The 71,666-nt window shown below is 41.4% G+C and overlaps 3 protein-coding genes, 1 long non-coding RNA gene and 1 pseudogene across 4 annotated transcripts; 1 reads left to right on the top strand and 4 right to left on the bottom strand.

The window, feature by feature from the left end:
- Positions 1 to 3,484: 3,484 nt before the first annotated feature.
- Positions 3,485 to 4,192, bottom strand: DEFB136 (defensin beta 136). The gene is made up of 2 exons (XM_036425208.1): positions 4,138 to 4,192; positions 3,485 to 3,663 (listed from the first exon to the last, which is right to left on the bottom strand). The coding sequence occupies exons 1-2, from the start codon at positions 4,190 to 4,192 to the stop codon at positions 3,485 to 3,487; spliced, it is 234 nt and encodes a 77-aa protein (XP_036281101.1).
- A 13,394-nt stretch (positions 4,193 to 17,586) lies between these two features.
- Positions 17,587 to 19,945, top strand: DEFB135 (defensin beta 135). Its single transcript, XM_036423827.1, has 2 exons — positions 17,587 to 17,644; positions 19,776 to 19,945. Exons 1-2 carry the CDS (start codon positions 17,587 to 17,589, stop codon positions 19,943 to 19,945), a joined length of 228 nt encoding a protein of 75 aa, XP_036279720.1.
- Positions 19,946 to 34,849: 14,904 nt separating this feature from the next.
- On the bottom strand, positions 34,850 to 37,547 carry DEFB134 (defensin beta 134). The gene is made up of 2 exons (XM_036424409.2): positions 37,440 to 37,547; positions 34,850 to 35,312 (listed from the first exon to the last, which is right to left on the bottom strand). The coding sequence occupies exons 1-2, from the start codon at positions 37,495 to 37,497 to the stop codon at positions 35,170 to 35,172; spliced, it is 201 nt and encodes a 66-aa protein (XP_036280302.1). The 5' UTR covers positions 37,498 to 37,547; the 3' UTR covers positions 34,850 to 35,169.
- An 11,955-nt stretch (positions 37,548 to 49,502) lies between these two features.
- On the bottom strand, positions 49,503 to 49,674 carry LOC118711141 (annotated as a pseudogene).
- A 5,041-nt stretch (positions 49,675 to 54,715) lies between these two features.
- On the bottom strand, positions 54,716 to 62,850 carry LOC118711142. Its single transcript, XR_004985652.1, has 3 exons — positions 62,840 to 62,850; positions 59,713 to 59,719; positions 54,716 to 54,886 (listed from the first exon to the last, which is right to left on the bottom strand). It is a non-coding gene; the product is annotated as an uncharacterized LOC118711142 (long non-coding RNA).
- Between the last annotated feature and the right edge of the window lie 8,816 nt (positions 62,851 to 71,666).

The following is a 71,666-nucleotide window of genomic DNA, read 5'->3' as shown; positions in this document are numbered from 1 at the left end:
GCACTGGGCTGCCTCTCAGAGGGGCTTGTGCTGTTGCTGGTTCCTGGCCTCACTAATGGTGGTCTTGGGCAAGTCCACTCCCTCCCTCCCACTCCCTTCCACACCAGGCCTCAGTTTTCCAATCTAGAGATGATTTCTAAGGGCCTTTTCAGATGCAGGCATCCGTGTGTGTGTGTGTGTGTGTGTGTGTGTGTGTGTGTGTTTCAGATGAGGGAGCTTGCCTTGGGCAGCAGGTTCCCCAGGCTAACAAGTGCCTCACCTGGTCAGACCCAGCAGCAAAGGGGTGTGTGTGTGTCCTTGATACACCCTGGCCCAGTCTGCAACCATTCCACCAGGCCATGGTTAGGACACTAATTGCTGTCACCCTTGGCTTGAATTTTTATGTGCTCTCTGACTCCCACTTAGCTATGTGGCTAAGAGGACAGCTTGACCTCTCTGTGCCTTTTCTCTGCAAATGGTCATGCTCGGTGAGAGAACAAATGTCTGTAGTTATAACCCACCCAGTTTTGTGGTTATTTGTTGGGGCAGACCAGGAATCCAATACGTAGCCAAAACTTGAAACCTCCTTGTTTGATTTTGAAAAAAGAATTGTATAGTATAGGTGGTGATGCTGGTGGGGGGGCTGTGTTTTATTCTTTCCCTCAAATTTGCCTTTCCTTTGCGTCTGTAGATGCCTGTTCTGATTTCTATGGACACCATTGCACTGGCCTCAGAGTTGCTGGGGTTTAGGGTTTAGGTTGCTGCTCATCTCCAATGCCTTTCCCCAAGGGCAGAACAATTCTTCTCGTTATGCACTGGAACCTAGCTAACACGATGTCAGGATATGGAAGCCCGATGACAAAGTGCCAAGCATGTTACACACATAATCTAATATACTGCCTTATCTAATCCTAAAACGACTGAAGGATGAGGTATCAGTAAGAGTTCTCAGTATCATTCAGATTTCTTGGTTTCCAGTAACTGACATTAATTAGGCACATTTTTAAGCCGAAGGAGAATGTACTGGAAAGATATCTGGACCTCTCTGAACAGGCTTGGAATAGTGCCATCAACGAAAGAGCCTGAAGGTCCATACTGCTGGATCATGGTTCTGAAACAGTCTGCTGCATGAGCACAAAGCATGCTCCAATGGCACCGATGCAGTGATATCATTCATTTAAGTTTGGTTCCTGGGGACAAACATCCGATTTGCTAAGGCTAACCCATGGGCCTTCCCCATGACTGCTCTGGGATATGGGGAGCAAAGATTGAGTCCTCTGACTTCCTCAAAGGGGGTGGCCACTACCTCTGAGGTTACACTCTTGGAGCCACAAGGTGAACACATAATGGCTTTTATGTATGATAATTCAGCGTTCTTATTTACTTCACATAAGAGTGAGCTTTCAGCATGAATGACTTTGAACGCTCCCATGTTATCTAAGCTATGCTGAAGAAAATCAAAGGCCATGCAGTGTCTTTTTTTGCATCTCACTGTCCAAGTTAGAGCAACATCACACCCCAGGCTGGTACAATCGTGGCTTGAGGAACACAAGAAAAGGTAAAGATTTTTAGCGTATTTTTGGGGTTGTGGATCCTTCTGATATCTGGTGAAGAATATTTGCTATTTCCCATCCCCTTGTTTTCTCTGCTTATTTTCTGTTTATTATTATTATTTTATCTTATTGCATTGATGTTACTTTTGCACCACTTCTCCCTTTCGTTTTGTTACAGGCTTGATTTAAATGAGCTAATACAGGCACCTGACATCATAAAATCTTTCTAGGCATAACCTCAAATAGATGCCATAGGAGGCTAGCTCTGTGGACCAGTGATGATTTCTGGTTTCCTCTCTTTCTTTCTCTCTCTCTTTCCCTCTTTTCTCTCTTTCTCTCTTTCTCTCTTTCTCTCTCTCTCTTCCTTCCTTCCTTCCTTCCTTCCTTCCTTCCTTCCTTCCTTCCTTCCTTCCTTCCTTCTTTCCTTCCTGTTTTAAAAAGGAAGGGAGAGGAAAAAGAAAGATGGAAACATCAATGATGAGAGAGAATCATTGATTGACTGCCTCCTGCATGCCGCCTACTGGGGATCAAGCCTGAAATCCAGACATGTGCCCTTGACTGGAATTGAATCCTTTAGTCCACAGACCAATGCTCTATTCACTGAGTGAAACCAGCAAAAGCTCTTCTCTCTCTCTTTCTCTCTCCCCCCACTCTCTTCCTTCCTTCCTTCCTTCCTTCCTTCCTTCCTTCCTTCCTTCCTTCCTTCCTTCCTTCCTTCCTTCCTTCCTTCCTTCTCTCTCCCCCCCCTCTCTCTCTCTCCCTCCCTCTCTCTCTCTCTCCCTTCCTTCCTTCCTTCCTTCCTTCCTTCCTTCCTTCCTTCCTTCCTTCCTTCCTTCCTTCCTTCCTTCCTTTCTTCCTTTCTTTCTTTCTTTCTTTCTTTCTTTCTTTCTTTCTTTCTTTCTTTCTTTCTTTCTTTCTTCTTTCTTTTTGCTGAAATGTTGAGGATTGGTGGTAAGGAGGGGTCTGAACATGTAGGTCTTCTAGGAATATGGAGCCCAGCTTAGAATTCCATCACAGACATTCAGATGTGTTTCCTTCAGGCACATTGATGGAGAATAAAAACCCCAAACTCAGCTCCTGGTTTTTTTTTTTTTTTTTTTGTTTTTTTTTTCTGAGAAGATAATGACCTCTGCCTCTGGTTGAGGACACTGGAGGGGTGGTGAGGAAGTGAGGTAGGAACAATGCCAGCAATGCTGCAGACCCTTGGGAGGTTTGTTTTGTGTGGATCTGTATGGTCCATTGCTACCCCCACAGTCAGGCAACAACAGGGCTTGGGTCTTCAGAGCCCCTGAGCAGAGTCTCAAAAGCAATTTAGCCACCAGGAGGCATATAGATTTAATCCAGAGGAAGAGTTTTGAGGGCCTTGGTGTCTCATGGACCTACTGGATTCTTGACTCCTCATTGGACTACAGATGTACAATCACTACAAACTACAACCAATACTTCCAGCTAGATTCCTATACTTCATAGTTGAGAGGGGGGTCTAGCTCAACAGTGAAGACACTGGATCAAAGATTATCTGGGTTCAAACTCAATGCTAACTAACTTTTACTACTGTGTGAGCTTGGAAAATTTCTTCATCTGTAAAATGGGAGAAATAATTGATTTTTTGGTGAAAATGATAGTGATTTAGTTATGTAAGCCACTTAAAAATGTAACTGCCACATAATAAACTATTACTATTAGGCTCAGCTGGTGTTATATTCTTAGGCCTGTAGTCATATATTGTTTAGCAATTAAATTTGAACTTGAAATAGGAATTAGTAATGGAGATGGGCCAGCAGAAAGAAGAATAGGAGGTTCGCCATAGCGCCTGCCACTTTATAAAAAATATTTCTGAAAATTTGCCAGTATATTGATCAGAGTCTGACTCCCATTGGCTACCCAGGACTCCTTAAAGATGCTCACACATAGATTGTAGACTTTGGCCTTTTAGCCATTCACATATTCTTTTAATCAAACTCAAAGGCCTGGGGGGGTTTGACTTCTTTTTGCAATTCTTTGCAACAAGAAAATATGCTGAAACAATACATCATCCATTGCCATCCTTGTCTACAACCAAAGAAACATTTGCCACCAACTACCGTGCAGGAACGAACGGATACTCCGTCATTTCCAACCAGACCATTCCCTGAAGGACAAAAACAAACACAAACAAACAAACAAACAAAAAACATGAAAAAGAAAAATCAGGCTCCCAGAGGTTGAGTGAAACCCTAGGCCTGTCTTCTCTTGCTGGTGGTTGCTGCATTATTTTGTGATCAACTTTCTGGACCCTGTCCTCTCATCTCCTACTGCATTTCAGCGAGGGCCTCCTAGTCTGAGGCTAATTAGAGGAAGGTGAGGGCAAAGAGGAATCTGGAAGGATGAACGGTGATATGCGTGGGGCGCAATGGGCTCCCCTCTCTGAAGCTCTGGCAGACCCTTCAGGATGTAGCCACAGAGGGAAAGGACGGGGACCCAAAGACCACTAACCCAACTCCATCTCCAAGCTGAGGGTCCATCTGATATTGGTGTAGCCCCTGCTGGGTTTATATCCATTGAGGTTTTAAGTACCACGGTCCCTGAAAGAACCCCACTTTCATGGTCAGACCCACAGCCTTACCTGAAGGCAATGAAATCACTAGGAGGAAGAGCAGCCCAGAGAGATGGAGCCTCATTGCTGACCAGGACACAGCTGGCACCTCCTGGGGGCAGCTGCCTGGGAGGCCCCTTTATAGAGCTGGGCGAGCCTGGGTGGGGCTGGCTCATTCTACCTGGAAGAGCACTCCAGGCCGACAGGCTTCCTCAGGGTCACAGGACAGAGTCTGTGGGCCACTCCATGCTACTTCCTCTTGTACAAATTGTAGAACACGGGATTCAGTCACAGCAGAACAGGAATAGAGACCAGGTGCTATCTCCTGCCCAGGCCCGGGCACTTTCCCTTCGACTTCAAATGGATCCTGATGGAAAAATGGCAGGGAAAGCATCAACTTGGTCTCTCCTGTCCTTCTGAGTCCCACTGACAACACAGGAGCCCGGAGCAGAGATGTTGTAAAACACAGGCTTCATTTAGGGCCACAAAGGATGTGAGTAAGAACTTGCAGTGTTGTGAGAAACGGAGGTTCTCAAGGTGTCAACCACTGGCCTGACCAGGGTTTAGGGAGACACTCAGGCACAGCGGAGAAAGAATAGGCTTCTCCGTGTGGGAAGATTTGGCCACAGGGCTGGAGGCACATGCTATAGGTACTCTTTCCTTAGAAAAGCCCGCCAACGGCTGGCTGCCTTTTTTCTTTTTCTTTTCTTCTTTTGTTTTGTTATTTCTCACCCGAAGATATTTTCCCATTGATTTTCTAGGGAAAGTGGAAGGGAGGGAGGAGAGACAGAGAGAGAAAGAAACTTCAATGGGAGAGAGACATATTGATATAGATGGGTTGCCTCCTGAACTCCCGCTGGGGATCGAGCCTGCAGCCAAGATATGCATCTCTGGCCAGAATTGAACCCAGTACCCTTCACTCCTCGGATGGACCGGCATTCTATCCGCTGAGCCAAAATGGCTAGGGCCAGGCTGTATTTTTCAAATGGCTAGTTTGAAATTGTGGCTAGAATCTGGGAACTTGGAGAGTTCTGGGACAAGTTGTCTTTTTGGAGTGAGTGAGTTGGGACTCTTTCACATGAAAAGCCAGTTCAGTATGATGTTCAAGGTTGGCTGCCCTGTGTCAGGAGTGAAGCAAGACAGTGCTTCCCCGGAGCTATAGGGTTGCAGCTCTGGGGAAAGGTCAGTAGGTCTGTCCCCCCTAAAGTGGTGGTGAGGGACCGAGAGTTGAGAAGACATTACCATTGGTTTTATTCTTGCGCCTGGAGGCAGGCTTGTACCCAAGGGGCCCATGACCGTAGAATTTGGAGTCTGTGCAGGGGCAGTGGAGCATGGTTTTATTGGTTACACTCTGTTTTGTAGTCACAGGCCCTTGGGTAGATTAATTAGTATCCGTGAGCTTCTTCAGCCTCTTCTCAAAATGTGCACTGTCAGAGCGTTTTTTTAAAGGATGAAATGAGATAAAGCATACAAAATACATTGAACTCATCCTGGTATAGATTAATCCCTCCTCCTCCATCTCCTTCAATATTATTTTTAAATTCCATCACTATAGCTATGTTGCTTTCTCTTAAAAAAAATGTATTATTGATTACAGAGAAGAAGGGAGAGGGAGAGAGAGAGTTATGATAGAAACATAGGATGGGAAGAATCATTGACCGGCTGCCTCCTGCATGCCCCCCAATCAGGATCAACCCTGCTATCCATACCCAGGCATGCCACCCTGACTGGGAATTGGACCATGACCTCTTGGTTCATAGGTTGATGCTCAATCACTGAGTCACCACAGCCAGGCTGTTGCTTGCTTGCTTGCTTGCTTGCTTCCTTCCTTCCTTCTTATCTTTTCTTTTCTTTTCTTTTCTTTTCTTTTCTTTTCTTTTCTTTTCTTTTCTTTTCTTTTCTTTCTTTTTTTCTCTTTCTTTCTTTCTTTCTTTCTTTCTTTCTTTCCTTCCTTCCTTCCTTCCTTCCTTCCTTCCTTCCTTCCTTCCTTCCTTCTTTTTTCTTATTTTTTATAGACCCTCTCTAAGAGACTTCTTAGTGAATGTCAAACATCACTGGGAGAGTTTTGTTTAGAGTTCCCACAATGGGTATAGAGCTGAGAGCCCTGCCATGGGGAGAGGGGGTGTAGTAGCAGACTAGAAGTAGGTAGGCCGGTGCTCAATCAGGGCTGAGGATTCCCTTGTATGACTCCATGGAAAGCTTCCAGGACCCCCTGCACAGGGTATGTGATTCCAGACCCTAGAGCGTAAGCCCTAGCCTGAGCATTTGCTACCAAGGACATAGCACAGGCTCAGTGGTACCACCTCATTCTTTTAGAGATGGAGAAAACAAAGCTCAGGTTGGTGAATGGGCTGCACAAAGGAAAGAAGCTCTGGGCTATGCTGCCATCAAATATTCAGTTCTTTTGATTCTTGATCTGGAACGTATTTTAAATTGTTCAAGCATGCATTCAAGAACATGGGAGTTATGAACCCCACATTTCCCAAATATTTCTGTGCGGATGGCTCTTTCTTTTTTTTTTTTTTTTTTTTTAATATTTTTTTTTAATTTATTTATTTATTTTTTTTTTTACATATTTTAATGATTTTTTTTTTGCCCCCCTCCCTCCCTCCCCCATAGCCCCTCCCTCCCCATAGTTTTATGTCCATTGGTTGTACTTATATGCATGTATACAAGTCCTTCGGTTGATCTATTATCTCCCCCAGATCCTCCTCCCCTCCCCGCTGTAATTTGACAATCTGCTTGTTGCTTTACTGTCTCTATATCTATCTTTTGGTTCATCAGTTTATAATGCTCTTTATTATCCACAAATGAGTGAGGTCATGTGGTGTTTCTCTTTCATTGATTGGCTTATTTCACTCAGCATGAACGGATGGCTCTTTCTCTGTTTTCCGTGTCTATCACGGAAAATGACAGATTCCTGAGTGGAGGAGCTGGAGATTAAGAAATTAGAGAAAGAAAGAGACAAGAGGCAGAAATAGGTACATCAAGCTGGGTGCTAGGTGGGAGCCATCTCTCTGATGGAGAGGCAGCAAGGTGAAGGCCCAAGCCACACAGGAGGTTTATTTATAGGGTCAAAGGAGCTTATTTGCATTCTTTAAAAAAATATATATATTTTATTGATTTTTTACAGAGAGGAAGAGAGAGGAATAGAGAGCTAGAAACATCGATGAGAGAGAATCATTTATCAGCTGCCTCTTGCATACCCCCTACTGGGGATGTGCCCGCAACCAAGGTATCTGGGACCTTTCAGTCCGCAGGCCGATGCTCTATGCACTGAGCCAAACCAATTTCAGCTTATTTACATTCTTAACTGGGCTCTAGCATTACTGGATTTACATATCTAGACCCCCCCCTGCTGACACCTGGACAAAGGTACTCTGCCGATGCCTCTGGCTCAGCTAACGATTTAAAAGAATGTCCATGCGCCTTTTCAAGCGGCCCTCTACATTTCTGAGACCCTACTGCACACAATTCTTTTTTTTTTTTTTTTAATATACATTTTATTGATTTTGTACAGAGAGGAAGGGAGAGAGATAGAAAGCTAGAAACATCGATGAGAGAGAGAGTCATCGATCAGCTGCCTCTTGCACACCCTCTACTGGGGATATGCCCGCAACCAAGGTACATGCCCTTGACCGGAATCGAACTCGGGTCCCTTCAGTCCCCAAGCCGACGCTCTATCCATTGAGCCAAACCAGTCTTGGCCCTACTGCACACAATTCTAAAAATTGGCTCTAAAATGCATGTGGAGACTGCATGTGCTCAGGATGCGCCCTTTCCTTTCTGTCCACGTATGTCTTGATTAAATCACCATTCTAACCTTTGGGCAGGAACTTCTCCAGGTGTGTTGAGTGTTCCTGTTTCTTGCCTGAAGTCTTTGGCAAAACTGCCAGGGAAGCACAATGGCTTCTTTTTCTTCCTTTTGGTGGTGCTCTATTGGTGCTTTCTTCCTTTGTCTTTGTTTTCTAGCATTCTCGGTTCTCTCTCTCTCTCTCTCTCTCTCTCTCTCTCTCTCTCTCTCTCTCTCTCTCTCTTTCTCAATATATTTTATTGATTTTTTAAAAGAGAGTAAGAGAGAGGGATAGAGAGCTAGAAACATCGAAGAGAGAGAAATATCGACCAGCTGCCTCCTTGCACACCCCCCACCGGGGATGTACCCTCAACCAATGTACATGCCCTTGACCGGAATAAGAACCTGGGACCTTTCAGTCCGCAGACCGATGCTCTATCCACTGAGCCAAACCGGTTTCTGCTTGGCTCTCTTTATATTGTCAAGATGTGCCTCTGTGGTATACAGATTGTTTTTAACTAAACGTGACTTCAGCCATGGGCTCAAGAGAAACTTCTGCTCCTCCCTTAACTACCTAGAGGAAGAACTTGAATCAGGGGCCTTGACCACAATAAAAGATTGCCAGAGATAACTTATTTTGACCTATCTATAGGACAGGGCAAATGAAACATTCTTAACACCTCAGAGTGACTTCAAAAAAATATGTTTTCATTGATTTTAGAGAGAGGAAGGGAGAGGGAGAGAGAGAAAAACATCAGTTGACTGCCTCCTGTATGCCCCTTACTGGGAATTGAGCCAGCAACCTGGGCATGTGTTCTGACTGGGAATCAACCCGGGGACCTTTTGGAGCATGGGACGGCACTTGGTCAACTGAGCCACACCAGGGTGCAATGACCTTTTGAAAACCCAGGCCCATTACTTCATTCCTAGCTCAGATGTCTTATATACCTCCATCCCTCTTTCTTTTCTTTTTAAAAAAATATATTGATTTAAGAAATTTGAGAGAGAGAGAGAGAGAGAGAGAGAGAGAGAGAGAGAGAGAAACATTGATTTATTATTACACTTATTTATGCATTCATTGGTTGATTCTTGTGCCCTGACTGGGGATTAAACCTGCAACCTTGTGGTATCGGGATGACACTTTAACCAACTGGTGTCAATGTAAGAAACGTCCAAACCTGTAAGAATTTTTATGAGTTTATTTGAGCCAAACTGATGAGAACTGCTGGAAAAGAGTAAAAAGGAGTGGAAAATGGCTTTACCTTATTTGTATAATCCTGTAAATAAAAAAAAAAAAAATGATGAGGAGAGAGGGCTAGGAGAATAGGGTAGACTTTGGCAAGCTGGCACTTCCCTAATGCACTGTGGTTCTTTACAGAGAGGAAGGGAGAGAGATAGAGAGCCAGAAACATCGATGAGAGAGAAACATCGACCAGCCACCTCCTGCACACCCCCCACCGGGGATGTGCCCACTGTGGTTCTTTAATAAGACTTGCAGAATGTGGGCCCCTCTGCCAATTTCTTCTCTTTTCCAACACCCCGCTAGACCCCTCTTCCCAGATGGGATAACTACAAATCTGGTTGTACTCCCAGACACACAGCTTTATCTTTGGAAAACTTCCTGATAAGGTTAAGGTATGGGTGCTCAAGAAATAGCTTCCCCAGGTGTGTCTTCTGGGGGTGCTGCTTTGCCAACATTCCCCAAGAGATACCGTTCCTCTTTCAACAACAGAATCTTTATGCTGTTACAACCTTAACTTGATGTATAACCTGCTGTACACCTGCCTTCATGGATAATGCTCAGCATATTCATGGTATAATGAACACTTTATCCAAAACAGTGTTGGAAGAGGTTGTGCTTCCTGTAATACAATGAGAATCTCTGGGACCTGTCCCACATCTCACTAATCCCAGGAGACACCAATAGGCACACAGAACTCCCATTCCTTAACTTCCCTGGATAATCTCTGGAGTTTAGGGAACCTGGGAGTGGAGCGTCCTGAGGTTCTGACCAGGACCCCAAAGTTTCACAACAGAAGAGAGGATCACAAGGTTTAAAGAGGGCTCATGCATTTGTCTGGGCTAGTCTCCTCCCGTAGGATCTTTGTCCCCACATTCAGCTCATCTCTAGAGAATCCTTGGGGATGTCATCTGGGGAAGGCCTGGAACACACTCCCAAGACCCAGCTCCATTTGCATCCATCCTTCTCCCTGGAAGCACACATGTCAAAAGGAAGATCAGAGTCAACACAAGGCGATAGACACTCATGTCTGATGAAGGGATCCCAGAGTTAGGATCCCCGAGGAGATGGGGAAACCCCTTCTTCAACCTGGGGTGGATGGTTGGGGCTGCAGTATGGTCCCGTTCTGCCTTGTAGGTCTGATGGGAGAGCCCATGGAAGCTAGAAGGTGAGAGTATATTGCTGCCTGCTCCTTAGCAACTGGAGGATTGCAGACCAGAGGGATGAAGGACGAAACACAACTACACTCTGATTACTGGCAAAAGCTGACTTAAATCCGGGCTTTCCTAGGGCATGGTCCAGGACCCCCGCGCGCCCCCCCCCCCCCCACACACCATGTTTCTCTAACTGTATATTGGGGCAGGGCTTAGAGTGATGGTTAAGATTATAGTTCCAGTCTCTCTGAGACCCTACAAGCTCTGATAGTTTATTAAAACTCAAGCCCAAATTCAAACAGGAAGAATTCAGCTGATTGATTATACACAATACCCTCATCAAAACCAGGGTAGTAAATCACTCCCTGGACCTGAAGAAGTTCAGAGAGGACAGTGAGATCTGGTTGTCCCAAGTAATCAAGGGACACATCTGCTTGCAGGAACTGTGTAATCAGGTGAATCGATTAATTGTGTTTAGCAAGGTTTGATTATTTATGTGCCTGAGGACATTCTGTGAGGAGATTCTGGCTGGGAGCTAGCTACTGCACACGCACCAGGAAGGCAGGCTTCAGTGCTTGCTTTTAAGATTGGATGCCCTCATGCCATTGGGACTAGTGCCCAGAAGCCCCTAGGTCTAGTTTGCATTCTTTCTTAGTTTCTTCCAGATCACTACACATTATTTTTTTCCTTTGGGCATTTAAGTCTCTTTGCCGTCCTCAAATTTCTTAGCACAATTGTAGCAAATTGGGCAGTTCTTTCCCTGAGTTTCTGCAGAGAAAGGAGGTTTGGCAATACTGGCCATGAGTCTGATACATGACAAATATTCACCTTATTTACAACTGTGAAGAGATCCTCAGCCTACCCTTCCCCTCTTCAGATTCATATTTGTAAGAGGGGAGGCACAGACCCAATGTGGGAGGACCCAATGGGTGTGGAGGAGAGCTCTGGAGAGCAGAAGAGGGGCTCACTCAATTCAGTTCAATGTGGCCAACATTTGTGGCACTCTATGCCAGGCTTTGTGCTGGGTTTAAGAATGTAGAGACAAGAGAAGATTCCTGCCCTCTCAGTCAGATACTTCATTAATTTTAATATGATGAGGTAAGAACTACAATAATTTTATGTACAGAATGCTACAGAAGCTTGGGGCACCAAATTGAGTGTTGGGGCAAGCAAGGAAGTGTTCCTGGAGGAAACGATACCCTGGAGTAGAATCTTTAAGGCTAAGTAGGAGTTAGCCAGGAAGAACAGGAAAGGGGGGCTTCAGGGAAATGCAATAAATCCACAGGGTCCAGGCACAGAAGTGTAGAAGAGTCTGGTGTGTACAGGTAAGAACACAGATCTGTGTATCACTAGAACGTGGGATGAGGCTGGAGAGGGAGGCAGAGCCAAGTTACAAAGGCCAGGAGTGAAATTTTCGCAATTCTAAACTGAAAGTGTTAAAGAGACACTATGAAATGGAGTTCAAAAAAGTGACAAGATCTGGTTTGCCTCTTGGATAGATTCATTAAGCAGTCTGTGCAGATAAATTTATGGGGCAAGATTAGAGTTCAGGAAGTTAGAAAGCTTTTTCAACAGTTCAGTCAGCTCTTTAAGCAATGCCTTTGTTCACTTTCTCCTTACACAGAAACAATGCTCAAGTGAGTGTCCACTCTCTATCCATATAAAAGCTTAAGTGACCATTGCAACTGAATGAATGATCGAACAGGCTGCGTGGGGCGACCAACAGGCTGGCAGGGGGATTAGTGGGGGGTGGTCAAATGACTGAGCAGCAGGCTGCGTGGGGCGACCAGGTAGGCATGGGAGGCAGTTGGGAGCAACAAAGCCATTGGGGGGGTGGTGGTTGAGGACAATCAGGCCAACAAGCAGAGACAGTTAGGGGTGATCAGGCCAGCAGGGGACAGTTAGGGGTGACCAGGCCAGCAGAGGGGGCAGTGAGAAGCAATCAGGCTGGCAGGCAGGTGAGCAGTTAGGAGCCAGCAGTCCAGGATTGTGAGAGGGATGTCAAAATCCTGGGTTGGAGAGAGTGCAGACTGGGCTGATGGGACCCACTCCTCCCCACCCCCCACCCCTGTCCATGAATTTCATGCACTGGGACTCTAATCTATAATAATAAAAGAGCAATATGCTAATTAGACCAGACAATCAAATGACTTTTTGGATGTCATTGTGGATGTTCATCTGGAGGAAGCCATGACAGTGGGAGGCTGAGGCAGAGGCAATTAGGGATGATCAGGCAGGCAGGTGAGCAGTTAGGGGTAATCAGACAGGCAGAAAGAGTGGTTAGGGGCAGACAAGCAACCAGAAGGGGCATGAGGCAGGCAGGCAGAATGGTTAGGGGCTATCAGGCAGGCAGGCAGGTGAGTGGTCCTGAATTGTGAGAGGGTGCAGGCTGGGGTGAGGGACCTCCCTCCCATGCACAAATTTCATGCACTGGGCCTCTAGTAAAATTATTACTATTATTATTATTTTAAATATATATTTTATTGATTTTTTTACAGAGAGGAAGAGAGAGGGATAGAGAGTTAGAAACATCGATGAGAGAGAATCATCGATCAGCTGCCTCTTGCACCCCCCCTCCCCCACTGGAGACGTGCCCCCAGCCAAGGTACATGCCCTTGACCGGAATCGAACCCGGGACCTTTCAGTCCGCAGGCTGACGCTCTATCCACTGAGCCAAACCGGTTTTGGCGTCTAGTAAAATTATTAATAAGAATGTGATATTGTAGGAGTAATACCTATGAAGAGGTTGAGAGGAGAGGTAATGTCAATATCTGAAGAAGAGTGGTCCTACTCTGGGGTTCCAATTTGTGCATTTATCATAACCCAGGGTTTGTCGCTTGGTTTTCCACTCTCCCAAAGCATATCCATCTCCCAGGGTCACATAAACCCAGGCTCATCAGATTGATCTACACATTAAGTATCACAATTTATTAATTTATGATGAGAAACTTTCATCATGGGGTAGGAACATTCTTATGTCAGCTGGGTCATAGCAAGGGTATTTTGCATGAGCCCTCCCACCTTGCTGGAGGATAGACACAGTTGGAGTATTTTATACTCACCATTTTCTTAATGAGGATTTGGCCAGAGAAGAACATTTTTTTTTTTTTTATTGATATGGGTTTAAAGTCCACAGGTCTTAGATTGATATTTCTTGTTTTTTTTTTTTCCTAATACATGCTTCCCAAAGTGAAAATAATATTAATGTTGAGACTTATCTGGTGGATGGAATACACTTCCATACCTTATATGTTGTCATGCTTGAAGGCAGGATGGCTCCTCACTGTGTCCAATCATTTGTTGACAGAGGAGGCAGGTGGTGTGCTCCCAGGCTATCTGTGCCTGATGTTGAAGATTTTTCATATGTAGTGGTTTTCAGCTCCTTAATATGGTAGCCATTTCAACTTACTTTTAAGTCTCCTCATATGAGAGGAATAAAACTCTATCTTATTTAAGCCCCACTTTATTTAGGGATTTCTCATTATTTATATAATTCCACATCCTAATTTACCACCACAGGCAAATTGTATTCAATAGGGAGCTGGTGAAGCTGCATGAACCTTAGTAAAAGGAACATTGAAGACAAGAAAAATAACAAAGCTTATGGGCAAAAAGACAAAAGAGGATTAGTATATAAGGATAAGAAACAGAAAGATAAAACAAGATTCAGATGATCAGAATCAGATAATTCATACCCATTTGTGTACTCTTTTTAAAAATTCTTTTCCTCCCTGTTTTCATTCATTCATTCATTCATTCATTTATTTAAATTCTTTATTGTTGAAAGTATTACTAGTATATATGTCTCCTTTCCCCCCATTGACTTCTCCCCACTTGCTCCTCTCCTCCGCACATGCCCTCAACCTCCTACTGTCTGTGTCCTTTTTCTTTTTCTTTTTTTTTAAAAATATATATATTTTATTGATTTTTTACAAAGTGGAAGAGAGGGATAGAGAGTTAGAAACATCGATGAGAGAGAATCATCGATCAGCTGCCTCTTGCACACCCCCTACTGGGGATGTGCCCGCAACCAAGGTACATGCCCTTGACCGGAATCGAACCCGGGACCTTTCAGTCCGCAGGCCAACGCTCTATCCATTGAGCCAAACTGGTTTCGGCTGTGTCCTTTGATTATGCTTATATTCATGCATCCAAGTCCGTTGGTTGATCTCTTATGCCCCCTCCCAGTCTCTCCTGACTTCCTTCTGAGGTTTGACAGTCTGTTCAATGCTTCTCTATCTCTGAATCTATTTTTGTTCATCAGTTTATGTTGTTCATTATATTCCACAAATGAGTGAGATCATTTGATATTTATCTTTCCCTGATGGGCTTTTTCATTTAGCATAATGCTGTTCAGGTCCATCTATGCTGTTGCAAACGGTAAGATTTCTTTTTTATAGCAGAGCAGTATTCCATTGTGTAGATATACTACAGTGTTTTAATCCACTCATCTGCTGATGGGCACTTATTCCTAGAAGTGGGATCACTGGGTCAAATGGGAGTTCCATTTTTAATTTTTTGAGGAAACTCCATACAGTTTTCCACAGTGGCTGCACCAGTCTGTATTCCCACCAGCAGTAACCAAGGTTCCTTTTTCTCCACATCCTCTCCAGCACTTGTTGTTTATTGATGATACCCATTCTGACATGTGTGAGATGCTACCTCATTGTCATTTTGATTTGGATCTTTTGGATGATTAGTGACTTTGAGCATGTTTCCATATGCTTCTTGGCCTTCTGTAGATCCACTTTCAAAAGGTGTTTAATTAGGTCCTTTGTCCATTTTTTGATTGGATTGTTTATCTTCCTTTTGTTAAGTTGTATGAGTTCCTTATAAATTTTGGAGCTTAAACTCTTATTGGATGTAACATTGGCAAATATATTCTCCCATGCACTGGGCTCTCTTGTTATTTTGTTGATGGTTTCTTTTGCTGTGCAGAAGCTTTTTATTTCTTATTTTTGTGTAGTCCCATTTGTTTATTTTCTCTTTAGTTTCCATTGTCCTAAGAGATGTATCAATAAACATATTGCTATGAGATATGTCTGATGGTTTGCTGCCTATGGATTCTTCTAAGATTTTTATGGTTTCCTGTCTTACATTTAAATCTTTTATCCATTTTGAATTTATTTTTGTGTATGGTGTAAGTTGGTGGTCTAGTTTCATTTGTTTGCACATATCTGTCCAATTTTCCCAACACCATTTATTGAAGAGACTAACTCAACTCCATTGGATGCTCTTGCCTCCTTTGTCAAATATTAATTGAGCATAATGGATTGGATTAGTTTCTGGGACAGTCTCTGTCCATTTCCTTTGGTTTATATGTCTGTTCTTGTGCCAGTACCAGGCAGTTTTGAGAACAGTGGCTTTGTAGTATAGCTTGATATCTGGTATTGTGATTCCTCTAATTCTGTTCCTTCTCAATATTTCTGCAGCTATTTGGGTCTTTTTAAAAAAAAATATATTTTATTGATTTTTTTACAGAGAGAAAGGGAGAGAGATAGAGAGTTAGAAATGTCGATGAGAGAGAAACATTGACCAGCTGCCTCCTGCAAACCCCTTACTGAGGATGTGCCCACAACCAACGTACATGCCCCTGACTGGAATTGAACCTGGGACCCTTCAGTCCACAGACCGACGCTCTACCACTGAGCCAAACTGGTTTCGGCTATTTGGGTCTTTTTTAATTCCATATAAATTTTTGGAGAGTTTGTTCTAGGTCTGTGAAATACACCATTGGTATTTTAATGAGGATTGTCTTGAATCTTATTTGTTACTCTTGTATAACACTGCAATAGGCATGAAAGTGCGGATATCTTATTAGGATAGTAATTTCATCTGATCAAGTGTCTGAATCTGGCTGTCAATTTTCAGGAAATATGAGGACATGGTACAAGTTAAACTGTACCATGAGTGAGTATGCAATCAGCAAAATCCAGGTTGTGGGTAATTCTGCAAGTCAAGTGTCCCAAGTTCTTCAACAGATGAATTGTAAGAGAGCAGAAGGGAGAACAAATAGAGAAAAAGAGACCTGAAACCCCCCCCCCCCCCCCAAAACCCCAACATATCCAATAAAAATAGGCAAGATGAAATGTTAGTAAGGATGCACAATCGGAAGATAAAAGTATAAAGAAATTTAAGGACATATTTCCAATAAAAGTCAGAGTAGTGGTAACTTGGAGGGGTTATGATTGGGATGAGGATATATGGAGAGGTTTTGGGGTGGTTTCAAAGTTCTATTTCATGATCTGGGTGGTGTTTACTATGGGTTTAACCTTAGGATAATTTATGAAGCTCTACATTTATTTTGTGTGGGTCTTATTATATGTGTGTTATATATATTATTTTATTTTTTAAGATCACAAACATATACTTATTTTTTTCAAAGCGTTTCATTTCATTTTTATTTTTGACTGTTCTTTCAGATGTCTATATTTTTTATTTCTTTCTTTTTCTTTCTTTTTATTTTTTTATTTATTTTTATTTTTACTTTTGAGTTGTAGATTTCAGAAAGTTTAAAACACTTTGTAAACCATCAAACCGTTGACCTTTAGTTCCCCAAAGCAAGAGTTCTGCCATCAATTCCTTGTATATCTCACATTACTCAGCATATAACATATGTTCAGTTGGGACCTGTAAGGCTCAGTGTGCTCCCCAGACTTATGTTGATGATGTTAGAGGGATTTTCCCATGCTCTTTGGAAAACTCTGTAAATAGATAAAAGCTGCACTAGAACTGGGCTGGGCTATACTTTAACCCTGTATTCAGGAATTAAGCAAAACGTGTGTGTAAGTCATGTTGCTTCCATTTACAATCCGTGGCAACTTGGGAAAGTCATTTATCCCACTTGAGCCTCATGTTATTTACTTTTAAAATGGGAGAATAATATCTACCTGGTCAACCTCCCCTCTCCCCCCCTTATGTGAGATTGAGAGCACTTTGTAAATTATACAAGGTAACCTTATGGTTCTTTGCACACTATATGCATTTGTTAAATGGATGTAGAATGAAGGTACAAAGATACCTACACAACATCCTACTTGGACTTAGAATGGAGCTGTTGACAGAGTGTGAATTCAGTCAGCAACATGTAAGTGGCGCTCAGGAAGTGTGTTTTAATGAGGGGACGTCATGTTCAAAGTCAGACCTTTAGTTTATTGGCCTGCTCAGTGGAGCAAGCAGGCGTTCTTGTTCTTGAAAGGTTCACTAGCCATGCAGCCCCTCATCTCTTAGGAGCTACATATGGAGCAACTCTCCCTGGTCTCTGAGCTGTCCCTTTGCTGAGTGCCTCCACCATGAGGAGCTTACTTTTGGTCCTTGTGATCCTTCTCTTGCTCTCCTATGTTCCACCAGGTAAAATGGAATCCCCTCCATGTGGAATTATAAATGAGAAGGGAAAGAGGATGTGAGGTTCTCGAAGAATGAGAAGAAAAGCAGGACTTGGATGAAAAAAGCAGGTGCAGAGAGGGATGTGAGCAGAGAGGGATGCTCTGGGCTGTTTCAGGGAATGGAGAGAAGGTGCTAAGGACACAACACAGGATGTTGTGAATCAAAGTTAGAGGGGAAAGTTGGACTGGTGGTATTGGCAGAAGTGGAGCAGAGCAAAAGCATGAGACCGTTAGCGGTCAGGTAGGATTTTGGAGGGAGGGGAGAGGCTGTTTCTTTAGGACTCTTAGAATTTGCACTCCAAAGTCAGTTACCTGCATGATTTCTCACAGTCTTAGAAATGAAGGCAAATTTGATACTGAGTGGAATCAGCAGACAGAGCTGGTTGTTCAAATGAACTTACAGCATAATGGGATCCTATGGGACATCAGTTAGAAGGGTCAGCATTTTTGTTCTCTGGATAGAAGCCAGCAACTTGATAGTATGGAGAAGGGTCCCTTTAAGTCACTAAAGAAGAGGTCCTCTAGAGCTGTTTTGCTTATGTTTTGCTGGGATTTGCATCTTTTTACGTGTGGCCCTAAACCTGCATATTCAAAAGGTAGCACTAAGGGCCAAGTGTTAAGTATTCCAAAGAGAGGCACAGATGAGGATGGCATTGAGACTGCTGCTGTGATGCTCCTGCCTGGATGGCAGGACTTCTGGACACTTTGCATTGTGTCTCCACTGGACTCCTGTATTCCCTGGGACTAAAGGGCAAATTTGTTTGCGAATGGCCTGTGGTCGTAGCAAATTGAATATCCTCACCCCACAAAGCCCATGGGCCAGCCAGGTGGAGAGCCTAATAAGGCTTAGCACATAGAGGGGATACTTCAGTAGGGTGACTCCAAGCCACCAGGACCTTCTTAAACTGCCTCTTTTTCCCCCCTTCTCCCCCCTCCTCAGCTTGCAGAGGGACTCAGGCCTTAAGGTTAGAAAAAATACTAGCAACAGATTTAGATATGTGTTTTAGGTATTCAAACCACTTCACAATCATTATCCCTTGGGACATTTTCACGTACCCTGTGATTCAGCCAAGACGGATAGTAAGGCACTTGGCAAAAAGTCACAGAGAATGTTATTGGGAATGCAGGGCCAGAACCACAGGGCCAAATTGTCTTCTAAAGTGATGACATATGGTGGTTTAATTTTAGTAAATATTGCCAAACTGTCTTCCAAATTGGTGGGACCAATTTGTATTCCCACTCATAGTTTTTGAGAGTTCTTGTTGCTCACATCCTTTTCCACAATTAGTATTTTCTGCTTCTTTTTCCATCCTGGCTGGGGTTGGGGGTGGGGAAGTGGGGAGGGGGTGAATAGTGATGACATATGGTGGTTTAATTTGCATTTCACTGATGATCAATAGAATTGAGCATACATACTATTGCAAATGGTCAGTGATCATTCCTTCAAACGAACACGGTGACAGTCTCAAACTGCCTGGTACTATCTCAGACTCTGAATGCCTCCTAGATTAGGGCCTCTGGAAATACTTCTAGGTCACAATGATCTATTTTAAAAAAAATATTTTATTGATTTTTTGAGAGGAAAGAGAGAAAGAGAGAGAGAGAGAGAGAGAGAGAGAGAGAGAGAGAGAGAGAGAGAGAGAGAGAGAGAGAGAGAGAGAGAGAGAGAGGGAGACAGAGAGAGACTTCTTATTTCACTTATTTATTCATCCATTGGTTGCTTCTTGTATGTGTCCAGACTGGGGATCAAACCTGAAACTTTGGTGTATCAGGATGATGCTCTAACCACCTGAGCTACTGGTCCAGAACCACAATGGTCTTTCCATTGCAATTTGTGCCATGCTGAATCTGCTGGGTTCTGTGACCTGCACATGTCAGTGGGGAGCATGGGAACTAAAGACTTATGACAGGGTCTCTGGAAAAAAACATTAAAGCAACTGAAAAAGCAGCATCCAGCTATAACATGACCGGGAGGTTTTGACCCTGTTCAATTTACTATGAGAAAGTTCTAAAGTATAGCCTACAATCTAATTTACTCACGATACCATGACCCCACGGGACACTGTGCATTTATTTACCTTTGTTTTTGTTGGCAGTGAGAAGTGGAGTGAATCAATATGTAAGTGGCCTCTTTTCTTCATGCTGGCGATTCAAAGGTGCTTGCAGGATAACATGTCTCAGAAATGAAAACTATCATATTCTTTGTGACGCGAAACATCTGTGTTGCATAACCAAGAAGGTTTTACCTCCTTTGATTGGGAAATAGTTGTATCCGAGTTTCTCCCTGATTTCCCCTGGAGACCCCGATCCTACTCAGATGCATCATCCTATTAAAACAATGGCCTTAGCCTCTTCATGTTTCTGTGTCTGCTGTGTTTCTCTTTAAGGGCATTCATTGTGTCTCCTATGGAAATAACCTCTTAGATAAATTTCCTGTCTTCAGTACTTTTCTTGTCGTTAATTTATCCCTTATTAAAGTGTCCTAAAACCTTCTTTTTTTTTTTGAAGTTTACTATACAATCAGAAAAGTGTACAAATCATAAGCAAACATATTAATGAGTTTCACAAATCTAACACACTCATGGAACCTGTTGCACTTGGTGAAGAAAGGAATATTCCTATATCCCAGTCAGGATGACAAAGGCCTGAATTCTAATACCGTAAATCCTGAGGCCTGTTTTAGAATTTTATATAAATGAGTTATACAGTAGGTACATTTTTGCATCTGGGTTCTTCTAATCTACATTATTTTTTTAATCACATTTATTTATATTTTTGATGTATTGATAATTATAGTTTATTCATTCTCAATATAGTATTATATTGAGGAATACATCACGATTTATTTGAATATTCTAGTGTAGATGGCTATCTGTGTAGTTTTTAGTTTGGGGCTCTTGTGAATAGTGTTTTGATGAACATTCTTATACATATTTTTTGAGGTTTCTATGCAAGCATTTTGTGGGTATATAGCCATGTGTGACATTGATAGTCATAGGCCATGCATATACTAGATTTCAGTAGATATTGCCAAATTGTCTTCCAAATTGGTGGAACCAATTTGTATTCCCACTCATAGTTTTTGAGAGTTCTTGTTGCTCACATCCTTTTCTGCAATTAGTATTTTCTGCTTCTTTTTCCATCCTGGCTGGGGGTCAAGGGTGGGGGAGTGGTGAGGGGGTGAATAGTGATGACATATGGTGGTTTAATTTGCATTTCACTGATGACCAATAGAATTGAACATCCATACTATTGCAAATGGTAAGAACTCTTTTTTTCTTTTAACCACAGTGTAGTAGTCCATTGTGTAGATGTACTACTGCCTTTTTTTTTATTTTAAAGAATATATTTTATTTATTTTTTACAGAGAGGAAGAGAGAGGAATAGAGAGTTAGAAACATTGATGAGAGAGAATCACTGATCAGCTACCTCTTGCACACCCCTACTGGGGATATGCCTGCAACCAAGGTACATGCCCTTGACTAGAATTAGACCTGGGACCTTTCAGTCCGCAGACTGACGCTCTATCCACTGAGCCAAACCGGTTTTGGCACCACAGCTTTTTAATCCACTCATCTGCTGATGGGCACTTAGGCAATTTCCAAATCTTAGCTATGGTAAATTGTGCCACTATGAACATAGGGGTGAATATATCCTTTCATGTTCAGATTATTACAGGTGTTCCTCTCCCCAACCCCATATCTCCCCTCCACCTGATTCCCCACCCCACCCCATGCCCTTACCCCTGCCACTGTCTTCATCCATAGGTATAAGATTTTTGCCCAATCTCTTCTCACATCCTGCAGACTGCCTTCCCCCTGAGAATTGTCAGTCCACTCCCTTTCTATATCCTTGATTCTATTATATTCACCAGTCCATTCTGTTTTTCAGATTTTTTATTCACTTGATTTTTAGATTCACTTGTTGGTAGGTATGTATTTGATGTCTTTTTGTTGCTCATAGTTTTTACCTTTACTTTTTTCTTCTTCCTCTTCTTAAAGAATAATCTTCAGTATTTCATATAATCCTGGTTTGGTGATGAACTCCGTTAGCTTTTTCTTATCTGTGAAGCTCTTTATTTGACCTTCAATTCTGAATGATAGCTTTGCTGGGTAGAATAATCTTGGTTGTAGGTTCTTGCTGTTCATCACTTTGAATATTTCTATCCACTCCCTTCTAGCCTGCATAGTTTCTGTTGAGAAATCAGCTGACAGTTGTATGGGTACTCCTTTGTAGGTAACTAACTGTTTTTCTCTTGCTGCTTGTAAGATTCCCTCTCTGTCTTTTGCCCTTGGCATTTTAATTATGATGTGTCTCGGTGTGGTCCTCTTTGGATACCTCTTGTTTGGGGTTCTGTGCACTTCCTGCACTGGTAAGTCTATTTCTTTCACCAAGTAGGGAAAGTTTTCTGTCATTATTTCTTTCAATAGGCCTTCAATATCCTGGTCTCTCTCTCTCTCTCCTTCTGGCATCCCAAAAATCTGATGTTGGTACGCTTAAAGCCATCCCAGAGGCTCCTTACACTATCCTCACACTTTTGGGTTCTTCTTTTTTTCTGCCTATCTGGTTGGGTGTTTTTTGTTTCCTCATATTCCAGATCTTTGGTTTATCTCTTGGGGTACATTGATCTACACTTGAGTTTCTGTATATTCTTTATTTTCAGACAGTGTATGCTTAATTTCTGACTGGTCCTTTTCCATTTTTTTTTTTTTTTTTTTTTTTTTTTTTTTTTTTTTTTTTTTTTTTTTTTTTTTTTTTTTTTTTTTTTTTTGGTATTCTTATTAAGGTCCTTGAAGATCTTTTCAAGTTTCTCAGTGGTTTTTAGAAGGTTCTTGAGTAACTTTATAAATGTAATTCTGAACTCTGTGTCATCCAGTAGTTTACTTTCCTCCATCTCTCCCATTTGTGACATGCTTCTGTGTCTCCACATTTTGGTTGCCTCCCTGTGTTGATGGAGTGGCTTTGTGTGGTAGGCGACCTATAGAGGCCAGTAGCTCGGCTTTCCCAATCACCCAAGGTGGTTGCTCTTGGTACACCCCTTTGTGGGCTGAGTGCAAAGTCTTGGTGTAGTTAAGCCTTGATTGCTGTTGGTACACTGGGTGTAATTGACCTCCAGGCCAATTGGCTGTGAGGACCCGCTGTGTTTATAATGGAAGAACTACTGTGCTGGAGACATGCTTATGGTGTAGGCCTTGTTTCAGTGAAGCTTTGGTGCTCACTGAGACTGCCTCTCAAATGTGTCACTTATGGATGTGAGGAGTTGAAATCTGTTGTCTCACACTGACCATTAGATACACTGGCTTCTGGATCTCCAATGGGGTGCAGTTCAGCTACTGTCTGAGGCCACCCTGCAGAGCTACAGTGAGAACCACAGTCCTCTCTTCCCTGCTTAGAGCTTGGAGGCTTTGGAGCTGTCTGTACCAGGTTGCAAGTTTGCTAGGTAGAGAAGGCCATTCATATGCAAAAGCTGCTGCTTGGAGCTTGGGTGTGTTTGTAGATTGCGCAGGGCAGAGTCTCAGGGCGGAGTCTCAGGGTGTCACTAGGTTAGAGTGTGGCAAACCAGTCAGCCTCTGTGACTGCATCCCCACATCTCACGCCCTAGCACAGCAAACAATTATTCTTGTGCACAGTTCTGCAAACAAGCCACCCTCACTTTCCAACCCAATGGTACACAGTCCAGCTTCTCCCCAGAGACTGGACTTCAGAGAGATTAGGAGCTTGTTTCTCTTCAGGTTGAAGAAAGCAATGCCCTCCACCAGTTGGGATCTGCCACCAGCCCATATGGTGCGCATGCCTCGTACCTCAGTCTTTCAGCACTTGTGCCCCGAATGCTCCTTTCTCTTTCAGTCTAGTTGTAGAGCTTCCACTCAGCCAGCTTTCCCATGATTCTGGGTGATAGACTTTTTGTCTTTTAGTTGTAGTTTTGAAATTGTTGTGCACTGCAGTAGTTTAGGTGTGTTTACCTAAACCACCATCTTGGATCTCCCATATATCCTTTCTGATAGGTGTTTCTAGTTTCTTGGGATATATACCTAGAAGTTGAATCACTGGGTCAAATGGGAGTTCCATTTTTAGTTTTTTGAGGAAACTCTATACTGTTCTCCACATTAGCTGCACCAGTCTGCATTCCCACCAGAGGTGCACAAGGGTTCCTTTTTCTCTGAATCTTCACCACCACTTGTCATTTGTTGATTTGTTGATGATAGCCATTCTGACAGGTGTGAGATGGTACTGCATTGTCATTTTGATTTATATCTCTTGAATGACTAGTGACTTTGAGCATGTTTTCAGATGTCTCTTGGCCTTCATTATGTCTTCTTTCAAAAAAGTATCTCTTTAGGTCCATTGCCCATTTTTTTTTAAAAAAATATATATTTTATCGATTTTTTTACAGAGAGAAAGGGAGAGGGATAGAAAACTAGAAATATTCATGAGAGAGGGACATCAATCAGCTACCTTCTGCACACCCCCCACCAAGGATGTGCCCACAATCAAAGCACATGCCTTTGACCGGAATCAAACCTGGGACCCTTCAGTCTGCAGGCCGACGCTCTATCCACTGAGCCAAACCAGTCTTGGCCATTGCCCATTTTTTGATTGGATTGTTTATCTTCCTTTTAAGTTGTATGAGTTCCCTTTAAATGTTGGATATTAAACTCTTATAGGAGATAACATTGGCAAATATGTTCTCCCATGCAGTGGGCCTTCTTGTTTTATTGATGGTTTCTTTTGCTGAGCAAAAGCTTTTTATTTTGATGTATTCCCATTTGTTTATTTTCTCTTTAATTTCCATTGCCCTAGGACCATGGTTGGCAAACTGTGGCTTGCAAGCCACATGTGGCTCTTTGGCCCCTTGATTGTGGCTCTTCCATAAAATACCATGGTCTATTTTGAAGCAGTGGCATTAGAAGTTTAAGTTTAAAAAATTTGGCTCTCAAAAGAAATTTCAATTTGATACTTGATATTTGGCTCTGTTGACTAATGAGTTTGCCGACCACTGCCCTAGGAGCTGTATCGGTGAAGAAATTGCTTCAGCATATGTCTGAGATTTTGCTGCCTATGGATGCCTCTAGTATTTTTATGGTTTCCAATCTTATGTTTAAGTCCTTTATCTACTTTGAGTTTATTTTTGTGTATGGTGACAGTTGGTGGTCTAGTTTCATTTTTCTTGCATGTATCTGTCCAATTTTCCCAACAGCATTTATTGAAGATACTGTCTCAACTCCATTGTATGCTCTTGCCTCTTTGTCAAATATTAATTGAGCATAGTGAATTAGGTTGATTTTTGGGTTTTCTATTCTATTTTGTTGATCTATATGTCTGTTTTGTGCCAGTACCAGGCACTTTTGAGAAGAGTGGTTTTATAATACAGCTTGATATCTGGTATTGAAATTCCATCTATTTTGTTCTTTTTTCTCAGAACTGCTGCAGCTAATTGAGGTTGTTTTTTTTATTCCAGATGAATTTTTGGAGAGTTCATTCTAGGTCTGCAAAACATGCTGTTGGTATTTTAATTCTACCACTGAAATTTATCTGTAGCTGCCATTGTGGTTGGCACTGTCATATTTACACTGATGTCGCTCCATATTTGGGGAAAAAGAAAGGACTGTTACATTTTGTATAAGGTTCACTGAGCCAGTTTTATGTTGGTCCAAACTAAGATAGGGTAAATATCCCTGTTCTGTACCTTTTTTTCATTACCTAGGCACTAAATCAATGTGACTTATGGTCTCAGGTCTCACAGAGTCTCTTTTGAAAACAGCATTTACTGCTACTTCCTGCAATCTCTTCTGTACAGAACTCAGGAAGATATTTATGTGACTTGGAAGGAAAGAGATACCATCCTAAGAAGTCCATATTCCTCTCCCCTTTGAAAAATTGTCCCCCTTATGTCCATCCCCTTCTCCATATACACCTGAACTTATGCCAGTAGATTAAGCCAGATAGCAGCCTTCCAACTCCACACAAAGACCTCACTTCAATGGATGTAAAAAGTATATAGAACAACCCATCCAATTGCTTGATGCATTTCAAAGTAAGTTACAAATATCAGTACAGGTGTCCTTAGAATTATATTATCACCTCAGAATTATATTATTACTTGAAGTTTAATAGTTTTCCTTTTTGTTTGTTAATCCTCACCTGAAGATTTTTTCCCCCCATTGATTTTTAAAGTGCAAGGGATGGGGACAGAGAGATAGAGAGAGAGAGAGAAACATCAATGTGAGAGAGACACATTGCTTGGTTGCCTCCAACATGAGACCTGACTTGCAACTCAGGTATGTACCTTTGACTGGAATTGAACCCAGGATCCTTCAGTCCTCGGCTGAAGCTCTATCCACTGAGTCACATCAGCCAGAAACTAGTTTCTTTTAATATATTAAAAAAATAAAATTTGCGTACAATGAAATGCAAAGATCTTGAGTGGACCAGTCTAAGAGCTTTGATGAATGCATATACATATGTAATGTAAACCTTGTCAAGAGCTCAAATATTTACATCACTTCAGAAAGTTCCCTCGTTCCCCTTTCAATTGATATTTGCTACCAACTTTGTATTTTCTGAGCAACAACTTCTGCTATGTTTTATATTAACCATATGTTAAGTTTGTCTATTCTAGAAGTTTATATGTATGTTATTAGAGTACATACTCTCTTGAGTAAGAATTTTACCTTCAGTTAGATTAGATAATATTTTTATGTTTTCCTTATGATGTTGCTTATATCAATAGTTCATTTCTTTTCATTTTGTTTTATTTAAAAAAATATATTTTATTAAAAAAATATATATTTTATTGATTTTTTACAGAGAGGAAGGGAGAGGGATAGAGAGTTAGAAACATCGATGAGAAACATCAATTAGCTGCTTCCTGGCACACCACTGAGTGGGGATGTGCCCACAACCAAAAAACATGCCCTTGACCAGAATTGAACCTGGGACCTTTCAGTCTGCAGACTGATGCTCTATCCACTGAGCCAAACCGGTTTCGGCCCATTTCTTTTTATTGCTGCATAGTATTTTATGACTTCATAAAATTTGTTTGTCAGTTCTTCTCTTGAAGCACATCAAGATGCTTCCACATTTTTTGATTATTGCAATAAAGCTGCAATGAACATTCTTGTACAAATAATTCTGTGAAAATAAGCTTTGATTTCTCTTGAGTCAATACCCATGAGTGGAGTTTCTCAGACATGAGTTAGTTGTCCATTTAGTTTTCTTTTTCGTTTTATTCTTTTTAAAAATTGATTTCAAAGAGGAAGGGAGAAGGAGAGAAAGATAGAAACATCAATAATGGTTTGGCTCAGTGGTAGAGTGTCAGCCTGCGGACTGAAAGGTCCCGGGTTCAATTCCGGTCAAGGGCATGTACGTTGGTTGCGGGCACATCCCCAGTGGGGGGTGTGCAGGAGGCAGGTGATGGATGTTTCTCTCTCATCGATGTTTCTAACTATCTCTCTCTTCTTCTCTGTAAAAAATCAATAAAATATTAAAAAAAAATAATGAGAGAGAATCATTGATTGTTGCCTCTTGCCCTCTCCCTACTGGGGATCTATTATAGTCTGCAACCTGGGCATGTGCCCTTCCCTGGAATAATATCTTGGATGCTTCAGTCCGCAGGCCAAAATTCTATCCACTGAGCCAAACCAGTTAGGGCTAGTTTTCTTTTTAATATATTTTATTGATTTTTTTTTTTTTTTTACAGAGAGGAAGGGTGAGAGATAGAGAGCCAGAAATGTCAATGAGAGAGAAACATCAACCAGCTACCTCTTGTACACCCCCTACCAGGGATGTGCCCGCAACCAATGTACATGCCCTTGACCGGAATCGAACCTGGGACCTTTCAGTCCGCAGACTGACGCTCTACCACTGAGCCAAACCGGCTTCGGCTAGTTTTCTTTTTAAATGACTTTACTGAATAATTCACATTCTATCCTATTTAATAAGAGGTAATATGCAAATTGACCACCACTCCAACAAACAAGATGGCTGCCCCCATGTGGTCAAAGATGGCTGCTCCTGTGTGGATACAAGCTGGCCACCACAAGATGGTCGGCAGAGGAGGGCAGTTGTGGGTGATCAGGCCAGCATGGAAGGGTAGTTGGGAGGGACCAGGCCTGCAAGGGAGGGCAGTTGAAGGTGTCTAGGCTTTCAGAGGAAGGTAGTGGGGGTGACCAGGCCTGCAGGAGAGGGCAGTTGGGGGCGACTGGGTTGGCAAGGGAGGGCAGTTAGGTGTGACCAGGTTGGCAGGGAGGGCAGTTAGGGGCAATCAGGCCAGCAGGGGAGCAGTTAGGCATCGATCAGAGTGTTAGGAGACTGGTTAGGGCGTATTCAGGCTGGCAGGCAGAAGTGGTTAGGGGCAATTAGGCAGGAAGGCAGGTGAGTGGTTGGGAGCCAGCAAATCTGGATTGTGAGAGGGATGTCTGACTGCCAGTTTAGGTTCGATCCCACAGGGACATCCCCTGGCAGTCGGACATCCTCAGAAAGGTTCCAGATTGGAGAGGGTGCAGGCTGAGCTGAGGGATACATCCCCTGGTTCATGAATTTCATGCTTTGGGCCACTAGTAATACCATAAAATTCATTTTTTTAGAGTGCATAGTTCAGTGGTTTTTATATAGTCACAGAGTTGTGCAATCATTACTACAATATATTATACAATATTTTTATCACTCCCCCCAAAAACTGCAGCAGTTTCTCCCTGAATTAGCATGCTAGGGTTGCCATAACATAGTAGCACAAATCAGGTTCCTTAAGCAATGGAAATTTATTATAGCAGTGTCCTGAGGCTAGAAAGTGTAAGAGCAAGATATCCATAGGGCTGGTTCTTTGTAAAGGCTGTGAGAAAGAATCTGTTTCATGAACCTCACCCAGTTTCTGGTGGTTTTCTGGCATTCCTTGGTCTATGGAGGCATAACCCCAAACTCTGCCTTTATCTTTACATGGTGTTCTCCTAGTTTTTATGTGTCTGTGTCCAACTTTCTCTGTATAAGGATATCAGTCTTACTGAATTAGGGATCATCCTAATGACTTCATCTGAAAATCTGCAACCACCTTATTTTTAAGTTAGATCACATTATGAGGAACTGGGGGTTAGAACTTCAACATAGGTCTTTTGGAGGCACATGATTCAATCTATAACAGTCTTCCCTATAGCCTCCCAAAATGTATGTCATTCTCACATGTAAAATATACTCATCCCATTCCAACGTACCCAAAGCTAGTATTTATTCCAGTATGACTGTTAAGTCCAAAATCTCATCTAAATAACATCAAAAGTAGGTGTAAACAACAAGTTATCTGCTTCCAAAATACATCTTCATGACTGGGGTTGAGGTGGTTACCAGGAAAGAGGCAGACTCAATGTGAGTGAATTAAATGGATGTGGCTCATGCAGACTCTGTTCTGGATTCCAATAGGAAGCCTGCCCATAAGCCACTGGGAATACCTCACCTGAGGATTCCTCATCTGGTCTGTGTGTCAACCCCACCTTTCTCCTGACTGGGTTGCCAGCTTCTTGTGCGCACTCCTGATGGTGGTGGCGAGAATGAGCTAGGTAGACAGGAAGTATGCACAGAAAAGAAGCTAAGTTTGTGGGTAAGGAAGAAGTCACAATCTTGAGCTGTGGTGCCATCTTTGGGAAAACTTAAAGAGGTCAGCCTGATGCACTGTCACACTGAGAGGAGACACACAAAGTTAAAAATTCTTCCACAATCGGATGCATGAAGTATGGAGCAAATATATCCCTATAAAGTCAGAAAACCTCCTAGCTATAACCAAGACCAACAAAATATACTTTCCACATGAAGACAGCTAGTAATGACTGGAGAACACTGCTACTTTTTTATTTTTTATTATTATTTTTAAAATATATTTTATTGATTTTTTTTGCCCCCCTCCCTCCCTCCTATACATACCCTCCCTCCCCAGAGTTTTATGTCCATTGGTTGTACTTATGTGCATGTACACAAGTCCTTCGGTTGATCTATTATCTCCCCCAGATCTTCCTCTCCTCCCCACTGTAATTTGACAGTCTGCCTGTTGCTTTACTGTCTCTATATCTGTCTCTTGGTTCATCAGTTTATAATGTTCTTTATCATCCACAAATGAGTGAGGTCATGTGGTGTTTCTCTTTCATTGATTGGCTTATTTCACTCAGCATGATGTTCTCCAATTCCATCCAGGTTGCTGTAAATGATGAGAATTCCTTCTTTTTTATGGCAGCATAGTATTCCATTGTGTAGATGTACCATAGTTTTTGGATCCAATCATCTGCTGATGGGCACCTAGGCTGTTTCTGGCTATTGTAGATTGTGCTGCTATGAACATAGGGGTGCATATATCCTTTCTGATTGGTGTTTCTAGTTTCTTGGGATATATTCCTAGAAGTGGGATTACTGGGTCAAATGGGAGTTCCATTTTCAGTTTTTTGAGGAAACTCCACACTGTTCTCCACAGTGGTTGCACCAGTCTGCATTCCCACCAGCAGTGCACGAGGGTTCCTTTTTCTCCGCAACCTCGTCAACACTTGTCGTTTGTTGATTTGTTGATGTTGGCCATTCTGACAGGTGTGAGATGGTACTGCATTGTTGTTTTGATTTGCACCTCTCGGACAATTAGTGACTTTGAGCATGTTTTCATGTGCCTTTTGGCCTTCCTTCTGTCTTCTTTTGAAAATATTTTATTTAGGTCCATTGCCCATTTTTTAATTGGATCATTCATTTTCCTTTTATTTAGTTGTATAAGCTGTCTGTAAATGTTGGAGATTAAACCTTTATCAGTGGTGAGAACACTGCTACTTGCAATTTAAAATAAGAAATGGAAAACAAGAAACATGAAAAATGAAGAAAACATGACATCACAAAAGATCACAATAATTCTCTAATAATTGAGGACAAAGACAAAAGGATCTGCAATATACTTTAGAAATAATTAAAAATATCTCAGTGAACTTCAAACAAACAAACAAATAAATAAACAAATATAATAAACAAACAACAAACAACTCACAAACAAAACCTAACAACCCCAGCAAAACAATTAAAAAAATCAAGAAACAATATACAAACAAAATGAGAAATCTAACAAAGAGCAAGAAATCATTAATAAAAACCAAAACACCCAAGTAGAAATCCTGGAGCTGAAGAATAAATGAATAAGATTTAAAAAAATTAAAGTGAAGAGCATCAAAAGCAGGGTTCTTTATCTTCAAAGGGAAGATAGAATTAGTGGATTAGAGAATAGAAACTTGGAAGTAACCCAGTCAGAAGAGAACTATCTATATAATGAAAGCGTCAGCGACCATTATGGCAGAACAAGCAGAACGACTGGTCACTATGATGTGCACTGACCACCAGTGGTCCTGCTCAGCCAGAAGCTGGGCTCACTGCTGGTGAGTGCAGCAGCAGTGGCGGGTATCTCTCCTGCCTTTGCGGCAGCGTTAAGGAGCAGTGAGCTGAGCGTTAAGGAGCAGCAAGCAGGCAGGTGGTAAGGAGCAAGGGGTCCTGGACTGCAAGAGGGCACAGGCTGGGCTGAGGGGACCACCCCCCTTGCACAAATTTTGTGCACCAGGCCTCGAGAGAGAGAGAGAGAGAGAGAGAGAGAGAGAGAGAGAGAGAGAGAGAGAGAGAGAGAGAGAAAAGAACAAAGAAGGCCTACATAATGTATGGGGTACCATTAAAAGAATAAATATTAGAATTATAATAGTTCCAGAAGGAAAAGAAAGGGAGAAGGAATAGTTTATTTAAAAATATAATATCTGAGAAATTCCCATGCTGAGGAGAGGTTTAACATCTAAATTCATTAAGCTAATAGATATACTCATTATTTTGATTCAAAATTATATTCCTTAAGACCCATTATAATGAAAATGTCAAAAATCAAAGACAGCCTGGCTGGCATGGCTCAGTGTTGACATAGGAATCAGGAGGTCATGGTTTGATTCCCAGTCAGGGCACATACCTGGGTTGTGGGCTTGATCCCCAGTGTGGGGCATGCAGGAGGCAGTTGATCAATGATTCTCTCTCATCATGATGTTTTATATCTCTCTTCCTCTTCCTTCATCTCTGAAATCAATAAAAGTATATTAAAAAAATCAAAAACAAAGAGAAAATCCTAAAAGCAGCCTGATAAAAAAAAGTAATCTAAAAAGGACCTTATTAAGTTCTCAGTGAATTTCTCAGCAGAAACCTTATAGGTTGGGAGAAAGTCATATCATATATTTAAAGTGCTGAAAGATCAAATGTCAGCCAAGCGTACTCTGTCTGGCAAAGTTATCCTTCAGAAATGAGTGAAAAATAAAAACTTTGCCAGAAAAATAAAAGTTGAGACAATTCTTTACCACTATCCCTGTCTTACAAGACATGCTGAAGGAATATTTCAAACAGAAATAATAACTAACTAGTTATATGAAAATATGCAACACTTTGGCATATTTTGTGTTTTCTAATTGTCAAATTAGAAAACACTATATGCAATATGATGATGTGCTAACCATTTAACTGTAGTATAAAGGTTAAAAAATATACTCAAAGTAACTATAATTTTAACAAATACACAATATAAAAAGTGGTAAAGTGTGATTTCACAAACATAAAAGAGGATAAATAAAAGGGTAGATTCTTTAAAAAAATATATTTTATTGAGTTTTTACAGAGAGGAAGAGAGAGGGATAAAAAGTTAGAAACATCAATGAGAGAGAAGCATCGATCAGCTGCCTCTTGCACACTCCCTACTGGGGATGTGCCTGCAACCAAGGTACATGCCCTTGACCGGAATCGAACCTGGGACCTTTCAGTCTGCAGGCTGAGGCTCTATCCACTGAGCCAAATCGGTTTTGATGGTAGATTCATTTTTAAAAATATTTTTATTGATATCAGAAAGGAAGGGAGAGGGAGAGAGAGATTGAAACATCAATGATGAGAAAGAATCATTGATCAGCTGCCTCCTGCACACCCCCATTAGGAGCAGCAAGCAGGCAGGCGGTAAGGAGCGAGAGATCCTGGACTGCAAGAGGGCACAGGCTGGGCTGAAAGGACCACTTAAGGGATTAAGTCCACAACCTAGGCATGTGCCCTTGACTGGAATAGAACCCAGGACCCTTCAATCTGCAGGTCGATGTTCTATCCACTGAGCCGAACCAGGTAGGGCCAGGTACATTTTCTGTAGGTGATTGAGGTTAAGTTGTCGCAAGAGCATCAAATTCCTCCCTCGCTCATGAGTGTGGGGTCCTTGGAGTGCTGCTGAAATAAGCATTTTCAAAGCCCCCCTGGGAGAACAAGATGTAGTAAAAGACTTTATTTTGTGTAGTTACATTCCTCAGTTTCTAATGACCCTTAACCCAGTGGTTGGCAAACCGTGGCTCGCGAACCACATGCGGCTCTTTGGCCTCTTGAGTGTGGCTCTTCCACAAAATACCACATGCAGGGGCGCACGTACAGTGCGATTGAAACTTCTTGGCCTACTTGCAGAAGTCGGTTTTTGGCTCTCAAAAGAAATTTCAATCCTTGAACTGTTAATATTTGGCTCTGTTGACTAATGAGTTTGCCAACAACCGCCTTAAACCAGTCCAGAAAAAGGTGGAGTAAGTATTCCAGTAGAGCCAAAAGCAGCACCAGTGTCCAGAGCTTCTGTTCTAATGTTGCAGCCAGGTCTAGTGCATTGAGTCCAGATTCAGTCCCTTAATCCATGGTGTGGAGTCCACATGGCTGAAGGCTACATGGGCGAATACAGGAGAATACACCTGCATTTTTTCTTGCTGCTTTTAGGAATCCCAAAAGAGCAAGAGGGCCAAGAACCAAGAGCTCAAGCTCCCTTTGTCTAGGAGTTTAAATATTCAGGTTTTGAGTTCTTGCAGTAGCCATGCCTATTCTGGCCACTGGTTAGTTTGTTTCCAGGTGTATCTGTCAGGTAAGCATTTTCCCATGTCACCCAGAACTTCATGAGCCTAGATCTATTATCCAGTCCCTTCCCCAATCGATGAGCAGGGAACAGCCCTGGAGAGTGTTAGATTACAGCTTTCTGGCAAAGTTGTATAAATGGCATGCCTATACCAATATTATCTAATCTTCCCTTTACTCCTTTCATGTGAATAATACTCAGATTATTACAATGGTATCAAAGTTGCTTCCAGAAAAATGGACTGTTAAATCTAGAAAGTGTTTTATGTAGACCCCATGGTAGCCACAAAGCAAAAACATATAGTAGATTCACAGAGGATAAAGAGAAGGAAATCTGAGTCCACTCCTGAAAAGCATCAATTCACAAAGGCAAGAGAGGAACTACAAAACAGCTAGAAAACAAATGGCATTAGTAAGCTCTTATAGATCAATAATCTACATGAAAATGAATCGAATTCTCCAATCAAAAGGTTAGAGTGATTGCATGGATAAAAAAGCAAAGCAAAGCCCAACAAAACAAATAAGTAAACAAACAATAACAATAACAAAAACAAGACCCAACTATATGCTACTATAAGAGACCCACTTCAGCTTTAAGGATTCAGGCTCAAAGGAAAGGGTTGCAAAAAAAAATTTTATTGAAGTGGAAACAAAAAAAAATTATAGGTAGCTATGCTTATAAAGGACAGCTAACTTCATTCTCAAGGAAGTTGCCTATGCAATTGGACCTGTATTCCATACTTGAGGAAAGTTTAGAAGCATAATTAATTTGGAAACGAGAAGGAACTTCTCTTTGGAATAAAACAAAGAATTCAGAAGAGATGAATTGCAAACTCAAGTAAATATACAAATGAGTGAGGGTTTTCAGTACTTAAGCAAATGCAGTGCAATTTGCACAGTGCATTTGAAAAAGGTGTTCTAGAATAGAAAGAATCAGAAAACCCAAATCTTGTATGTACACCATAGCCAAGTGGCCTCATAGCCTAGACCCTAAGCAGGCTGAGGTGGAAAGTCCCATGCTTTCACTCTCTGAAACCAGGAAGGTGAATGAGAACCTGACAACATGGCCTTTCTCCTTGTGTGCCAAGAAGAACTGCAGGGTCAGGCCTGGTCCAGACTCAAGCCAGCCTGCAGTTAGGCCTCGCCTATGTGTTCTATGTGAGAGATGCACAAGGTCAACAGGAGGCCAGGACACATCTGCTCCTCTGTAGATTGGAGGAGCAAAGAAAAGACAGTGGGGAGCTGAAGGAATGGTAAAGCCTAAGTATAAAGAGACATTTTTATAATTTGAAGTCTCTTTGAATAATCAAGACATCCTATCTACGAGTAAAGAGATAAATAGGCACTGAGGAGAGCCCAGATATCACTTTGAATTGGGAAAATGTATTCTAAGTTGATTTCTTGAGAAGCTTAGCTACTTTTAGGAAAGCTGCAGGCCAGCTTTAAAAATCCAAAATCCTAAGAATCTGAAGGCTTATAAAAATGCTAAAGTTTAACAGGTGTGGGCACATCACAGTGCCACCATTTAGTATAAATTCCTTGGCCATGTGAAAGATGGTCAGGGTTTTCAAGGTACTTGACATTCACTGGCTTCTCATGTCAGGGGTCAGGGTTTCCTTTGACACAGCACTCCAGCTGAAACATACAGTAGGCAACTAACATTTCACTTGTATAGCACTCGAGTCTGCAGGTGCCATTTCCATAGCATTTCTGGTGTATTTCTGATGATAGTGGATTCAAGCCTGGAAAGACAATGAATGGGAGGAGAATTCACTAAAGACCTGTTTGGACTATAAAATAACAAGGCCCTCCACTTTTTTTTTCCTTTTTTTTCTTTTACTACACTGGATTCCAAGGAGACTAGTTCATATTGACTGATTCTGATAGAATTTAATTAATTCTAATAGATTCTGATAGAAAAAATTAGCTTGTGCTATGGGTTGAATTGCAGCCCCCACTCCCCAATTCATATGTTGAAACCCTAATCCTCAGTGTGACTGTATTTGGAGATCGAGACTTTAGGAGGTAATTATTATAAATAAGGTCATAACAGGGATGACTGGAATAGATATATGGGGGAAGAAGGGGACATATGTAATACTTCCAACAATAAAAAATTAACAAAAGTAATAACAGTGAGGTCCTAATGCATTAGGATTGGTGGCCTAAATTAATAGGACTGGTAGACTTATTGGTAGAAGACACAGAAAGAAGATGGCAGGAAATATAACTCATCAGAAACTGAATTGACCTGCAGTTGATCTTGGACTTTCCAGCCTCTAGATCTATAAGAAAATAAAGTTTTTTTTGTTTTTTTTGTTTTTTTTTTTTTAAAGCCATGAAGTCTGTGGTATTTTGTTATGGTAGTCTGAGATGACTAAGACAATTAGTAACTTGGAAGTTTGCCTAAATTGGTCAAATAATCACTTGAAACCATCAAATTACCTATGTATATAATCCTTAACTCATTTTTAATTACTTATTAATTACCAAACTAGTTTTTATAAACTCAGGTACTGTTGGGCTGCAGATTTGAGTGTGATATAGACCTTAATCTCAAAAAATTTTCAGTCTAGACAAAGATAGAAGAAACACAAAATACCTGTAAGAGAGAAGAAAAACATGACAAGTCTAGTGAAACATTTGCCAAATGGAATGGTGTGAGTTCAGAGGAGGATGAAATCAGATTTGGGATGTCTTATTAGAGCCCAAGGCATTAGAGCTGGGCTTATCATTTTGTAGACAGGCTACTCCACAAGATCATTGAAATATGAATGTTTCTTTATGCTTACGTGTAAGAAGGTGTTAAAAGGACAAGAGTGCCAGTATTTGTCCATGTGTCAATATTTTGAGCCAACACATATCCTATCCAAGTCATCATGACCTGGAGGATAATTGTCTTATAGGAAAAAAGGGTTATTTAGCTGGCAAGAAGAAGACCTGAAGAAATGAAATGTAATAGTCTGCATAGGAGATGAGAAAGTCCTATGAAAAAGACTAGCCATGGGAATGTATAAGACACTAAGTGGAATATTATAGACTATATGCAATTGTCTGGAGATCTGTGGTCATAAACCATAGTAGAATTGGTCCTACCAAGAGCTTTAAAAGGCCTGAATCCTAGGGATTCTTAATTTCAGCCCATTGAGTTATGATCTGAAAATCTAGTTCATTTGCCTAGAGTATATTGCAGGGAGGTAAGAAATTAAATGGGACCCTCTAACATATGGATTTGAGTTGATTCCACTGAATGAGGAGAATTTTCAGGATGAGATTTCTAAAGTCAGAACATGAGGCCAGTTAGTCTTTCATGTCTTTTATTACATAGGGCCTCATTAATTTTCTTGGAACAAGCAGTTCCACATCTGCTTCACCATGTACTTAACACATCTACAAATAATAATTCACTATATACAATTTCTGCATATTAGGAGGCTTAAAAATGTCATCACCATTTGCTGGTTTTGACTAGTACAACTAGCTATGTTCCTGAATTAGAGACAAACCACTGGCAAAATAAAATGGGACATCACTAATGAAAATATAATGGTACTTCGCATAAGTCAGGCCCTGCACATGTTACTTTAGGCATATTCTATATATTATACCATTTAATTCTTGCTAGTATTATATTTCTGTTCTGAAAGTGAAGAGACTGAGGCTCAGAAAAGCGCAGACTTTTGCCTACAGCAGTACAGCTAACAAGTTGGAGATTCAAGATGCAAGCTCAGACCCTGCTGACATCAAAGCTGCTTGATGCTTTTCCTACTTTGAAAATTAAAGGGCTCCTGGTGGGAGGACATGCATAGGTTTGCTTAGTGGAATTGCTCTTTTCCAGAAAGGACCCCCCAGGAAGATTTCCACTTTACCTGCCAGTGCTGGGTCCCAGAAGATGAGAAAGACAAACACAATGAGGAGAGGCTTCATGGCTAGGCTCTGCTGTGGACGAGGCTGGTGGTAGGGTCTGGAATGGGCTGTCAGAGAGCAGAAAGGGACGCACTCAGTTCTGAGGTGTGGCCTGCTTCAGTTGGATATGCTACACTGATCTCTCCCGAGGCACCTGAGTTGGCAAAGCTCAGATGAGGGAAAAGTGACAGCTGTCCCCATTTGACAGCTTTTCCTTTTGACAACGGTACTGCTCCCTGACTTGGGTTTTCCAAAAATACTAAGGGACTTGAGAACGATATGCTATTTCTTTTTAAAATACATTTTTATTGATTTCAGAGAGGAAGGGAGAGGGAGAGAGAGAGATAGAAGCATCATGATGAGATAAAATTTTTAGGCTGTCCCCTGAGGATCGAACCAACCACTTGGGACCCTTCAGTCACTAGGTCGACGCTCTATCCACTGAACCAAACTGGTTACAAAGGTTAATCTTCACTTTAACTGAACCTGCCTGCTGTCCTTTTTCTTTTCTTTTTCTTTTTGCATCTATGATAACACATCTTTGATAGCTTGTTTGGAGGTTCTAGCAGGGGAGCGCAGCTACTCATATACCCTTGACTGAAGACCGGTCCTCTCCTCTTGGGGGAAAGTCGTCCTCTTCGACCAAGCGCGCAGCTTCGGGAGGGACGCACATGGATCGGTGAGGGAGGAGGGGGACACCCGCCTAGCCAGCCAGATCAGCCGAATCAACCCTGGCGATCAATGAGGTGACAGATGTTGCAGCCAGATCGCCCTCACATCCGATAACACATCTTTGAAATATCAAAGTAATTTGCTTTTTCCCAGACCTCTCAAAGCACAACCACAGTTTCAGAGCAAAGACAACAAATCCTATCATCGTTATCATTATCAGAGTAATTATTGATTGTTAACCATTCTATACCCACAAATGTATGTGTCTATTTATTTTACTTTTTATCCAATCCTAGGGATTTCCCCGCTTGGCTTTCTCCCCTCCTTCTAAAATATCACCACTGAGTTTCATGTATCCATCCTTACACCTCCTCCTTTAATTGTAATGTATAAAGTAAGGTGCATAATTGTCATTCTCTTGAGCTTTTCCTCAATCTCTTAAGATTTTGCTTCCCGGCAATTATTGTCAGTTTAGCTCAAATAAACTCATAAAAATACTTACATGTTTGGATGTTTCTTATGTTGCTATCACCCCAATAAGTTTAATTAAAAAAATAAATTAAAAAAAGGAGTAAAAAATAAAAGAAGTCTGGTGTATTAGTTCTCAAGAGCTGCCATAATAAATGACCAAAAACTAGGTAGCTTAAACAACAAAATGTACAGAATGGCCAGATTACTATGATCTCTGAACGCATAATAATCTGGCCACTCAGTGCATATCCTATATAATAAAAGGCTAATATGCAGCTTGTCCCCTCAACCAGGAGTTTGACCAGCAGGCAGGCCAGCCAACTGCCTATGTCCCTGCCCCCTGGGCAGACTGGCCAGACCCCACCCATGCACAAATTTATGCACTGGGCCTCTAATATTTATGTATATACATCGAGTGGCCAGATTATTATGCGTTCAGAGATGATAATAATCTGGCCACTCACTGAATTGTGTCATTGTTCTGAAGGCCAAAAGTCTGAGATTAAGGTTTTCCCAAACCTAGTCTTAAATAAGGTAGAGGCAGAAGGAGAGTAAATGAGTGAAGGAGAAAAGACAGTTTATATTGTGATGGGTCACTGTTTTTGTCTTTAGTCCTGGTATTTACCGTATTTTTCGGACCATAAGACGCACTTTTTTCCCCCCAGAAGTGGGGGGAAAAAGTCCCTGCGTCTTATGGTCCAAATATAGCCTACACATATACTTTAAAAAAAAAGTTTTTTTACTTGCCCGGCTCTGTGTGGTCTCTGTGTGCTTGCCCAGCTCTAAAATGGTTCTAAACGCTGCTGTTTACTTTACAGGGTTGATTACATGTGTTTATGACTGTGATGTTGGGTTTTAATGCACATAAAATATTTTAGGACACTATTTGTTTCAGAATCTTTTTTTCTTCATTTCCCTTGTCTAAAAACTGGTGCGTCTTATGGTCTGGAGCGTCTTATGGTCCGAAAAATATGGTATATAATAAGAGGGGAGAGAAATGGCATAGGGTAATGGAAGACAGAAATATTGTGTAGTCTGAGAGCAATGATGCACTAGTGTTTCCTTACGTTAGTGGAACTCAGAGAGGTGGCAAGAACATAGCTCAGCATTGATTGCATGGTTCTCTTTAGTAGGTAGTCTCATAGCATTGGCTCCTCTTCCCTCACACAGGTCCCCCCAGTGTGGCAAGGGAGAGTAGCATAATCCCTGTATGGCTGAAATCATGAAAGTGGTAAAGTCATAGACAGTCCCATGTGAATATTTGGTAACATTCAAAATAATATATGAGTAGCAGAATTATCTTATGCACTAGGAATGAGCCTCACCCAAAGAGTTTTGACAATTTTATTTTTATTAAAAGGATCACCCTTTATACCTTTTTCTCATAAAATTTTTTGAAAATTTTAATTTCTTTTAAATTAAATTATTATCTGTGTACATATTTTAACATTGTCCCCCCTCCCATAAATACCTTCCCTCCCCAGAGTTTTGTGTCCATTGATTGTACTTATATGCATGTATACAAGTCCTTCGGTTGATCTCTTATCTCCCCCAGATCTCCCTACCCTCCCCGCTGCAATTTGAGTCTGCCTGTTGCTTTACTGTCTTTATATCTGAGTTTTGACAATTTTATTAAGACTAAGAGGCAACTCAGAAGTCATACCTTGACTAGTTATGGGAGACCAAGTGAGGAGGATATCTTAAGCAAGGTTCTCTCTGATGCCTCACCACTGTTCAACTCCTCTGGAACTTAAAAGTAACTTGGAGGAAAAAGAGCGCGGTGGAGAAACCAAGATGGCGGCATAGGGTAGACACCCGAATGCAGCCTACCACAACAAATTTGAATTTAGAACTGAAAAACAGGAGAGGCATTGCCCTGAAGCGCCAGACGGCTGGCTGAGAGGAGGCTCTGCCATCTGGGAAGGAGAGAGAAGGCACGCTGAACCTCAGGAACTGTGAAGGTACGGAGAACTGTGTGTGCGAAAAGGTGCTGGCTTAATCCCGGTGTGGAAAGGAAGGGCCGGACCGAGATTGCTGCTGGCTTACTCCCTGCACGCAGAGAGGGCAGGCCTGGCTGAGTTCGCTACTGGCTTACTCCTGGCGCGGAGAGGGTGAACAGCTAACGCGGCTGGCTTTCTTGTCCGAGAGGAAAACAGAATCAGCCTATTGCTCTGATAAATGGCCCCAGACAGGGAGAGGCCAGACTGTCAGGCAGTGGGCAGAGATCTCTTGGAGGTGTGTGAAGCCAGAGGCCATTACTGCGGGACTTGGGGAGGAGCCAAAAGGAAAACAAAGTTTGTCTGCACTAACCCGAGACTTCGCCCTACCTGTGGCTGAGCACAGAAGCTCTCCCAGAGGTTGGCTTTCTCTAAGGAGGGACTTGAAGGAATCCAAAGCTTGTCTGCGTCTTTACCAAAGAGATGCGTGCGTGCCTGCAACCAATCTTCCAAAACTCTCCACGAACAGGACTTTTCTAAGGTGAGACTGACAGGGAACCAAAGATTGTCTGCACCACCCCGAGACCCCGCCCTATTCAAGCAGAGTACGGAAACCCTCCTAGCTGAGACACTGCTGATCCTCACAGCCAATTGGCTTGGAAATCAATGCTTCCCAGTGATACCAACAATAAGCAAGGCTTAACAACTAGACTGCACACACAGCCCACAAAGGGCTACACCAAGACTGTCCACCGCAGGTAACTGGGAAGGCTGTGGTACTGGGCTCTACCAGAACACCTAGCACACAAAGCTATTCCATCAAATCAGGGAAACAACTAAAATGCAGACAAGAAGAAGGACACAAAGGAAGGAGATGGAGGAAAAGAAAAGATTGGACATTGAGTTCAAAACTACAGTTATAAGGTTATTCAACAATATCCTAAAAAAGGCCGATAAAATAAATGAGACCTATGAGGATATGAAAAGGGAGCAACTAGAAATAATAAGGGATCAACAAGAAATGAAGAAAACATTGTCTGAAATAAAAAATATTATACAAAGTCCTAAAAACAGACTGGAAGATTGCAAGAATCAAGACAAAGATTTAGAACACAAAGAGCCAGAGGACACTCCTCTGCAGAAGGGAGAAGATAAGAGAATCCAGAAAGTTGAAGATAGTGTAAGAAACCTCTGGGACAATTTCAAGCGAACCAACATCAGAATTATGGGGATTCCAGAAGAGAGAGAGCAAGATATCAAAAGAGTACTAGAAGAAATAGTGACAGAAAACTTCCCCCACCTGGAGAAAGAAATAGACTTACAAGTCCAGGAAGCCCGCAGAACCCCAAACAAAAGGAATTCAAGGAGGACCACACCAAGACATATCATAATTAAAATTCTAAGAGCAAAAGACAAAGAGAGAATATTAAAAGCAGCAAGAGAAAAGCAGGTAGTGACCTATAAAGGAGCACCCATAAGATTGTCAGCTGATTTCTCAACAGAAACCATGCAGGCCAGATGGGAATGGCAAGAAATATTCAAGGTGATGAATAACAAGAATCTACAGCCAAAAATAATCTACCCAGCAAAGCTATCACTCAGAATCAAAGGACAGATAAAGAGCTTCACAAATAAAAAAAAGCTAAAAGAGTTCATCACCACCAAACCAGAATTATATGAATTGCTGAAGGAGGTTATTTAGGAAGAGGAAGAAGATAAAGATAAAAATTATGATCAACAAATACGTAGCTATAAACAAGTGAATCTAAAAACCAAGGGAATTTAAAAATCTGATGAACAATATTAACTGGTGAATATAATAGAATCAGAGGTATGAAAGGGGAGTGGACTGACGATTCTCAGGGAAAAGGGGAGTGGGGGTGCGGGAAGAGACTGAACAAAAACTGTGCACCTATGGATGAGGACAATGGAGGATTGGGAAAGGACAGAGGGTGGGGTGGGAACCTGGTGAAGGGGAGCAATTGAGGGGGGAAGAGGATCACATTTGTAATAATCTGAACAATAAAGATTTATTAAAAAAAAGTAACTTGGAGAAAAGAAGAGTGACTCTAAATTGACTATATTTCAGTTTCTATGATCAGGTAGAATGAGGTTCATAATAGGAATTAAGTTCATTTATAAAAAAATTTAAGTTATACTTCTGCATGTGCCTAGTGAACTGATACTCATATCCTAGTCCTTTATGCTAAAATTCTACTATGCCAAAACATCTTTCTTTTTCTAAATTTTAATTATTGATCCTTACCCAAGTATATCTTTCCATTGATTTTTAGAGAGTGGAAGGGAGGGGGAGAGACACAGAGAGAAACATTGATGTCTCTCACATTGATTGGTTGCCTCCCTCAAACACTCAGACCAGGCCTGGGGATCAAGCCTGCAATTGACTTACACCCTTGACCTACACCCTTCAGTTCGCACGCTGATACTGTATCCATTGAGCTAAACTGGCTAGGCCCCAAAACATTAACTTTCCTCACATTCCCAACCTGCTTTCTCTGGATTCTAGTTTAGTGAGCTAAATAAGCTAACCATCTCTTTGCCAGCCTTGAAACCTCAGGATCACCCTTTATACCTTGTTCTCATATTATATGGCCATTAAATTTTGTCACTCCCTTTCCTGAAATCCATCTGCCTCTTTTCTTTCTTCTTGGTCCTCATTCTGGTGTTCTGGTTCTAGATTACTAAAATATCATAATGTTGCATAAATATGTTGTGTTTATATAAGACTAGAGGCCTGATGCATGAAATTCGTGCAAGGGGCTTGGCTGGCCCTCACAGACCTGGCTCATCTGGAAGATCATCCAGACAGTCTAATTAGCATATTAGCTCTTTTTTATGTAGGATTGTATTACCTTAGATACAGAAGACATAGCTTCTTTTAAAAACCACAGGAAATTGGAGCAAATATCAATTTTATCTTAGACCACAAAGAACGATTTAACTGATTCCAAAATGCTGTAAGGCAGATCACATTCTCTGGTCTATGATAGCATAATGAACACATATGGAGCTTATATTGGGGTCAGGTGCTGCCACTGGGGATGTGTCCGCAACCAAGGTACATGCCCTTGACCGGAATCGAACCCGGGACCCTTCAGTCTGCAGGCCGACGCTCTATCCACTGAGCCAAACCAGTTACGGCACAGCATGCCTTTTCATTGGTATTTTTGAGCAATGAAATTATATTTGAAACCATACACAGGTTAGGGAGATATAGAAAAGCTTTTGTGTAAAACCTTCCCTTCCGCACCCCCCCCCCCCCCCCCCCCCACTGGTTCAACCAACTGAATAAAATAAAAAATAATTAAAAAAATATATATTTTATTGATTTTTCACAGAGAGGAAGAGAGAGGGATAGAGAGTCAGAAACATTGATGAGAGAGAATCATCAATCAGTTGCCTCTTGCACACCCCCTACTGGGGATGTGCCCACAACCAAGGTACATGCCCTTGACTGGAATCGAACCCGGGACCCTTCAGTCTGCAGGCCGACGCTCTATCCACTGAGCCAAACCGGTCTTAGCTAATTTTTTATTTTTTATTTTATTTTTTGTATCTAAAGTCTTAATGAACATAAATTGTTTCCACATCACAGCTACATGTAATGTGAGAGGAACAAAAAGGAAGCGTGAGCCTTAGATGAACTCAGGAAAACAAATAATATAGAAAAAACAATATAGAAATAATATAGAAAAGACAAAGCAAGGCCACATGAGCATTTGTCTGACAAAGTGGCACAAGTGACCTCGTAGACACTAAGGAAACGAACATGTAGCCTAGGGAACCCCAAAGAAGGCATGAGTAAGAATACCAATTTTGAAAGCTGTAAAGTGCATTCCTATTGATCTTATTTGATTTTTCATAACAGATTTTAAAATAGTTTAATCTTTGGACTTAGATGGACCCACTCCAGTTTAGTAACTTTATTTTAAGAAGCTCCTTTCTATCATGGTTTCCTCTGAGAGGTAGTTTTTCTCACCTCAGTGTTTCAGTGAGTGGAACATGCAGTTACACTATTTGAGCAGATCCTCCCTGGCTGAGACTTTGAAAATAATATGTTGAGCTGAGTCAGGGATGGGGCATAGTTGGAGACTTATGGTATCATTATCAGAGGTCCTGGAAGAAGAAAACCTCACAAACCTCATATTGGTTCTAAGGAGGACCAGTGAGGGAGTTGAAAGCTATGGGAATGACTTTTCATAAGCCTGGGTTCAGGTTTTTTTCCTTCAAAGTTGCTGGGAACAAGATTCCCCCAGCACCCTGAAAACTCATAGTGGAATCTTTGGTGTGTGCTGTGGATGGATGATTGATCCTTTACTTAAACTTGACTGGTTTGAAATATTTAGCATCTCTGATCATGAATCCAAAATTTACTGATTTTTCTCATGTGCCTTGTAGCTCTTAACTTCTTGATCATGAGGAAAAGCGTTGGCAGTATGGTTTGCATTGCTAAGCAATCAAATTTATGAGCATAGAACCCTTAGGGAACACTAAGGGCAGAATGTTCAGTGGTGCTTTGACATTTTCTATAAACATTTGTTTTCCATCCAGATATATCTGGAGATGGGAGGTGAGCTTGGAAGCCTGCCAGGAAAGCCCAAGTACATTATGTGATCCATGGGCTGGCAACCCGGGACATCAAAGGAAGATTCAGAAGAAGGTTCATTGCATTCGGGGAGTGGGTGGGTGGGCACCAGGTGAATGTTGAAAGGTAGCTTATCTCCAGATAGCTAAGGGCCTTGGTTAATTAGAAAAAATACAGCACCTTGACATATGCCTTTCCTTAAAAGAATACAGATTAAAAAAAAATCAGTAATCAAGTTATAGAAGTACAAATTGTCACAGCTGAAGGAGAAAGTTAATTTACCATGAGATAGTAAATTAGACCTAGAAATCATTGGATTTTATTGAACACTAGAGACCAGGTGCATGAATTCATGCACTGGGGGAGGGGAAGTCTGGTCAGCCCACCCCAATGGGGGCCATTGGGCCAGGCTGGTGGGGAGAGGGGGCATGGGAGGTTGTGGGGGAGCTGATAGGGGCCTGATTGGACTGGTTGGCCACTACAGTGTGTATAATAGTGACCAGTTGTTCCACTCATTCTGGTCACTTGGCTTTTATATATATAGACTAGAGACCCAATGCACGAAATTAGTTCAAGAGTAGGCCTTTGCAGCCCTGGCTGCCATGGCCCTGGCAGCACTGGCTTCATTTGGGAGGTTGTTCAGATGGTTATTACACTGTTTGGCTGTTTAGTTGATTTGCATTTATGCTCTTATTATTATTATTATTATTTTAAAAATATATTTTATTGATTTTTTACAGTGAGAAAGGGAGAGGAAGAGAGAATTAGAAACATCGAAGAAAGAGAAACATTGATCAGCTGCCTCCTGTACACCCCCTACTGGGGACATGCCCTCAACCAAGGTACATGCCCTTGACTGGAATTGAACCTAGGACCCTTGAGCCTGCAGGCCGACGCTCTGTCCACTGAGCCACCAGACCAGTTAGGTCTATGCTTTTATTATTATAGATTATTATAGATAGCTCTCCAGAAAGGATTAGGTGCTCTGAAAATACTTTATATTCAAGTGTTCATTATCTGCCTTCCATCCCTGGATTCAGTAGTATTGACAGCTTTTGAGTCTTAAGCTTCAATTATATTTTTTCTTCTTGTTGCTTCAATCTTTGCTAATTCATTATTACCTTATCTTAATTCTATAAACATCCTCAAGTTCCTGCACTTTAGAAACAGAACATAAAATTACCTTCCTTTTCTTTAGTTGACTTTTTACTAGTACATAAAACCCTAACCGTTTCCCTTTCCTCTCAGAAAAATAATAGTATATATTTTGTTTCCAGTTCTTTCCATTCACTTCTTATTCTACAGATTTCTGACATTGTCCCTCATCATCTACTGACTATACATTTGAAAAATCACTAATAACTTTTCCCTATATAAAAACATATATGTATACACACATAGATGCCTACATACATTATGTATGTTTTACTTTTATTCTTGACCCTAAATAACATACCTTTATTTTAAAATTGGAAAACCCATAACATTAATATAATAAATAATAATGGTAGATATAATGCATTAATCTACCACTTAAAATTACTACTGTTTTGGTTTATTTCTTTTCCATTAAAATAGCAGGCAGAAAAAAGTTTAAAAATTATAGACTACTTTAGGCTGCCTATGCTGAATATTTGAATGAAATGGACACTTTTTGGGAACTATAAAGTTGGCCAATATAATAAAATTTCAGGTAGTCGAAGTTCTATCTGTTCACATTCAAAAATTCTAAAGTGAGCTAGATTTTATGCACAAGTTTCAAGAATAAATAATTGCTATTAGAGAATAATTCAGAAGACAGAATAAGCTAAATAGCTACTCAACACATTTTACAAAATTGAATAACTACAACATAGAAATGTCACAAGGGCAATATATTAGTTACATATTATAGCATAACCAAAACCCCCAAAATGTAGTTGCTTAAACCAACAAACATGTATTACCTCACAATTTCTGTGGGTCAGGATCTTGAGTGTGGCTTCACTGGATGCTTTGGCTCAAAGTCTCCCACTTGTTTGCAGACAAAGTTGTCAGCTGGAGCTGCATTCTCAGCTGAAGGCTGGGGAAGGTCTTCCAAACTCACTCACATGGTTGTTGGCAGGCCTCAGTTCCTTGCCATGTGGTTCTCTCTCTAGAACTACAGCATGGCATGGCTGCTGCTTGTCCAAGAGTAAGTGATCCAAGAAAGAATGAAAGAATATACCCCAAATGAAAGCTATTGCCTTTTTAGAACTAATTTTGTAAATGTCACCCTCTTTCACGTGATATACTTTATTGGTTCATTATATCTCAGTCAGTAAGTACAGCCATACTCAGGGGGACAGGTTTGCACATAACTGTGAACCTAGGAGTGGGGATAATTGCGGATTAATTTAGAAGATACCACAGACAGCAAAAGATAAGAAGAGTCAATCTAACCTATGAATGTAGATATAAATGCTGCATAAATTATTATAAAATTTCAAAGTAAATGATGAGTACATCATGAGCAAACAGTAATTATCTGGTAATAAAAGGCTGGGTCAACATTTAATGCATAAAATTATTCCCCTTTTTGATTACTTAATAAGTGCTTGGTATTCTCATAAGTCTTGGAAATACAGTAGTGGACCAGATAAACAAAATTCCTGACTTTATCTTGGACTTTATTACAAAAATATTTTGTAACTAAGGGCCCAGTGCATGAATTTGTGCACCTTAAAAATAACTGTGGGCCATGAGGCTGCGGTAGGAATAGGGATGGGTCTTGGCCCATCCTCCATGCCCCCACCGGGCCCCTCCCACTGCGGCCCCAAGTCCCCTGTCTGCCAGCAGCACTGCTTCTATCACTGCTGCTTCCATGCGCTGACAGCTCTGGCCCCACATGCACCCTTTGACAGTGCAGAGTGACTGGTGCCGGGACAAGCAACAGGTGCAAGCAGATGCTGTTGCCCCGATAGCCCCTCAGGAGCAGGGGAAGGTGGAGAAGCCTTCAGGGGTGATCAAAGCTAGCAGCTGCTGTTCACACCTGCTGATGGCACCAAGCGAATGGGACTGGTGCTGGGCACCGGCAGCAGGTGTGAGCAGCAGCTCCAGCACTGGCTGCAGGTGCGAGTGAAGCCAGCACTGGCAGTGGGTGGGAGTGCCAGGAGGGACCGTGGCAGGTGTGAGCTAAGTATTTTCAGTAACCACCAGAGACTCACCCTGATGACAGCGATTGTTGCCCTGCTTTGGTCTGGCACTCCTGCTCACCTGCTCCACCATGGCTGATGACTGCCGTGTTTCACACACGCCCCTGGTGGTCAGTGCACATCATAGCGACTGGTTGTTCTATTGTTGTGATTATTTTGCCATTTGGTCTATTTGCATACTAGCCTTTTATTATATTGGATGATACAGAGTACTTTACACACAATAATTTTGGAAAAGATACCTGTGTGATAACAGTAAAATTGGATAGTTTTCACAAATTAGACATACTGGTAACAAGTGGTTATTGTATTGTCTTTAGTTTCATCTTTGATGCAAAGTATCTTTGACAAGAATTCTAGTGGTAGTAGTTTTTTAAGGAGGTGATCCAAATATACATCAGAAGAGTGGGAAAATGAGACAAGGAAGAGAAGGGGGAAAAAAAAAGGATGAATTTGAAGACAGTTACCATTTTGGGCTACTGTCTATCATTTCCATGGTGAACTCAGTGCAAACCAATCCCTATTATTTTTATATATTATAAGCATAATTTTAAAATCCTTAATAAATTGTTATTCCTGGGCAACTATACCTGTCTTAAATTAATAGCCTGCTTCATCTACTTTACTTGCAGTTGGAGAAATAACTTTAAAATTTCTTTGTCTTTTCCAAAGACTTAACAAACACTCAAGGATTATATACAAATACAGAAAGACCAAACAACAAGTGAAAAATATAACTCAAAATGATGTCTGCATATTGACAGCGCGTTGGTATACAAACTCTGATACTAGAGGGTTTTCAGTTGGTGAAGGCAGTGGTTTCCAAGAAACTTACTTAATCAGACCTCTAGAGGGCACTAGAAACCTTTGTTTTAAATAAAGTTCCCAGCTGAATCTAGGTTTTGATTAAAACTGGTTTGGGGAAGCATTAACCTTCATTGTGTGTCAGATGACATACACAACAAAATTAAACTATAATTCATGTAGTTGAACAAAAATAATTTCCTTCTATAAACTGCTAATAGATACCTAAGTATAATATGATTTTTAAGATAAAATCACATGCATTCAGTTTATGTATAAAGTATACTAATCAAAAGCTATGCAACAAGGAACATTAATAGCAAATCCAAATCCAAATAAAGCCAGTCTTTTGAATTCCACGTTTCATCGAACATCAAAATCCACCAATCTTTTAGAACTTCTCCTGTATATTATTCTGTATCCAGGTTCTCTGTATCATTGGATCCCTGGATTTATTTCATTTCTGAGTGATATTGTCCACAGATATATGTCATTGGCTGCTGCTTTCCAGTTGAACATCCTTCTGGGTGTCCATTGTTAATCCTCACGTAACACAGAAAAAATATCTCACCCTGCACTTCCAAACAGATTCTGGCTCATTGCTGTGTCGAAAAATGATCTCCTCACCACATTTATTATATAAGTACAATTTCAAATATTCTCATCATGACCTTTTGCAAATTCATGCAATTCCACACAATAAAGACTGCAAAGATAAATCAGGTATTTTAATGTAGTATGGAAAATCCAATGACATTTTCTGATCTTGTTTGTGTTCTGAATGGTGGATGCCAAAAGATATGTATCTTGTAATCTAATATTTAGATTACTTTAAAAAATATATTTTATTGATTTTTTACAGAGAGGAAGAGAGAAAGATAGAGAGTTAGAAACATTGATGAGAGAGAGACATCAATCAGCTGCTTCCTACACACCCCATGTTGGGAATGTGCCCGCAACCAAGGTACATGCTCTTGACCGGAATCAAACCTGGGACCTGTCAATCCACAGGCTGACGCTCTATCCACTGAGCCAAACTGGTCTCGGCTGTATTTAAGTTACTTTACATGTTGCTCAAATCTCATGGACATTGAGGTAATGAAAACCTTCCATCAGATAATTTTTATATGGAGTCCATAATAAGCAAACTATATAACAGCCTATAGCTCACAGCAAACAGAAAAAAACTTTTCTTTGTTATGTCAGTTGGTTAGTTAAGGAAACCGGGTTGATATTATTTATTTATTTTCACCTTTATCTCACTAATTTTGACATGCTACAGTAAATTATCACGGTCAATTTTTTGTGTTTTCTGAAGATTGCCTAGCTTTCTATACACACAAAACATTAGTCAATTCAGATTAGTGATTTGTGTATTTGGTTAAATTGGAATAAATATTTGCACTGTGACAATTTTTGTTTTTCTAAAACCTTTCATATTGAACAATACTGTCTGTTTTAAAAGGGGACATAGCTTTAGCTGTCTTTATTTCTACTATGTCAAAATCATCGCTGCTAGGGTTAGACAGATCACCAGTTCATTTTATGTGTCAGAATGATTCATTGTGAAGATTTTTTAAAAAAATATATTTTATTGATTTTTTACAGAGAGGAGGAGAGAGGGATAGAGAGCTAGAAACGTCGATGAGAGAGAAACATCGACCAGCAGCCTCTTGCACACCCCTACCGGGGATGTGCCCACAACCAAGGTACATGCCCTTGACCGGAATCGAACCTGGGACCTTTCAGTCCGCAGACCGACGCTCTACCACTGAGCCAAACCGGTTTCAGCTCATTGTGAAGATTTGGTGCTATATGGAACATAGAGTTGGAGTTCTAATTTTGTTAAAAACGTGTGTCATCCTGGTGGATGTTGCTCAGTGGTTAGAATACCAGCCCGCTCACTGACGAGCCCCAGGTTTGATTCCTGGTCAAGGGCCAGTACCTGGATTGCAGATTTGATCCCCAGGTCAGGCTAGGGCATATGTGGGAGCAACCAATCTCTCTCTCTCTCTCTCTCTCTCTTTCTCTCTCTCTCTTTCTCTTGCTCTCTCTTGCTCTTTCTCCCACTCTCTCTAAAAATCAACGGGAAAAATATCTGCCAACATGCTGAAATCACAGCACTCACATATTTACATATAATGCAAAACACTGAAAAGATGGGCCTTAATATATTCTGTTTCAGAAATTCTTGGACTCATGGTAGACACTATTTTACAGTACCATTTTTCTTTTGTTATATGCAAGGAAGAATGACCTAAACATGAGTCCCATTTCATATCTAATTTTATAGACTATAATCATGTTTGCTTTATAAAGACACATAATATTAAAAAAATATGCCACCAAATTAAAAAAAGTTATGGAAGCTGATAATGTTCAAATGTATGAATCAAATAATACTTACTATATAATGGCATAAAAATGTAATAAAAAAGGAACTAAAGATGTTTTTCCCCCCCTTAAATCAGACTCACTAAAGTTACCCAAATGATTATAGGGGTAATGTTATTATCAAAGTATGTGTGAACATAGGAAGTCAAGTTTCTTGGGAAAACAAAAGTAGACAGACACAAATTAGTTCTAATGAGTAAAAAAGTAACTCAATGCAAGTGGACTTCACAAAACTGAGGATGTAACTTTGTCATCCAGACCAGAAGATTTAATTTTTACCTAAGCTATGTATTAGGGTTCCCTAGAGAAACAGACCAATAGGCTGTATGTAAGGACAGATAGAGATTTACTGTAAGGAATTGGCACACACCACCATGGACGAGGGCAAGTCCCAAGAACTGCCACACGAGTTGGCAAGCTGGAGACCCAGGAAAAATGAATGATGTATAATTCCAGTCCAAGTCCAAAACCTTAGAAACAGGAGAACCAGGTGTAGTTCCTGTTCAAAGGCCAGCAGACTTGAGAGCTAGGAAGAGCTGTTGTTTCAATTTGAGTTTAAAGAAAAAAAGAAAAAAAAGAAAAGAAAAGAAAAAAGAAAACAAATCTGATGTCCCATTTTGAAAGCAGTAAAACAGGGAGAATTCCCTCTTATTTGGGAGTCATCCTGTTTTGTTCTGTTTAGGCTTTCGACTGATTGGATGAGGCCTATCCATATTAATCTGCTTTACTCAGTCTACTCATTCAAATGTGAAATTCATCCAGAAAAACTCAGAATAATGTTTGACCAAATATGTTAGCACCTTGTGGTCCAGGTAGGTTGCTACATAAAATTAACCATACAATATAGTGAACATTTATTATTTATACACTAAAAAGGAATAATGTATTTAAGACAAAAGTATTTTTTCTTTTTAATATATTTTATTGATTTCAGAGAGGAAGAGAGAGGGAAAGAGGGATAGAAGCATCAATGATGAGGATCATTAATCAGCTGCCTCGTGCTCACCCCCCAACTGGGGTTTGAGCCCACAACTTGGGTATATGCCCTGATTAGGAATCGAACTGTGGCCTCCTGGTTTATAGGTTGACACTCAACCACTGAGCCAAAAATATTTGTTCAAATGGACTTTCCTAATATTTCACCTACAAAAATAATGCCTGATATTTGCTAGACATTTAGTTATAAGAAGTATTCATGGATCATTGCAGTGCAACTAAATGTCAAGTCTTATATTTCGAGGCCTGACAGGTAAAGCCTTTGAAATTGTCTACTTTCAGGCCTAAAAAATCACATGTAGTATTTTGGCCAGGAGCTGGATCGATTCCTCACTAAGGAGTTTATAAAAAGAAGGAAGAGTAGTCTATGTGCTAGAATTTCTGATTAAAGGTGAAAAAGTCACATATTGTGAATAGTTACTTTACAGTGTAGGAAAGAAAGGATAGATGATTAGGCCAGATTAGGTCAGAACAGTCAAAGAATAGGTCAAAGTCAAATGTTTCTTCTCAAACTGCTGAGAAGGTCTCTTATGGGAACACCGTTGATGTTTTCAACTCCTGTGTGGACAGGAGTGAGGGTTCAGGATAATCTGGATGCAAGGTCGTTTGGAGATTGTATTTCTTTGTGGCCATCAGTGAGAGTGCAGAGTCTGGGAGCCAGAAGTGGTAAAGGGGGACTGTGTGCCAGATTGTCTATGTTTCATCCCTGACTGGTGCAGACCGACTCCACTGTGCGCAGGAGTCTGACGAAGACCAGGGAGGGAAGGGGCTGCAAAAGAAGTGCCTCTACAGGAGTGTTCCCTTCCTTGTCTTATTGCCAATGAGGATGAGGCCTTCAGGAACACCATCTTCGAGGTAGAGGTTGAGAGAAGATTGACAGGTAGCTGAACATCAACTGGAAAACCCAGTCACCAGTTGGGACTCAGTGACCATGTTTCTTCCCCCATTGGGCCCTGTCTTTCTATAATAGGATGTTGCCTTAGAGCACATGTGTCAAACACAAAGCCCTTGGGCCAAATCCGTCCCGCCAGGCCTTGCAATGTGGCCCGCACCGCTCTGTCATCACTGCACTCCGCTGTGTTTCCATCACAATGACAGTTTATGACTGTTCAGTAAATCATTCGGCCCGCGATTTAGGCTGGATTTTAGATTTTGGCCCCTTCTCTGATTGAGTTCGACACCCCTACTTAGAGCAAGAACAGGCCCCGCAGTCTGCCTTAAGAATGTGAGAGGGTTGTTTGCTGAATTCTGCAGGCATCTCCAGAGGCCAAAGAGCAAGCAAACATTCTCAGACCTCTTCCCCTTCAACCCAATCCTGCCTCTCACCCAGCATCTAGGGAGATGGGTGCTATCTGGGAAGAAAGCACATGGATAAAACATATGAAAGGGAGGTAGGGACTGCCTATGTTCCTTTTTGTTTTTCATTGCTAAAATTGCACTGTTCATTGCAATGTAAAATGTATCCTGAAGGTGGAGAGGAGTGTTTAATACACAATGCTGGTGCATCTTCTTGTTTCTTGTATCTTCTCTCCCTCCTCTTCCCCACCCCCTGTTTGTGGCAGGAGACTGATAATTCTGCTCCTGATCTTCCCATCTGGTATCTTGTTTTCTCATCAAGTTTGATTATATTTTCTATTCTTACTATCTCTCCATTGGTGAGATTCTGGTGAAGGTCTCTGCAGCTGTCTCATTCCTTCCCAATGGCAGTGACATAAAATGAGTCTCTAAGCAGCGTTGAAAGCTCAGCTACCCTCTGAATTTAGGGTACAGATTCCTGTCCACTTCTTGTCATGGATTAGCAGGCTGAGAACTAGGGTTAACTTTGGCTCCATTTGGAGAAACTTCCTGCCTCTTCTTTCATATGTATGCAAGGTTTCCTTAAAGTGGTTCAGTTGTTTCATTTGTATGAAGGTGTTGAGAGAGAATGAAAAACGTTAAGCCCAGAGTCCCGAGAGAGATTCTCCACCCTGGCTATTCATCAGAATCAAATTGAAGTTTAAAGAAATCTATATGCTCGAGTGCTGTGCTGGGTGAATGAATGATGTAATTGTACAGGGTATGGGGTGGAGTCTGGCTTGGCATCCAGTTGAGGGAAGGTGGAGGGGAGAGTTGAGAAAGTGTTGCAAAAGCATGGGTTATTCTTCATTGAGATAAAAGATTTGGTTTTCCTGATTCATTACAAAACCTATAATTTTCCCAAGCTGGTGTCTCCAACCAAATTCCATATAATACATTGAAAGAAATGCTCTTAAAAGAAAACATTTTAAAGGTCAGGTCCTAAATAATCAAAGCCAAGTATAACTGTGATTTGAGTTTATCTCCTCTCTTGAAGAGCATCTTTCTAAGGACATCTATGTCTCTTAATTATGTCCCACAAAATAAAAAATTATAACTTTGGCATTTCACAAGCTGAAACCACTTAAAAGTCCTTAGAACTAGAAGCAGTAGGAATTTCCAGACCTGATCCTGGTGGTTTTGTTGACAGACTGGGCAAGCTTCATCATAAGACGTAAAAGACAGTCAAGTACTTTGACATTCTTGGGTCAGAGAGGGCAATGTTCTGTACCTCCTCTCCTCCCCATCCCCACTTTTAATCTTTGGGAAAGATGTAGCATGTTGTCTTTCCCACTATTCTGCCTTTCTACTCAACAATTCCCATCTTTCCTGAAGTAATAGCATCTGGAAATATTTTTATACTGTCTAGGTTAGCAAACTGCCCAGTTAGCCTAATGCTTTTAAAAAATATACTCATCATTTTGAAAATCTAATAAATTCCAAAGCGAATTTTTAAAAATTTATCTTTATTGCTGAAAGTATTACAGATGTCCCCTTTGTCCCCTCTCCCCCCTTCCGCATTGACTCCCTCCACCAAACACCCACCCTTCTCAGGCCTTCACTACACTATTTTCTGTGTTCATGGGTTATGCATATCTATCTATCTATCTATCTATCTATCTATCTATGTATCATCTATAAGAGGTAATATGCAAACTAGGCTAGGATGCTGTAATAGTCACAACTGGTCAGGAGGAGGCTGTGTATGCAGGTGAGGCTCAGAGAGGAGACAGAGATGGAGACAGAGACAGAGACAGGGTTGCCTGCCTGAGCTGCTGAACTGGCTCAGATGGCCCTGGAGTAGAGACAGGAAGAGGGACAAGGGGGTGGGGGGCCACCCTGGAGCAGACACTGGCAGGAGGTCAGGGGGACATGGGGCAGACACAGGTAGGGGGGCCACCACAGAACGGACACAGGCAGGGGTGCAGGGGGACCTGGGGCAGACACAGGCAGGGGGCCAGCTCCAGCTAATGTGCACCAGCAGTCCAGCCTCTGCACATGAGCTGCAGAGGAAACACCTTTCTGACTGCTCATTGGCTAAGCTCCCAGTACGCCAATCGCAGTGTTCTTGGTAACTTGGGTAGTAAGAATCCAAAAAGGTGATCTAGGGTTTTTCCACCTCACTCCTGGAGGAAAAAATGAAGGTCTGCTGTTGGAGGGGCTAAGAAATGTCATATCCTGCCCTAGCTAGTTTGGCTCAGTAAATAGAGCTTCAGCCTGCCGACCACAGGGTCTGGGTTTGATTCTGATTAAGGGCATGTATCTAGGTTGCAGGCTCCTCCCTGGCTGGGGCCCAGGTCAGGGCTCATGCAGGAGGCAACCAATGGAAGTCTCCCTCTCACATTGACATTTCTCTCTGTCTGTCCCTCTCTCTTCCACACTCTCTAAATGGAAAAATATCCTCAGGTGAGGATAAAAAAGAATGAAAGAAAGACATGTCATATCCTATGAAAAAGACATCTTGAAAATGCCTAAAGAAAGTTGCCATTTTTTCATGGTGAAGGAACTGGAGTCCATGTTGATGAAAACACCTTGGCAGCTGCAGTGGTCAGCAGTGGCAGCAGCAGTGGGGTGATGAGTGTGGCACCTTCCCCTAATCAGCCAGTTGCCTCCCACAGAGGGAGGCCAGACTGTGGCTTAGACCCGTGGGGAGCTGGCCTAAGCTGTTAGTAGGACATCCCCTGAGGGCTCCCAGACTGTGAGAAGGGGCAGATTGGGCAATGAATTTCATGCACCAGGCCTCTAGTATGCATATAAATTCCCTGGTTAATTTCTCACCCACCACCTCCCCACTCCAGCCTTTCCTCTGAAATTCATCAGTCTATTCTATGTTGGTTTTGTAATTTGGGTGAGACATCCTATTTGATGAATGAGATCACACTATTTTTGTGTGTGTGACAGTGCAAGGCCCTATGCATTTTTAAAATTTTATTTATTTACTTGGGGCCCAGTGCATGAATTCATGCACCTTAAAAGGAGCTGTGAGCCACGAGGCTGTGGTGGGCACAGGGACAGGTCTTCTATCCCCCCACCTGGCTCCTGGTTACCTCTCTGCTGCCAGTCCTGCTCCCACTGCCATTGCTCCCATGTGCTGATGGCACCAGCCCCACTCTCACTCGCTGACAGTGTGGAGCAATTGAGTGGGTGTGAGCTTCAGAAATGGGTGTGAGTGGGGTTGGTTGGCACTGTCAGCAGGTGCGAGTGGCAGCTGCTGCCCCAATTGGCCCTCAGGAGCAGGAACATGTGGATAAGCTCTCAGGAACAATTGGGACTGGAAGTTTCTGCTCATACCTGCTGACAGCACCTAGTGATAAAGACTGGTACTGGGCACCAGCAGTGAGTATGAGTGGCCACTCTGGCGCTGGCTGTGGGTGCAAGCAGAGCCAGTGCTGGCAGTGGGTGTGAGCGGCAGCTCTGGTACCAGCAGTGGGTGTGAGTGGGGCTGTTGTTGGCAGCTGCCAGCCCTGATCGATCCTCAGGAACCAGGGGAGGTTGAGAAGCCCTGAGGGGTAAACAGGGCTGGCAGCAGCTGCTTGTACCCACTGGTGGTGCCAAGCGACTGGGGCTGGCACTGGGCACTGGAAACTGGTGTGAGCAGCAGCTCTGGGGCTGGCAGTGGAAGGAGGCTGGGCAGGACTGTGGTGCATGGGAGCAAAGAATTTTCGCCCTGATGACAATGACTGGTGCCCCACCTTGGTCTGGTGCCCCTGCTCACCTGCTCCACCATCCCACTGTGGCTGATGCCCGCCATGTTCCGTACTCTGCTGTCTGCTGCCAATGCCCACCATGTTCCTTTTGGACCCCCTGGTGGTCAACACATGTCATAGCGACCAGTTGTTCAGTTGTTCAGTTTGGTTGTTCAGCTATTTGGTCTATTTCCATATTAGGGTTATATATATATAGAGAGAGATTTTTAATCTTCACCCAGGGATATTTTTCCATTGATTTTTAGAAAGAGAGGAAGAGAGAGGGAAAGAAACATTGATGTGAGAGAAGCATATTGATTGGTTACTTCCTGAATGTACCCCGGACTGGGGAGGAACCTGTAACTGAGGTATGTGCCCTTGACTGGAATTGAACTTAAGACTCTTCTGTCTGCAAGCTGATGCTCTATTCACTAAGCCAAACCAGCTAGGGCCATTTTTAGCCATACTACACTACACAGAGTGTTTTCCATGTTCTGTTCTTTTCTGAGAACGAAATAAATCCTCTGCCCCAGTTCAATAAGCACTGCAATTTCCTATTCAAGTGTCAAAGCGCTGATGTCTGCTAGCCCATCCCCAGTTGAGATAGTGCAGAAAAGGCTTCAATCATCTCCAAACCTAGTGTAAGCATATCACTCAGCATTCTAGAAACAACTAAGCAGATGCCATTCTACTGAGCCAGAGAAGAGGGGGCAAAGGCCAGCTCATGTGCTGCTTCCCAAGCTGTGCTGGGAGACATTTGCCTAATGTCCTGAGATGGGACAAGGGTTCACACAAATAATTTTCCTCTTCTATTTAGAAATGACTGTGTTCGGCACAATATAGAAGGTCTACTAGTAAAAAAGAAACACTGGTCTTGGAGATGTTTGGGTAAATACTTAAAAAAAAAAATATATATATATATATATATATATATATTATTTTGTACAGAGAGGAAGGGAGAGAGATAGAGAGTTAGAAACACCGATGAGAGAGAGTCATCGATCAGCTGCCTCTTGCACACCCCCTACTGGGGGTATGCCTGCAAGCAAGGTACATGCCCTTGACCGGAATCGAACCCGGGACCCTTCAGTCCCCAAGCCAACGCTCTATCCATTGAGCCAAACCGGTTTCAGCTGGGTAAATACTTTTTGATGGGATAGCTTACAGAACTGATATTCTGGTTTATTGAAAAGTATTTGTCACATGAATTACCAATTTCAAAAATGAAACTTCCTAAGAAATGTTTTTCACTACTTTTTTAAAAAAAGTATCATTTATTTATTTATTTATTTATTTATTTAATATATTTTACACAGAGAGGAATTGAGAGGGATAGAGAGTTAGAAATGTCAATGAGAAAGATACATCGACCAGCTGCCTCTTGCACACCCCCCACTGGGGATGTGCCCGCAACCAAGGTACGTTCCCTTGATCAGAATTGAACCCGGGACCTTTCAGTCCGCAGGCCGACGCTCTATCCATTGAGCCAAACTGGTTTCGGCTTCACTATTTTTTAATGAACCAAATTTCATATTCGTGTGGCAAATTCCAAGAAACCTGAGGATTCTGCAGTTTCTGAACAACATTGTTATCAATATTATACATCATTAAGATACAACTTCTGGCTCTTTTGTTTATTTGGGTTCCAGATTAACCATAGCTTAAAAAAAAATAACACTGTGCATTTCATTGGTGCATTCATTCAGTATCCATTTATTGCCCTATTCCAAAATTATACCATTTTATTACTCTGGAGAACAAATGATCTCTTTTAGGTTATTCTCTTGACTTTAGGATACATTTCAGATAAGCAGGGACACAAGGAATGCTGTCTTGGGTAGATCACCAACTCAGATAGTTCTCTTAAAATGCTTTCAGTAAGTGCAGTTTTTGAATTTTTCTTTGGAATCATATACCATTAAATATTAATAAAGATGAGAGTTCACTAAAGCTATACCCAAATCATTAGCATTCATGAGACAAAGATGAAAAATTAAGATAAAAGGAATTAAAATAAAAGTGGGTGCTCTAACTTTTGATGTTTTTAGCAAACAAACAAACAAATAAAACAAACAAACAACCACCCTTTCATTTTTATTTTCAAGTATTTGATAGCATCAACTTAAAGTAACCTTGCCTTAGATCTCAGCATAAATATTCACTTAACAACTCTAACTGATCAATGTAAACTCACTAAACAAATGGCTTGTGAGTTATACCTGATCCTATAAACTGCATGAGTACTAAGTTCATAATTGACTTATTTAGGTCTGTCTCTTTGACATTAGCCCAGATCATGATGAGTCTTATATATCTCATTTAATATGTTTGAAAATATACCAAGTGCTAAAAGAGATAAAATATTCATCTGGTCTAATTAAACGTCTATTTTGGCATGAACCATATATTTGAGTAGAAGACAGACTGCATTACTTCTTAAATAAGATAAGGGGTTAGTGCAGTTCTGCTTGGTCTGGCAGGATCCAGGAAATGCTTTCAGAAGGTCTTATTTTCAAAACATATTTTTACAGTCTAAACTTCCCATACTTGCATTTTGCAAGTATATACTTTAAATATCCAAGTGGCTTGCATTTTCATTCTTTAATGGTGCTTTTTGAACTATAGGTGCTCTTACTTTTAGAGTCCTATTTGGCAAGTAATATTTTCAATTATAGATTTTTTTCTTAAGTAAATTTGACCTGCTCTATTGTCACAAAGTCATATTTATTTTGATAGCTTTATTGATTTACATTGACATTAAATCCTAAATCTATCTGAATTTGTTTTAGTGTGGTATGAGATAGACATTGTTTCTATGTGGATAACAATTGACCAACACAAGCTATTAACATGTCCATTTTGCCTCTGTTCTATTTCATTGGTCAGTAGTGATGGTAATATCTATAACACATGTGTCAAACACAAGGCCCGCGGGCCAAATCCGTCCCGCCAGGCCTTGCAATGTGGCCCACACCGCGCTGTCATCACTGCACTCCGCTGCGTTTCCATCACAATGACAGTTTATGACTGTTCAGTAAACCATTCGGCCCGCGATTTAGGCTGGATTTTAGATTTTGGCCCCTTCTCTGATTGAGTTCGACACCCCTAATCTATAGCTTTATCATAGGACTGGATATCTGGCACAGTTTCCATCTCTTAGGAAATGTGAGATTGTAATAGGCATCAGAAACACCAGAAAAGGTGTAATCAGATACCCCCTGAGTTGAAGGGAAGGGGCTGTCCCCTCCTTAGTTCTTGTCAGGCTTGTGGGAGAAAATTCAAATGAGTGACTGTGGACGGTTGCATTGTAGTAAAGCAAATTTATTAAAGAAATAAAGGCCTAACCGGTGTTGCTCAGTGATCAGGGCACATGCCTGGGTTGCATATGGCTCTAAGTTAGCTAATCAATAATGTTTCTCTCTCATTGATGTTTTTATCTCTCCCTTCCTCTCTCTAAAAATCACATGAAATAAAGGGAGTAAATTCATTAAAGAAGTAAAGCAAGCAAATTTATCAAAATACATCTGGCTTATGAAGTAGAGACAAATTTCCCAGCTAATCTGAGAAGCCCTGCTTGGTAAAGGTTTGTTTTTTATACTTTTCTGTCTACAGGGTTTAAAATTCCTCTGCCAGATATCCTGGCACAGGATAGCTCTCAAGGTCTTCCTTTTATATCTTCATTTTTAAATGAAATCTTTATTGTTGAAAGTATTACATATGTCCCTCATTGACTCCTTCTAGCATGCCCCCTTCCTTTTATTTTTTGTGGGGCTTTCCCAGAATTTATGAGAAACATCTGGCAATTTTATCTTTAACAAGCCCAGAGACTGCTGGCTTCTCTGTTTGAACAGTGAGATGAAAACTCCCTCTTCTATCCCTCTTCCCAAAGATGGCTGGCTTCTTTGTTTAGTGGGTGAGATAAACACTCCCTTCTTTCCTTCTCCCTTCCTGTCTCCAGTCTTATCAATTCTAAGGTGATTGAAGTTATATGTTCTTTGTTTAGGGAGAAGGTTTAGCCATTTGTTCTCAAGAGTCCTTGGCTGGGAAAGATAAGATCTTTCTTCAGATTGGCTGCAAGCTGCCCAAACTGTTTGACCTTGTTTAATTTTCTTGTCTCAATTTCCCTATTCCTCCTGCCCTGGAATTTTCCTAGCTTCTGATGGGTGCTAAGGTGCTAAGGTGCTGTACCCTGTTACAAGATGAGTAGGAGTTCCAGAGTAACTGTGCAAGAAATTAGGTGGACCTTCTCTTTAGTTATTTAGTTGATGAAAAAAAAAAATTAATGTCTTTTGAAATTGATCTAAGGGCATACAACAAATGAAGAAACATTTATCCAAACAAATGTTCTAAATCTTGCCAAAAGCTAAAAGAAATTGTGGCATTTGACTTATGACATATCCCTTCTAATAGGTAATCTGTGCTACTTTCTGTATTCTGGACAAATATGGCCCATATGAGTGAGTTCATTAAACACTACGATCCCAGTCTAGTGCTGTGATTTCACCCAAGTAAGAACAGACCTCATACTTATCTACTTCTCATGTAACTTCTGCAATGGAAATTATATATCATGTAGCCAGGGACAAATTTATTCACCCCACTGTTACTCAAAGGGTGAGAGTTATGCCTCTGGCACAATAGGCTTAGAATACTGAGTCTCCAATTTTGTTTGACTCAGTTTGATGTAGAGCCACTGTTCTCTGCCAGGAGGGGCAGGTTAAGACAACCATGGTCTACCATTCTTCTTGTTCTTGTTCTTGTTCTTGTGGTGTTCATGTCTTGTTCTTGTCTTGTCTTGTGTCTTCTTGTTCTTGTCTTGCTCTTCTTGTTCTCTTGCCTTGTCCGTCTCTCTTCTCGTCTCTCTTCTTCTGTCTTCCCTCTTCCTCTTCTCGTCTTCCTCTCCTTCGCCGTCTTCTCCTCCTCGCCTCCTCTTTCTTCTCCTCATCCTCCCTCCTCCTCCTCCTCCTCCTCCTCCCCTCCTCCTTCTCCTTCTTCTTCTTCTTCTCCTCCTCCTCCTCCTCCTCCTCCTTCTTTTTCTTCCTCCTCCTCCTCTTCCTCCTCCTCCTCCTCCTCCTCCTTCTCCTCCTCCTCCTCTTCTCCTCCTCTTCCTTCTCCCTCCTCTTCCTCCTCCTCTTCCTCCTCATTTTCCTTCTCCTTCTTCTTCTTCTTAAATATATTTTTATTGATTTTTTACAGAGAGGAAGGGAGAGGGATAGTTCGAAATATTGATGAGAGAGAAACATAGATTAGCTGCCTCCTGCACACCACTGAGTGTGGGGATGTGCCCACAACCAAAATACATGCCCTTGACCAGAATCGAACCTGGGACCCTTCAGTCCATAGGCCGATGCTCTATCCACTGAGGCAAACCAGTTAGGGCTACCATCTTCAGGCATCAGCTGGTGGAGTGCTTATATCACTCTGATAGAGAGATATGCTTTACACACCTACAACTTTTATGTGGTGGCACAGATGCTGTGCCCAAAAACAGGTCATGGGAAGAGCTCTTTCTGAGTAGACTGACTTTACTTGGTACACAGAATAAAAAAATTCATGCATAAGGGTATTGTTGAAAACATATAGATTTTGGTGCTAAGCACTTAGGAGAAGGCTGTCGACTCCACGAACCTAACAGCAACAAGTAAGACTGAAAACCACCAGAAGTTACACAAAGAGGCCAGATGAAGAGACAGCCCACAAAATCCTTCCTGGATCATACTCATCACTGTGTGTCTAAAAGGTTGTGCATGGGTGCTAAGGTGCATGTCCTCTGTAGCAACCAGACTATCACGTTCAGCAGACTTAAAATGTCACCAGGCCCCAATAAGAACCCACTGGCTCAAGGGGAATAAATGTATTTTCTAACCAATACTAGGTGTACAGAAAGCCACTTTGAATTTCAAGAAAGACATAACATTTAAAACAAACAAACAAAAAGTAAATATACAAATAAGGATGAGATGGAAAATTTTGAGCTGAAAAATAAAATATTTAGTAGAAGAGATTAGCATAGGATTTCAGCAGGTAGAAGGAAGAATCAGCATTTTGAAGGTAGTTTATTAAGAGTCTCAAAATCTGAAGAAAAAATAATTGTCCATGCTATGAGAATTAAATGATGCATTTTGAAGCAATGGGTTGATATCTTTCCTACCTTGAAAAATTAAAAAAACAAACAAACAAAAAAAACCAGCTTTTGCACTCACTTCACACTTTTCATTTTCTCTAGGTCTCCAATTTTAGAGCTGTTCGAACTTTTGATATTTTCCATATATTTCTTGTGTGTTTTTTTTTTTTTTAATTCTTCTAACTTTATGTGTATGTTAGAGGCCTGGAGCATAAAATTCATGCATGGGGGGTAGGGGGTGGGGTGAGGTGGTGTTTCCCTCAGCCCAGTCTGCACCCCCTCCAAACTGGGACATCCCTCTCACAATCTAGGACTGCTGGATCCCATCTGCTCGTCTGTCTGCTTTCCTGATTGCCCCTAACTGCTTCTGCCTGCCAGCGTGATCACCCCCTAACCACTCTCATGTCAGCCTGATTGATGCCTAACTGCTCCCCTGCCAGCCTGATTGCTCCTAACTGCCCTCCCCTGCAGGCTTGGTAATCCCTAACTGCCCTCCCCTGCAGGCTGGTCACCCCTAACTGCCCTTCCCTGCAGGCCTGGTCCCTCCCAACTGCCCTCTCCTACAGGCCTGGTCCCCCACAACTGCCCTTCCCTGCAGGCCAGTCACACCCAACTTCCCTCCTGGGCTGGCCTGGTCACCTCTAACTATCCTCTCCTGCAGGCTTGATTGCCCCGAACTGCCCTCCCTTGCAGGCCTGGTCCCTCCAAAATGCCTCCCCTACTGGCCATCTTGTGGCAGCTATCTTGTGTCCACATGGGAGCAGGATCTTTGACCACATATGGGCAGCCATATTGTGTGCTTGAGTGATGGTCAATTTGCATATTACTCTTTTATTATTGTAGATAGGATAGAGGCCTGGTACATGGTTGGGGGCCAGCTGGTTTGCCCTGAAAGGTGTCCTGGATCAGAGTGGGGTTCCCTTGGAGTATGGGGTGCCTGGGCTAGGGGCCTGTGGTGGTTTGTAGGCTGGCCATGACCCCCAGTGATCCAAGTGAAGGCCTTGGTATCTGGGATTTATTTATCTTCTATAACTGAAACTTTGCAGCCTTGAGCAGAGTCCAGGGAAGGCCAGGAAGCTTGGCTTCCTCCATCGCCAGGGAAACCCAAGCCTCCTGCTTGTTCCAGCTCTGTGGCGGCTGCTATTTTTGTTGGGATTTATTTATCTTCTATAATTGAAACTTTGTAGCCTTGAGCAGAGTTGAGGGCCAGCTAGGGTATGCAGGAAGTTTGGCTTCCTCCATTGCTGGGGAAACCCAAGCCTCCTGCTTGCTCTGTGGCCACAGCCATATTGCTTGGGTTAATTTGCATACTCATTCCTTATTGGCTGGTGGGCATGGCTTGTGGGTGTAGTGGAGGTACAGTCAATTTGCATATTACTCTTTTATTAGATAGAATTACTATGTAGGTTTTTACATTGACCTGTTTTCCAATGAGTCATCAAACCATCCACTGAATTGTTATATATTATAATTTTTAGTCTAAAATACCCACTTTGTACTTTTTAAGTAGATTTCAATTCACTAATAATATTCTACATTTTTCTTATACTTTGTATATATACTGAGTGGCCAATTATGATCTCTGAACACATAATAATCTGGCCACTCAGTGTGTGTGTGTATGTGTGTGTGTGTGTGTGTGTGTGTGTGTGTATTAAAGGCCAAGTGCATGAATTCATGCATGTGTGGGGTCTGGCCAGCCTTGGCAGGAAGAGGGGGCATGGGCGGTTGGCTGGCCTGCCTGTTGGTTGAACTCCTGGTCAAGGGGACAATTTGCATATTAGCCTTTTATTATATAGGATATACACTGAGTGGCCAGATTATTATATGTTCAGAGATCATAATAATCTGGACTCTCAGTGTATATTATATTAATTATAATTATTTTTGTGTGCAATATTGATCCATATTCTGGATAATCATTTTTAAAAAAATATATTTTTTATTGATTTTTTACAGAGAGGAAGGGAGAGAGATAGAGAGCCAGAAACATCGATGAGAGAGAAATATCTATCATCCGCCTCCTGAAACACCCCCCACTGGGGATGTGCCCGTAACCAACGTACATGCCCTTGACCGGAATTGAACCCGGGACCTTTTAGTCAGTAGACCGACGCTCTACCACTGAACCAAACCAGTTTCGGCAATATTCTGGATAATCTTGACACCAATTATAGTTGCTCTTCTTTTCTTTCCTTCTTTTTCTTCTCAGTAATAAGTGTTAAGTTTTGACCCTTAGCATGTACAGTAATTTTGTTGTAAGCAAGTAATTGTGTATAAACAACCAAAGATGCTCCAGATGGCTTTTTTTAGAGTCTTGTCTCTTTCTTCTGTTAGAAAGATTGGCTGAGAAGTTGATTACCTAAATCTGTTCATGGCTAGTGCTAGGTCTGAGGTAAATGAGTTTTAGAAATCTTGAATGAACTTTCCCTTTTTTGTGTTGTTCAAGCATGAGCCTGCTAAACTTTCAATTAATTATGAGTTTATGTGACTCTATTTTCTCACCTCTGAAAGTTTATGTTGGATTCATCTTTACCACCTAGGGATCCACAATTCAGCTGTCCAGCCACTTGCCACATGTAACATAAAAATTAGATAAGTGTGTTATGGGAGAACAGTACAGATGCTTGAGATAAGCCTCCTTTTACTATGTCTTGTGTCCAAAATATACCATGATTTTAGGAATCTGAGCTTGGATAAATTGTAAACTAGCTCACCGGCATCCCACAAAGTTCTGAAATTAAGCAAATTGGACTTAGAGAAAAATTATTGTAAGTCAGAAGCCCCTCAATGTCTAATTTGTGAATCTATATATCTAAATGTATGTAGAAACTAAGAGCATTTGGGATTTCTCTATCTTTCAGCAGCAGTCCTCTAGCTGAGGCTCAGTTCACATCCAACAATACCAAGAGCTCAAAGAAAATTATGGCTGGCTAGATTCAATGCTTTTCAGAATGATTTCCCTGCCTGGAATTTTTGATAATCTATTCCACATTGCTTCTTTGCCTTTTGATATCCTTAATTATGGTTCTTAAAATTGTTTTTTTTCTTGTTCTTTTTTTCCCCAGGGGAAAAATAGATATATATTAATACTTAATACTTCTATGTCATACATAGAATTGCAAGAATTTTCTTCATTCTATTTAATGGTAAAATCCCCATCTTCTCAGATTTTAAAGTAATTCTAAGAGTAAACCATACCTACAAGATGGGTTATGTAAGAAACTCAAAACCTTTTCTGGAGAGAAGGCATAGGTAACACCTACCTGCAGCCTCACACAACAATTTCAATAAAATAAAACTAAAGTACAAAATGGACATTACCCAGAACTACAGGAAAGTCGACTGACTGGAAATTCTACAACGAGAAGGAAAGAGAAAACCAGAAGAAAAATCAGAGGAGCTGTAAAAGCCTAAGGTACGGGGACACGTTGCGCGTGTGCACGCACGGAGAGGACAGAGCCAGAGAGGAGGGGGAGGCTGAGTGCCTGGCTGGTGTTCCCTAGCAGGAAGGAGATAAAAGCTCCGGACTGTGCTGAACCTCAGATCTGACAGCACTGAACCCCAGTTCTAGGCCAGACCCTGGGGACCCAGGCTCATATAGGGGGAGCCTGGGCTGCTAGGCGAAATCTCAGGGGAGTGGCAAAAGGCAGAGCCCCCGGAGGCACGCACATTACATGCAGAGGACTGACTGTTGACTCTGCTGCTAGATTGCCTTAGCGGGAAGGAGACAGTTCTAGGCCAGACCCTGGGGACACAGGCTCACACAGAGGGAGACTGGGCTGTAAGGTGGAAACCCAGGGGAGTGGCAAAAGGAAATCCGGGAGGCGCACACATTGACTGTGCCGCTTGATTGCCCAAGTGGGAAGGAGACAAAAGCTCCAGACTGCTATGAACCCCACTTCCAACCCCACTTCCAACTGAACTGAACCCCAGTTCCAGGCTCATTGGGGGAGAGCCTAGACTGTTTGGTAGCTGGCGAAACTCGAGGGCACCTTACTCTCAGAGGTGCTTTCAACGAGTACTGAAGGACCCTGAGGAATACTGAGACTCAGGAGCCTCATAGGGCAGGGCTGATGGAAGCCAAGGCTGTAGGCTCCACCCTGAAACTCTGCACCATCCAAGCTGAAGACAGAGACTTTTAAGGCTACCAACTCAGGGAAGCTGTGAAAATGCCGAGACAAAGAAACAGATAACAAACGAAAGAAATGGAGGACAAAGAGTGACTGGATATAGAGTTCAAAACCACACTTATAAGGTTTTTCAAGAATTTCCTAGAAAAGGCCGATAAAATAAATGAGACCCATGAGAATATGAAAAGGGATCAACTAGAAATAATAAGGGATCAACAAGAAATAATAAGGAATCAACAAGAAATAAAGAATACATTGTCTGAAATAAAAAATATTATACAGAGTCCTAAAAACAGAATGGAAGATCGCAAGAATCAAGTCAAAGATTTGGAACATAAAGAACCAAAAGATACTCCTCTGCTGGTCCTCAAGGAGAGAGCCTTGGTCTGTGTAGGTAAACACTTGCAAGTGTCTGGATAGAAAATGCTTGTTGACCTTCATGTGGACAACGTGTCTCTGCCCCTCATAATGAAGGCTGTAAGTGAGCCAGCCCCGAGGCGTCATGCTGCTGGCATGCCTCATGGGAATCACCACTTCCAGGGGAGCATTGTGTTGAGAGATCCCAATCTGGGACCATCCAGAAAGGAACAGAAACACCACCTGCCAGAGCAGAAGAAGAATGACCTTCACATGCACCAAGGCCTCACCCACAGCCATTATGGAACCACCGTCTGTAGCCACTTGTGAGAGGAAAGAAGGGCAGGGCATGAAGCCTCACTGTTGTGTCTCCTCCATCTGGGCTGTGATGATCTTTATTTTGACTTCTGGCAGAGGCACATCATCAGACAAGCAACACTATAAAAAAAATAAAAATAAAGAGCAGAGACAAAGTTGGGGGTTATAAGTTTCAGATGGAAGCAAAGGGTTAGAAATGAGCTAGTGCTCAGCTCAGTGCACTGCATGCCTTTGCCTATTTACTCATAAATAATGGAAGCCAGAGTGAGAGTGTGGATGTACAAAGGGTTAGGGATTAGCCTATCCCTATCAGCTGATACTTACTGAACCTAGAAAAAGGACACATGTAAATTTATGATACTGTTCTCTCAATATGTGAATATGTATGAAACTACACAAAAAAATATAAAATGAAAGTGGACATATATCCTATGCATAGAAGTATAATCAACGGACACAGACGGAGGGCCTGTGTTGGGGGCATGCATGGGCCGGGAGAGGAGACATATGGGGGGAAAAGGAGACATATGGAATACTTCCAATAATAAAGAATTAAAAAAAGTGAACATATATCATGTTTTAATGAAGGGAAATTAATTTCTACATGTGGAAATTTATACTTTGTATAAATATCAACATGTAGGTCTTCCTTTCACTATCAAATAAAGAATTATTTAGTCACTTAGGAGAGATATAAACACTATTCACATACATTATTGTTTCCATGTGTTGTAATATATAATAGGTTATTAGTTATATTTATTAGTTATATTTCTCCTTTCTGCATTTCTTTAATAATTTAACCCTGTGAAACTGGAGGGGACAAAGCACCAATGTTCTCCAAATATTAGTATCTACTTTATGCTAAGTTCTATTTTCAATAGACAATGGTGGTATTGCAGGGGGAGTATATTGGGTTCTTGATGGATTAAATAAAATGTTTACCCTAGCCATATAAAGTGAAAGGAATCAAACTAGTTGGGAGACTAAATACTTGGAAATGGGAGTGCACTAAAGGCAAAATAACGTACTTTCAGGATCAGTAAGTCCTAAAGGAGGGAGGAAAGCAGTGCTATTAAATTCAACAATGACAAAAATAAATAAATAAACAAACAAACAAACAAATAAATAAATAAATAAATTCAACAGTGACTGTACCCTAATTACCACCCCTCACTTTCCTTTATAGCCAATTTCAGTATCCAAACTATGAGTATAATCTATTAAAAACACAATTTTGTGGCTTTCAAGCAAGTTAATTAGAGCAGAATAAGCCTTACTAATCTGAAAAATTGGCAACGAATCATTTTGTGGTTTCTAGTTATGTGTGTGTATATTCTTGTGTAGAGAAATATTATATAATAGTGTTTCATTCTTTATAGCTAATTTTTTGAGAGTTACTTACCAGCAGTAGTATGAATGGTTCCCAGGATCTTTTTTTTTTTTTTAACCTATAGTCTTATCACAGTTAGTTTATCACAGATTACCATGAACACAGAACTTTATATGACAGAAAAAAATTGTCTTTCACCTCTCATTTGATTATGTTTTAGAATTAACTGCTTAGAAACAAGACTCTCCCAATTCTAAGTACCATTGCAGCAAGCTACAATTCCTCCTCATTCCAGATTTAATTGCTTAGCAACAAGACTGTCCCAATTCTTATTGCTATGGCAACCAGCTAAAGGTCTTTCTTATTCTGAATGTGGAGGACTTTTGCCCATTAGTGCACCAGAAAATAAACAAATAAGGTCTTGGTGAAAAACATGGATCCAAGGGCGTTGGCAAGTCAGTTCCACCTCCACTTGCTTTGGTAAAGGAAAACAACAACAACATTCTGGATAAAACTGACCTGAGAGAGAGAATTCACAGAAGTTCAGCCTACCAGAAGGGAGATTTCAGCACACAGTTTGAGTTGGATAAGGAGAGTTAGATGCATTGGAAAATGAGAAGTTTGGCCAGAGCTATCTCTGTCCCAGGGTGACACTGCATGGGACTACTTTGTCTGGAAGCAATAGCAGCTACCTTCCCTGCAGAGAAGGTCCAAGAGGTGACTTCTTCAGAGGCGGAGGTTGAAAACAGTGAGTGACTGCGTGGGGTTGAGCTGAAGAAACCTGTTTCTGTACAGCAGCACACTGATTTTTGTGGATACGAATGAGTATAAAAGAAAAGTATTTTGTTTTTTTGTTGTTGTTTGGTTTTTGTGGACTTCAGCAGGAAGTCTGTACATAGTTTCTGTGAGTACCCCATTCGAGGATCACCCTACTGGCCACAGGCATGCCCAAAGCCCCAACTGCCAAATCCATTTTCCCCCACTCTGGGGTGGGCACGTTCTATGTGGCAGTAGGAGCAAGTTAGGTAATTTGAGTGCACTCAGAAAACTGTTCCATGGTCTGTGGGCAAGGAAGAAACAATAAACTGAAGCTTCAATGCCATCCTTTGAAAAAAATAAAGAAATTTTTTTCAGAAACCTGGTGAGTTATAAAGATAAGAGAAAAACAAAAGTTATGAATTTTTCCACAAAGGGAATAAGAAGAGTAGAGCAGATCTATCCATAATAAACCTGGGATTCCTAGAGAAAAAAACAGCAACATGCCTTACCCTGTCTGAAGAAAATAGGAAAGAGGATTTCAAATGGGAAAGCAGCCATGCAAAAATACAAGAGTTTAAAAAATATCAAGAAACTATGCCACCACCAAAATATATCAATAATTGTCCAATGCCTGAGCCCAGAGACATGGAACAATGTTATGTAGTTTATAAGGAATTAATAATAGCTTGTATTGGAAAAATTCAGGAATGAGAAGAAAACTCAATTCAGTGAGATCAAAAGATAAAAGGAAATACATTATTTACAAGAAGGATAGAAACCAAAACAAAGAATCAAATAGAAATCTTGGTGTTGAAGACTTTAATTAATGAGATTACCAGTAAGAATAGAATACAGAGCTTCTATAGTAGAGTTGAGCAGATTAGAGGGAGAATAAATAACTTAGAGCAGTGGTTGGTAAACTGGGGCTTCAATGCTGCTCTTTGGCCCCTTGAGTGTGGCTCTTCCACAAAATACCACGGCCTGGGCAAGTCTGTTTTGAAGAAGTGGCGTTAGAAGAAATTTAAGTTTAAAAAATTTGGCTCTCAAAAGAAATTTCAATTGTTGTACTGTTGACTAATGAGTTTGCCGACC

The sequence above is a fragment of the Pipistrellus kuhlii genome, unplaced genomic scaffold, assembly GCF_014108245.1.
Source record: "Pipistrellus kuhlii isolate mPipKuh1 unplaced genomic scaffold, mPipKuh1.p scaffold_m20_p_8, whole genome shotgun sequence".
In the NCBI taxonomy this organism is placed as follows: Eukaryota; Metazoa; Chordata; class Mammalia; order Chiroptera; family Vespertilionidae; genus Pipistrellus; species Pipistrellus kuhlii.
This window is presented reverse-complemented; position numbering and strand designations above follow the sequence as displayed.

Bases quoted from the DNA above. Each gene is read 5' to 3' on its own strand.
- DEFB134 (XM_036424409.2), bottom strand. From the start codon at position 37,497: ATGAAGCCTCTCCTCATTGTGTTTGTCTTTCTCATCTTCTGGGACCCA. The intron at 35,313-37,439 runs GTAAAGTGGAAA...TTGTCTTTCCAG, and splicing joins CTGGGACCCAGCACTGGCAG to GCTTGAATCCACTATCATCA.
- DEFB136 (XM_036425208.1), bottom strand. From the start codon at position 4,192: ATGAGGCTCCATCTCTCTGGGCTGCTCTTCCTCCTAGTGATTTCATTG. The intron at 3,664-4,137 runs GTAAGGCTGTGG...TTTGTCCTTCAG, and splicing joins AGTGATTTCATTGCCTTCAG to GGAATGGTCTGGTTGGAAAT.
- DEFB135 (XM_036423827.1), top strand. From the start codon at position 17,587: ATGAGGAGCTTACTTTTGGTCCTTGTGATCCTTCTCTTGCTCTCCTAT. The intron at 17,645-19,775 runs GTAAAATGGAAT...TTTTGTTGGCAG, and splicing joins GCTCTCCTATGTTCCACCAG to TGAGAAGTGGAGTGAATCAA.